We start from the raw sequence: 72,089 nt of genomic DNA on the forward strand, positions 1-72,089 counted from the left end.
TTACATATACACATGTACAAACATACACCTATATATACAATGCAAATAAATCACTGCTAAAATCTCATTATCCTCATCACAGCCCTACAATAATATGTATTCATTCAGAAGGAGAATAATGCACTGACAAAAACAAAGCAAGAAGAATCTCTAGTATTCAATCTGAAGGGATCAGTTGCTTATTATAAAGAAAGGCAAGATTAAAAAAAATATTACCATTGTGATAACCTCTTTATATCTGCAAATGCCAGCACTGGGCTTGGTCTCCAAAGGGTATTTCAGGATCTTACAGGTTTTGCATAAAACTGATGCGGAAGAGGGGGTGTGCAACGGCATTTAACAGAAAAAGCATCCTAAATATGCAGCTGCCTACAGAATCAGGGTGGGACTTGACTGTCAGTATATATGAGAAAAATGTCATACATGGGCAAAGCCATTATGGGTTTTGGCCATAGAATGCAAATGAGTGGGATTTTATACTGTGGCGAGGAAAAATCTGATATCTTCTCTCAGCCCTGTGGAGTTGCGCACTCCATCACAGTCATATGAGAGTTTTGGAAGCAGACCAAATACAACTTATCTGGCAAGGGTGTAAAGATCTAGAGAGTTTGTTTTCATCGTAGATCAAATTTATGTCATTACAAAGCCATGATTCTGGAACAGCTGATAGGACACCACAATCCATAATGAATTTGTTGTTTTCATATCCTATATAGAAGCACAGTCTGACCTACCTGCCACAGAAATGACTCCAAAAAACCACAGGTTTGAACCCAGACCGGCTCCGAGGCCTTGGCCACCTCCGAGGGGCCATGGCGTTTGCCCCTGCACGTCCTGGCTCCGGGCACAGCCTGTGCTGCCCCCAGCAGCAGCGGGGTGTCCGTCCCCCCTCCCCATACCCAGGGCAAGGAGCCATGCCTGCACTAACCTCCCAACAGTGGAGCAAAGCCCATTTCCAGACCAAACCAACACAGCCGGTAATGGGAAGGTACATACACCAGTATGAGTGCCGAAAAGCATCTGTTGGATTTTGGGACGTGCTGAAGAGGCTTTCCTCTGATTTATGTGGCGTGCATCTTTAGCTGCCCTTCCCCTGACAGATGAGCACTTTTAAAACTAAACAAACACACAGTGTGTCCAAGTATGTCATCAAATGACCTCCTGCTACCATTATTGATGAGTTACACCTGTTTGCCAACAAATACGCTCCTTATCACTGTCATGTGAGTAATCAGGTAAATGCTTGAGTAAACAAGTCTGCCCAGCGTGAGGCCCTGGCAGCTCTCTCAGCCGGATGCAGATGAAGACCCTCTACAGCTAACACAGAGGTAAGGCTCCCCAGAGACTTGCAGTGGCAGAGAAGTTCATCCCTGGTGGTTTTACCACATTTCCAAAGGGCTACCGTAAGAACTAAACTAAATGTAGAAACTAGACTCAACAGATCACAGTTATCTGTAATTCAGATGCCGGCATGGCACAGAAGAAGAGACATTGCCTCCCTCCCCTGCAATGATATTCATGGACACCCCAGCAATGTAGTGCCTACCTAGCTGGGTCAGGCTGTGAGCAGCCCAAAGAGCAAGCTGGCTTCAGAGCAAGCTGGGGTGCCCCCCAGCCTGCTCTGTGAGTACTCCGTGCCAGCATAGGCGGTGTTAGGGCAATGATAAATTAGCCCTTCTGCCTCCACGGGAAAAAAGCTCTCATCTGATAGTCACCCACCTGTGAGGGTACCTGAGACACAGGGGCTCTACGGCTGCCAGGTCATTCCCTGGAAACACACAGCGACCGGAGACTGCAGTATTTGCTAAAGGACTGGCTTAGGTAGTGCCAGAACTAGGGGGCTAAACACTGCTTGTATTCAGATGGTGTATGTTTGTCATGGATGCACAGAATAAAGAAAGGACTTGAGAGCCCAACTGAGCAGAGAGGAGTCGGGGTTTGGCAGCTTCAAGGAAACACACTGAGAAAGAGGGTGGGCAAGAAAAAGGGAGCAGTGGGACTCCTTCCCCACCCATCCCAAAGCATGACAAGAACACACAAAGGAGCAATCTCTGTCATCACAGGCACTCTGTGCGGTCTTTTTCCAAATGTTCCCAGAGGAAGTATGGCTCTGCCCTGCCCCTGCTTTAGCCCCTGTCTAAATAGCACCATTTAGCATAGTATAAGCAGAGTCAAGGCTGCTCTTTTTTTTTTTCTTTCTTTCTCTCTCTCTGCAAATTATTGCTGAGTTCACTACTGAAAATGATAGAGTGAAGTGTTTGTTTTGCTTACCTGCTCAAAGAACAGGTAAAATATTATCTGAAGTTCATGCCACAAATATATTTTGTTCTTATCTTTAGTAAACATTTAGTAACAGTGAAGCTCTCATTATCAACAAGAGCTGTATACCTAAATCCCTTCCCTCCCACTCCTGATGTCTTTTACTCCAGAGCTGATAAAATGCTTTCAGTTACAGAGCAATACTCACAAAAAAAGACATAGACACATGAAAAACGTGTGTGTCGATTGTGTGGCAGAGACACTGTACATGACATTGCATTAGAGGGCTCATAATAAAAATTGGTATGAATGATTGGAATACCAAAATGAGAAGAGCTTAGAGGCTACTGTTCATTATTGCAGCATCTGCTAGTGCTGCTATAAATAAAGCTTTCTAAACAATTCCATATTATGAACGCCTAATTTCAGGAATTTATAACCTGGATGTAAAAAAAATCCCTCTCAGCTAACATTTAGAAAAATACTACATGTGGATATAAATGCCTTTACTGAGTACATACTTAGATATATGTACAAAATCTTCATTTGTAAATCCATAGTTTTCTATCTATCTATCAAAAATATAGGTCATACTGGCTTCAGAAAGTCTTTCTAAAATCAGAAAGAAGACATTTGAATTGTTAACTGATATTTTTAATAGGAAAATTCAGTATTGGAGATTTGTTTTGTTTACATATTAAGTCATGGTGTCATATTTTAAAAACCAAAACTTTTTCTCATGCCTGAAAACCTGGAACTCCTTGGTACTTGCCTTGTAGGTTACAGGTGAAAATGAGCCTGTCCACTCTGTTTCTATGTTAATGTTGGAAAAGAGCTGCACAGCATGGAACTGGGTCTTCTCCTTGCAAGAGAGGCTCAGGAGTGCAGTCGTTCTCTACACTTAGAGATTTGGTGCTACAGAAAAGGTACGAAAATTCAAACCAAACCACTTTTTTTAAAGGGAAGGGCCATACTTAAATCTCCGGACTTGTGTATCTTTATCCGTTCTAAATTAGTCGGTGTATCCCCCGTAAGGGACACGGTCGCGTTCTCTCTCCACTGACTGCACAGAAAGCCGAGGTCTGGCAGCCCGGGGAGCAGCCGGGACGAGCCCTTCACCATGGCCTCTGGCACAGGAGTGACACCCCCTACGGCAGGTGGTGGAGGAATAGGGCATTCAACATCTGCTCAGATTTCAGACCAAGAAGCCCTTAGTCATTGTGTGGATTGCAGGAAGATCTCCTGAGAGCAGCACACATCCGCGGAGATCTCTGGAGATGGTAGCTACCACGCTCGTGTTGTCTCCTGTTCCTGCTCGAGCTCCTGTTTGTGTAACTGAATCTTCGCCGCTGATTTCACAGGGACTAGCATTTCGTCCCCTCTTACTATTGCCTTCTCAGCCTACTATCTGCACCCTGCTCACTAAATTAAATTTAAATAAAATGGGAAAAAAGGACACATTAAGAGGTCATTTAATGGCATTTTCATTTGTTAGGTGCGACAAAGGATGCAATGGATTATATCATAAAATGGTGCAAAAGGCAAAGGGGTCTCAATCTTCACTTCCCAAATGTAATGAGATTTTTCTCAGTTTATGACTTGTCTTGACACTGGAATCCAAAAACTGCAGGGAACAAGTGTTTGTAGTCTGAATAACCTGACCCTCAGGAAGAGAATATCAGCAAATGTAGCCAGGTATGAGAGCCATTTCTAAAATCAACAGAGGAATTCAGACAAGTTACATCAAAATTGCATTGTTTCAGACAAATTATATGACATTTCTTTGCTAGGAATTCTGTGAGTATTTTGGGTGACATGTTTTTAACATATCAATTATTCAGAACTATTATTTAGTGTAAAATATATTTGGCTTCATGCAACCTTTTAAATAACAGTAAGCAAAACAGGAAAACATTTGCAGTAAAACCTAAGAAAATAGGATAGGCTTAATAATTCTTTTTAGACTGTCAAATGGCAACAAATCAATGGGGGAAGAAAAAAAAAAGTAGACTAATTTAAAAAAAAAAAAAAAAAAAAAAAGCTATATCAATACAACTTCGTTGTTGAAATCCACCAGGAAAAAATGTTGTTCAGCTACTAGAATTAGAAGTACCCTTCAGATCCTATGTGGAAGGAAATACCTATGACCCATCAGGATGTGGAGGGTCAGGCACTCTGATTGCAGGTAAGGCTGAGCGAGCCAGCGCAGGGTGCATAAGGTCAAAAGAAAGAGGCGTACTTAGCTCTGCACGCTGGTTTGAAGAGCTGCTTGGAGAAGTGTTGATATAAATAGTCCCTTGCTTTTCACACACTGTCTTCCATATCCTGCACTGATGCTGGGAGTAGCAGAATGAATGATTTCGTGGGAGGGGAAAAAATGGGAATTGAAGTACTTTCTATTAAAGTCTATTAAACAATGCAAAGCTGCTTCACAAGGAAAAAAAAAATTCTGTGTATTTTACCCACAGATGTCCAACTGCAGCTTTAGTCACACAGTCAAGCAGTATAAAAAATGATCAGCTGACCATCCCAGAGAGTCTGAACAGTATGCAATTCAGTCAGGAACGCCATATAAGCAAAAAGAGTTAGCAAATACTAAAAAATTGCAGATAAGTGGAATGTTTCCTGGCCAAATCACAAATTCCTCAAATGCTAACGTTTATGCAATTTTTGGTTCAGAAAATAATATTGCTTGACCAAGTCTACTTTTGATGCTTAGCTTTCAGAGTTTTAAAACACTTTTCAAAAGACAGTTACTTTCCTATACCTCTAGCAGGGCCTATTCCTATTTTGAGCATATGCTTTCCTAGATAACACAGAAAAAAAACCCTCAAAACACTCAAAGTGTTGTGTTTTCCTGAAAAATGGTTAAAATTAGGAATTGTTCCACAGAAATTAATACAGCTACACAGATAGAGCCACAGTTCACATCTTTGCATTCAGACTACATTACTTACTACGTTAATCAGTTCTGCCTTCTTCCTCTTCCTACTAGGGGAAGGCTCAAACTGGACATTTATCTACAAATTTTATGCAATAAAGATGGAAAATTTAGGGGAGCAGATACTAAACTGCAGTGTTTTTTCAGTGGGGGTTATGATAGCTTCTCAATTTCATAAGCAAAGAGGTACAGAGCCTATCAAGTATTAATTCCTGCTCCTTGTAAGTGCTGTTCATCTTCTAAGAAAACAATTTGTAGGAGAAGAGTGTGTTTGGTTCAATGATCATGAATTTTGTATCAAAGTTATCAGTTCATAGCTTTAATGCTCAAACAGTTGTTCTTAGTGTTCTCAGCTAATTGGAGAAATATTTTCCATTTAATTTAGAAAACTTGTGATTTCTATGACAGTCTCAGAAATATTCTTTTGAGAAACAGGGCTCTTTTCCCAGCATCAGAGGTAAGGGAAACCCTATGGCCCAGCAGCTACAGAAACAATTTTGGGCTGGATAGCATTCCCACTAGTTGGCAACTTTCTGTGTGCTTTGCAACAGGGAATTCCTAAAAAAAAACCCCAAAAGTAGTGTATGTTCATATGTACTCAACATGCAAATAGGAAATAAATTGGTGAAAAGAAAAAAAAAAAGATAGGGGAATTCAGAGAAAGGATTGAAACTCCCTCTCCATCAAGTAAAGTTACTACAACCCCAGGTGAGCATTATTGCAAAAGAGGTAGTGAAAGTGTCCCTGTCTCGGACACCTCTCTTTACCGCAGCGTCCCTGTAGCTGTGCTGGATGGGCCTCTGTGACTGCTCCACACATACATGCTCCAGCCTACACAAAAACGTCCGAGCACCCAACGGTACCATCCTGTACCATCTTCGTGACTCAAGCTGAACGGACGTGAATTACTAAGGCACTTGGCTTGAGGCTGTGGTGATGGGAAGCTCAGTCTGAACCAGTCGCACCATCGTCCCGCTTTGCTGGGGTCACTGGTTGCTCGCTCTGGGTATGCTGGGGGACCCCGGGCCTGAGCGGGAGCTGGAGCTCAGCAAGCAATTTGGCAGTCTGCGCATACCCTGCGAGAGTTTGAATTTGGTGTCTGGTCGTTTGGCTAGCAGAGTTAATGTCACTGCAAAATAGTGCAGCATGAAAAAAGGGCTGTGAAAATATATGACTATTGATTTGGTAAAGGAAAGTGAGCGGATTCGTTAAATACATACTCTGGTATGCATACTTTTGTGATAACAATCATTACTTATCCCTTAGACATTTATGGCTTCTTTAGAAATTTTATTGTTGTATAAATTCATACTTGGGCACCTTATAAAAGTAGAGTTTTGACAGCGTAATAGTCCATAAAGAAAACACGGTTTCAAGAACTGGACTACAGATTTTGTGGTTTGCCATCATAATGCAGTGCCACTCAAAAAAACCCCCAAACCAGGTTTTGAGATCTTGAATGGCCTTTCATGATATGAAACCAGGCCTTCTTCCTTCCTAAAACTACTCTTTGAAAGTGGATCATTAATTTGATATCGGGTTAATCCAGCTGCTTCCTCTCCATATATACATTCGGTGAATTTGAAAGCCTTTCTAAAACATTACCAACAGAAAATGCACTGTGAAATTCAGCAGGTTTCCAGTAGACAGAATTTCAGCTCTGCAATTTTTCCCCTCAAAGTGCCACAAGAGATAATGTATTAATCATTTGCCAAATTCCTATTTTCAAATCCAAGCTGTTTATTTTTTCTTTAGTTATTTAGTTGCAGGAGGACAGAAAATGTCTTTTATCACTTTCTAATATATTTCATACATGTTCAAGATAAAAAGCAGATCAGGCCAAATGTTCAGCAAATTAGAAGAAAAACATTCACTTTCATGTTGTTTACAAGGTGAAGTTCAAACCTGCAAAAATACTTTAAGGTAAAAATACTGTCATTCACTTATATCTAAATAGTCCGGGCAGACTACTGTAACAAGATGGTTGCATATCATTTTGAATAACGTATTAATAAAGCCAGTTGTAAATTGTGACGGTGGCTGTGCAGGACAACTATACATCTTAGGCACTAATACAGTAATTAGTATTAAAAGGAGCTGTGGCTCAGAAGGTTTACTACTGTACTTCTAATTTGCAGGTAGAGTCTATAACAAAATAATAATAACTTGAACTGAAAATCCACAACAGTCTTCATACTTAATGAAATAATGCTGCACTAATCATATTTGTCACAAAAAGTTAATGCCTTGGAAAAGCTGTTTAATGTTTATGAAAAAGCCTTAGGAAGACAACTTCTTAACCTTATAGCATTTTAGTCACCACTAATTGTTGAGTTTTGCGTGAAACAAATATTGGATATTTATGGGAATTTCTTATGCCTTTTCCACAGTGCTCCAAAGTGAAATTGTTGCTGGTAAGATCCTATTAAGCTTATCTGAAATACAGCGGCACCAGCAAAAAAAAAAATGTGTTTGTGAGTTTTTAGGTACGTGTAGTTGTTGTGTTAGGATCTTTCAAAGAATTTTTTTTTCTTTTTTTTGCTTATGCTCCATTTACAAAGGGGCAAATGATTGAATTTGCTTCACTGAATTGAACTTATACAGCTTCCTGCTGGGTTCTGGGGAGCATTTATGGAACACCACCTGGAGGGCAGCTGCTCTTTTCTCCTAGCCCTGAATATCATTAAATTTCAGCAGCAACATGACACACTGTAGAAAATTTTGTTTTAAGGCTGCACTCTTCTGTGCTGTTGTTGTCAAGAGTAAAGAGAAGCTGGGGGGGGGGGGGGGGGGGGGTGGGGGTGCATTTCTGGAAAGAGAGAGTGATAGATTTCATTCCTTGTCAGCAAGTGCCCACAACCAGGAAAAGCAGGACTGAAAGTATAAAAAGGACTCTTTTTTTTCTTTCTTTTTTGGGGGGGGGGTGGGGGGTGGGGAAGCCACTAGAAAGTCATGTATTTCAAAACAGTACATTGTCTTTGTGTAAATATAAGTACTTATGCCCTGTGCTGAAGCTTTCACAATTTAACTTCGTATTTGAGCTGTAGAATGCCTTCACTTAAAAAAGGATAGCAATTGCTAACCTTATCTTGCACATGGAGGTGACATTGGAGCTGCCCTAAGAACTCATTTTCTTGTAACTATTTGCTTAAGCATTTCACTACCAGATTAAGCCTGAAGACAACATTGCAGTGAAATGCTGTGAGACACTGCTTTATGCCTGTGCCTTCCAAAGGGGCAAGTAACTGTGGCTCAGACCCTTTGTGGAATTTACACATTTTGAACAAGGGGGTTTTTTCGTTACAGTTAAGAAACCTTTTGTATTAAGAGCAGAGGTAAGATGGGACCAGCTTATGGCAGTTCACTGTGCTTCAGGGGTTTTTCCCTCCTCTAGTTTCCAGCCTTTAAGTGCCAAACCCAATATGAAGAGCGGCCTGCATTCCCCTGGGAATTGCAGCATATGGCCCAGCTATCTGTGCGCTTCTCATATTCCCTGAAGTCTACATCAGTCATCTTGCTGATGCTAACAGGAAGCTTGGCACAATGATCAGAAACAACAAACTATATACAGTAAATGTTATCAATGTGATTTATATCTGCTCAGTGCCGTGTTATAAAAAATCAGTGTTTCTCAGTGGAATATGACAATTAACTCCTATTTCTGCACATTTCAACCTCTGCATTTCCCTCCCTCTTTCCATGTTGCACCTTTTCTCCTCACCCTCTTCGCCATGTGCATCAGCTCCTGATTCCTCTCTCTTTCCTCCTCAGCTTACCACTAAAATGCCTAAAAGCAGCACTAGTGTGGTCTCCAAAATGAGCTGGAGTATTGTACAACTGGGTACCAAGTAATATTGTTGGGTAATACAAATGATTGACATTTTCTTCTCAAAGCAAAATCCAGAAATATGCAACTTTGTCAAAATCATAACGTTACGGGAAAAACATCACTTTCAACAGCAGCGAGAAATTAGTGTTACAAATGAGAAACTCTCAATAAAGAGAATATGAATAAACTTAAAATTCACATTTCTTGTTGATTTAATTTAAAGGTCTGTTTCATACAGAACAGTTGACAGAAAGTTCTATCACTTACTTTCAAATTGAAATATCTCTCCTCTCTTTCCTACAGCAAGAAAATTTTATTTTTGAAATAACTTTAACTCTTGAGTATTAGTTGAAGGACCTGATGAGGATCAATGCTGGCAAAGCAGCTCTCATCACTGAGATTACACCAAGTAGGAGCTGGAGGACCAGCACTTCCAGTTGATTTAGAATCCTAGATTTAAACACAGAATTATTTTGTTTTCTCAGGGGAGCCAATATTAGCCGATCTGAAAGCCAGGAGGGGCCTAGGTGGGAGAGAGGCAGATTCCGAGTGGGAAGTGAGGATGCTAAACTGCTCCCCGAAAGCAAACAATATTTTCCAGAATCAGGCCCACATTTTCCAAGCTCAGTGCTCGGGGAAACCAGAAAGGCTTTTTTCTATATTACAAGAAAACTCATACTTAGTGAAGCCATTGAGTTTGTCTATATTTCTTCTGCCACAGCAATCTTGCTGGAAATGAAAACCTGTATGCGATGAACACCAAATAATGGATTTTCAAACTAGCACTGAAATGAAAAAGATCTTTCTGGGTAAGACTGTTGTCTAGATAAAATGTAAATTCAATGTCTCTGCGAAGCAATTCTGAATAATCAGAAATGCATACAGTCACTAAAATACATTACCAGAATAACGCAGAAATGGAACAACATGACAATCTTTTTTTTTTTTTCTTCTGATTGAGAATAGAAGTAGATGGTTCTCCCAAATAATTACCTGTTTCAAGAGAAAACTGTTCACATGCAAAAAAAGGCATGTTTCCATTTCATATATCTTGCTCCTTGAGTTGGCTCCAATTCTGATCTTTACCCTGGCCCCAAACGGGAGCAACTGTATTGTAGAAGCTGTCTTTTCAGACGTGATTTCTCAGCGTGCTTACTCATTTAGTCTCAAGACTGTGTGGTGAAGAGTCCACAGGACTGTAATGGGGAGGATTTCAGGGTATTCCTGTTCTGCCAGGCTCACTGTGTAGCCATAGATAAATTATCTTAGCCCTGGCTCAGATCTTCCTTTCCTGCTTTGGTTTGTTTATGCCCAGATTGCCAAAGGAAGAGCTTGGAGAGCGCTCTGAACGTGTGTGCAGCTGGTCAGCTGCCCGCTTTCTGCTCTTGCAGTTTGGGAAGCGAAGAAGAAAGGAGATGCAAAGGTATGCAGAAGGGGTTGAGCAAACCTCTGTTAATCTTATTCATGAGAGATATGACTCTTTATAGTGAATTTACCCTGCAAGGTGAGGAATATACTGGACTAAGTTTGTACCTGAATGATGGATTTGGGCATGCACTCAGGATTTGAGGCATGTCTGTGCTTAAAAAATGGTTCCCTCCATACACTGCTTAACTGGCAGCGCATATATTCCTCTGGGTTGCACAGCCAGCCAGATAAATTAGGTCCTTCCACGTAAAGCAGAAAACAGAAATCGGGAAGAGGTTTCTAGCTCCCTGTACCATCCTTTTCTGACCAGTACTGATGGTGCAGGGAGAACCCCAAAACTGCAGCTCCCTTCTATAAATGGCTGATAAAAATTCCTTACCTCAGACTTCACCTTGTTGTGAGATATTAACTGCTTTGCAAATTGCAAGTACAATTAATTATTAATTTCTGGTTTCTTATTGATTGACCATTTTGTCAAACAAACTATATGATAAGCTGTAATAAACTCTTTCTATTTGCTGCTCTGACATACAATTCCTAGTGCAGCAAAACTGAAAAAATAGGATCAAGTCTCAGCTGACTTACAAAGATCATTAGTAACCATGTCTTGTATGCAAGAACTGGATTCGGGCCATGCTGACACAAGACAATCAGTTTTCTATACTTGCAGGACGCTGTAATGAAATGCCTGATTTGATGAAGTTAGTGGCGTTATGATATTTTCATCATTGTGTAATAAAGCATCAGGAAACCTTCAAGCCTCTAATGTTATTGAATATCTTGGTGGTGGTAATACTAACAGCGTACAGTTTGCAACGTAAGGGAAGGCTAAGGGAAAGAGGAGGGAGAAAGACGGACAGTTTGGGCTTTTGGTTTAAGGTGAAGAATCATTTCCAAATGAATGTATTCTCCACCATCATTAAATGACTGGTAGAGTCAGGGTTTTGTATGCACCTGGAACCTCCTAGCATAATCATAATTAAGAAATAGTTGATGGAATAGGTAAATGTTTCCCATTTTTACTACAAAGCAAGGGTTGTTAGAGGGAAAGGTATGCTGGTTTTTTGCAGTTACCTATTTTTGGTGAATATTTAGTAATATTGCTGGATATTCTTTTAGAAACTGAAAGAACACAAGGTGATTTTCATAGGAATTAGTAATGTACTTTTATATGCATATACATTTGTAGCTCCGTAGTGGCTTTTATTTTAAAGTTATTATCCAAATTTACAACGAATTAATAAAAATGGAAAATTAAAACCAGTATTAACTGAAGTGTTGCTTTCCCAGAGTCCCAGTGACACTCAGCATATTTAATTCATTCCTGTGAATTCAGCGGGGCTTTGTGTAGAAATAAAACAAACAGCATTTCTATGTGCCTGCATTGTTTAGCTACTGTACAATTTCTTGTGACTGCTGATATTATTTATAACTAGGAGGTTTGTTTGTTTGTTTTCCATTTGGAAAAAAAATAGGCAATGAAACATTTGTTAAATTTATTTCTTTTTGAAACAATGGTACTAGAAAGATTTACATGGACATAACAAAACAAGGACATAAAGAGCTTTGTAAAGATCTCCATATAACCTTTTTTCTCTAAGTATATACAACCAATAGCAATATTATGTGGTTTGCTGCTTTGTTCAGTAATGAAGCTCTAATTTCCGTTTCCACTGTACAGCTGTTGCACTTCTCTCACTCGGATTTTGCCAGCGCAAGCCCAAGCTCAGGACAGCCAGCGAGAGAAGCCTGCCTGGAGGGAGAAGCCAGGGCAGCCCAGGAAGCCCGCATCCCCAGCTTTTCCAAGCTGAGCTCCACCAAAAGCGGGCAGAGGTAGCTCGGATGGGAACACAGCCAGGGCACCTGGCAGATGTGCTGACTCGATGCTCCAAGTAGTTCCTGCCCACGCCATAAACATCCACAGCTACCCAAGAAGGAGATTACCTTGCACAAAGGCAGCACGCACACCGCCGAGCTCATCGGCCTGGGCTTCGCACATCACACGCAACGCTTTCACAGCTCGCAGGCGAGAAAGCCTGGCTAACCCGCACCTCTGAGTTGTTCCCTGGTGGGCGACTCCTGGCTGATCTCATTATGGCCATGCCCTTGGGTGTCTTCAACTTTGGGATTAGGAAAAGACATGGGACTAGGTGGCATCGAGGGCAAGGCCCTTCTTAGCAAAACTTCTGCAGAATTTTGCAGAATCCTGCTCACTACGTGAGTCCTGCAAGTTAAAAATCTTTCAGATATATGCTGCGGGGCATATCAGAGCAGCTCTCTAACGGTATATACAAAGGGCAGCTGATCAGCAGATCCCAATCAGGCGAGCAGGTGGGACACGAGACTTGGCAAGTGTCTTTCCTGCAGGTCGTGTTGCTGCCTCCTTCAAGGCAGCAGAGCCAACGAACACACCCCGTGTCCATTTTATAGGTTCAAATGTTACTTGGTTGTAAGTGAGGGTGAGGCCAGCTGCAGCCCTCCACTGTTCTTTAGGAGGAAGGAAAAGGTAAATGATAAATCTGTGTGTCTGCATCTATTCAACTGTGAACATGCTTTGTATCTCTAATGGGCATATTGGTATGATGTCTAATGCATACATTCTGTTATGCATTTTTGTCATGTCCTTGCTAAATTTTCACATGCTGTAAGAAGCCTGCTGGACTAAATAGACTTCCCCCCTCCAAAAAAAAAAAAAAAAAAAAAAAAAAAAAAAGCAAATCCAATGCAATAACTATGATTATCATTCTAGACTTGGTAAAGAAAAGCTTTAAGCATATTGCATAAATTAAGTACATAATGTAACAAATCCTAAATGAGTCGTAAATAGTCTCCACCTAAACAGGTTAACTGGCACACATGTGAGTGTGAAATATTATACAGTGAAACCTGTGTGCCCTAAGAGACTACCCTAGGGTACTGACAAATACTTTACAACATCAAATTACCCATATTAAGCGAACTGGCTCTGCAATTTAACCAGAGATGGTCTATAATTGGTTCAAGATACAACACTTTTTCCTGAGACCTGCTAAAACACCATGGATTTCAGTGTCTATAGGCCAACAATATAAGTGTATAGTATTATGAATAAACTGTCACTTTGAATTGTTTTGAATTTTGTGGAAGATTTCATATTAATCAACATAAAACCTTTTAAAAAGAATTGTTTTCTTTTTAATTTCATGTAGCTGGCTACTGAATATTTAATTAAAATTAAGCTAAAATTAAATTATTGTGTTAAATTCACACATTGAATTTACACATTTCAAGTTTTCAGTACAAACAAGTAAACATTCCCTTTAAACAAGCTTAGAAACAGCCATTTCTGATATCAAATATATGCAATATAATCTCTTATGGGATTCCCTTCACTTTTTTTCAACTATAATTTTAGGACACTTTTAATAAGAGACACATCTCTTCTAAATTGTTCTCCTGCCCTAAAAAGTGATTTGGTAAAAATGGCACTGGGGGCTCTAGATTCATTATCACACTGATTTTCCTACCCAATGAGCTCAGTTTGCAAGTAAATTTCTAACTGCCAGCTGCACAAACTCAGCCTGAGTCCTGGATCCCTTCCATCTCATGCATCACCACCAGTAATAAATATCCTGTATGCCAGAATATGCCCTCCATGGCATCTGTGCAATCCCAGTGCCATCCGTGAATTTGCACAGGTGTTGCTGGGGGCAGACGTTCAAATCAATAGGGTTACACACAAGTGGCAGAGGAAATTATCTGCCAAACAGGACTACTAGTACTACAATGATCTGTGGGATGGAAGGGACCCCGCCTGACTTGCAGAGACGGGTTTTAGCCTCACAACCAGGAAGAAAAAAAGCGTTTTGTCTTGCAAACAAAAATTCTTGGAGGTTTGCAATGTACGTGGAACATCCCAACACTACTTTTTATGCTGCTTCTTAGAGCATAAAATGGTTTTGCAGTGTACGTGATGCCCAAAGAACACATTTGGAATTTTTTTTTGTAAGTTGTACTTTCCAATCAGGATGATATTATGAAAAATGGTCAGTGATACATCTTGGTGTCTTAAAACATCTCCTTGCACAAGATCAGTGCGTTGGGGCTGAGAGGAAATGGCCCATCCATATCGGGCCAGTGAGACAGCGCTGCCGTCCAACGATACCTTAGGGGAGGATGCTGGAGCAATAACACACTCCAGGATGCCAGACTTGGACACAGAACATAGCTGCAAGAATAAGGTTACTTTCTGCTCAATTTTTAACTCCTGGATTGTTTCAATCAACGTACACAATCTCTTTGTCTCAAGATCTCTTTGTTGATCATGTTTTTACAAACAGTGGTCAAACATCATTTCTGGAGCTACCTACGAGCAGTTCAAAGGCAGCTCTTTTGTCAGGTTTCTCTTAACGTGACCGGGAGTTGTACCTCGGCTGACGAATAAGTTGAATACTCAGCTCTGGCAGGAGGTGGGCTAGGAGGAGCTGCTCCTGCTCCCACTGACAGCTTCTCTGAGCTCCAGCTGGACCCCTCCAGCAGCAGCGTGCCGCACCGCCCGGAAAAGCGCTACACTCCGCGCTGGCCAGCCAGCAAACCACTCCCCGCGCTGCCCTCGCCACCGCTGTATCTGACGCACGTACTTTTGGCGAAAAAAAGATTTCCGCACACAAAATCAAGGTTAAGTATGTCTGGATACCTTTGTCTACATTTTGATTCAAATCAGACGTAAATTGAGTGTTTCTGGATTTTTACTAAACTAGTTTATCCTCTCAAATGATTACTCTACATCGGTTAAATGACTGCACTTCACCTCTCAATCCAAAATTCAGTTGTTACATGTGTCGGCTGCGGGCTCTTACGTACGTTCATTTTCAAAACAAAGGCTTTGTGGAAGCCAGTCTTACGCACTCTCAACTCCAAGGGCGTGCGGTAGCTGAAAAGACAGGAGAGGATGCTATTTTCCTAGCAATAAGGAAGTTGAATTTTTCATGTGAATTAGCAGCTTAAGATAAAAGCTCTAGGGAAGGATAGATTCACCGAATCTTAAAAAGCACAGCCAGTGTGCCTTTTCACTATTGTACCCTACACGAGGTAAGACCACAGCTTATTTTTGCCTTGTGAATGTGAGACTCAAGGAATTTATGTTTATTGCAGAAAAGACCCCTAGCAAATGTGTTTGTGATCTAACCTCAGGTGTGACCCCCTCCGTTCAGAATTCATCACATGTTTCCCATTAAGACAAAACTCTCTTGACACTGTAATTCTTTCTTCCTCCATTTTGAATCTACAGCTTGAGATTGAAACTACTTCCCACACCTTGCAGAAGGTGCGTAACTCCAGTTTTCCCACACGTTCCCCATGCAAAGTCATTTTGGGCTCTCCAGACAAAAATCTGCAGCACAATTCAGAACAGGCATGAAATAAATAACTGAAAGAACACTGCACTCATAGTACTATTTGTCTTCAGAGTTAGCACAGTAAAAATCTTGGCTTTCAGTTTACTTAAATCTAACACAGAGAGCAGGCACTGTAAGGAGCGGGAATATCCTCCGCTTTTTCTAAAACAGTTTCTTCAACAACTTTTTTTGCCCATATTTAACTCTTGTTTGGTAGTCAAAATCTTGCAAGAACAGCATGAGGTCAGTCTCTTAAAAAGATGGATCACTTCACCTTTTCAAGCACTGATGGGGACAGATGTAAGCACATAGGACCCCTTTCAGAGGGCCCGTGTTCCTGCATGAAGCTTTTTCTGCTGGCTAGCTCGAGGCCTTTGGAGGCATCTCGCCAGCTTCTTGATTCAGAGACTTCAGTGCTTTCGCTGGCATTATATGTTCACGCTACACGGTGCTCAGAATAACACATCCCATGCCCCTCCACCCCCCGCCAAACTAGAGCACTAGGAAGGAAGCCCAGTGTAGATGCAGACCCGCAAAAGCAGCCTCCATCCAAGGGGGTAAACTTTAAGCTTTCTAGTGAATCGCATTTCACCTGTTTTCTCCTACTTTCTGGGGTAGGCCAGCCTTCTATTGACCTAGATAATGGAAAGATGATTATTCATTTGAATTCCAAAAGAACGAGTAGTGGGCTGTTAGCTCTAACTGCTGCGCTGTAATAGGAATATACACGCACGCACACATACAATTACTGAACTGCTTTTAGAACGGTAAATTATTTCATTTTAACAGTAATATCTACTCATTCATGCACATGTCTTAATCAGATTTCCAAAATCCTCAGGATAATTTTTTCTTGAGCGTGGCTATTATTTATCAGTCTGTTCTCAGCTTCATTATCTTCCTAGCACTACCCTTCAAAATAAAACAAAAAACAATCAGAACATAACATTAACAAGCATGAGAAAACAGTAATGCTGTTTATATTTAAAATATCACTTTGAGGAAAAATTGAAATGCTGCCAAGACACTTCAGAAAATGAGATATACCAGAAAAAACATAGAAAAAATGGGATTTACAGAAGTTATTTGATGCCCGTAGTATTAATACGCTTCTTCGCAGAGACACACATGAAGGAGAAGAAACATCCCAGACAAAGTCTGTTGTAACGACGGCAGCTTCAATCTACACCAAAACTTTATTAAAAATTATCTCTCCTGATCCTAATGTGTTAAATGTCAGATTCTGTCACCCTGGTGGATGGAGTCCTAGTGACCATAATGTCTTATCAATATTGATTATATGGTTTCCATTGCAATTGACTGAAACTTTTCCAAAATAGTTCATAGCTGTTGGAAAATGATGATTCAACAAAATAACAGTATTTTATGAAAACTCATTGTTTTCTTTCATTTCACAGGAAATTGAGGAAACATTCAATTTTCATTTCATCACATTGAATTTTATGCAATTATATGACATAATGAAATCTCCCATAAAAGCTGAAACACCAACGGCAAATTAAAACATTTTGACGTGTTTAATTTTGCAACACCGCACCATTACTTCTATCTGGATTCAAAACGCATGTAAAAACCTCAGAATTTCTCACAGGAATTTTTTTTTTTTTTTTTTTGTAATCTGAATACTAGTATTTACAGAAAAATACTAACAAACAGGATTAACCGAGACACTTGGTATCCTGGTATCATTTTAGTAAGAGTCCCAGCAGCAGTAAAGCTGCCTTCCCTGGAGGCAGCCAGCCAGCTACATATCTCCGGAGACTCCTGCCCACGCCATCACTGTGAGAAATACACTCTCACCCTTCCTGAAACCCTTGCGACACAGGTGGCCCTACAGCGTGCCCGATCTGAGCGAGTCCTCATCCAGACGGAGCAGAAAGTGCCAAACTCACAGCCCTCTCGGAAGGAATGCCCTGCCCTGCCAACAGCCGTCCTCAGAGACACCACAGCCGGCCACAGCTGCGGCACGAACTTGGGCACTCCCAAAGGTACTGCACCCTTTCCTCGTGTGGTTTCTCTAAATTGTAACATCTCACGACAGGTTGAGAGCCCTGTCAGGCAAATTTTCCATTTTACCTCCTATTTTTCAAAGGATAAACATTATTATGGGGCTAAATTGTACCACCAGGTGCAATCACAAGGAGAGAGAGAGGCGGCAGCAAGCCTCAGAGGAAAAATCCCTCCTGGGGGCACTCATGGGGAGGCAGAGCAGTATTTCTGAAAATCCATCTTTACAATGAAGTAACTGAACCTTCTTAAGCTATGCCTTTTCCTTTCCCTCCACTCCGTACATCCAGCTGGGGTCAGGCAGGGGAAGCCACACGGTACTACGTATCTGCCTCTCGTCTACTTCAAACTTCTGACTCCTGACAAGCGCAGCTGAGACCTGGTATCCCTGATGCATCCATAAAGCTAGAAGAGGTGAGTGACTTTTTTGTTCCTGTAATAGTGCTAGTCACTCTGCAGCCCTATGATATCATAGTCACATCATCCAAACACAGCAATTTTGCTGTGGTCCGAGGAAAATGAGCCACTGTGCTAATCAGAGGATGATGTACCGCGGGACCTGCTGCCCCATTAGCACCAGTTCATAGGATGTGCTCTGACAGAGGAGAGGCTGTGCCAGGGCTCATCCCTCTCACTGTCATCACGTCTGCATCCAGCCAGCAACCATCACAAAACTTATTAAACTTTTGTCTTGCTAATAACTGTAAACGGTAGCTAGAAAAACACAAAGGGACCCACAGAACAGTATGCGAATTCATTTCCAGCACACGTTTTGCAAAGCAAAATGACCACAGATGAGCAGACCGTCGGCTGTGGATTTCATAAATTCTGCAATGAAAACAAACACGGGATTATCCGGAATAGCTGGATCCGCTACCGGCGTTCTCCAGTAATCACAACGCTGTTGAATAACCGGATGCTTTCTGGAAAACAAACAAAAAATCAGCACTGTTAGACGCTCTCTGTAAGTTTTCACCCCTTACTTAGGAGAAACCGCCTTTATCCTCTGCCTGCACCACGCGGGAAACGCCTCCAGGTGGGTGCGATGACCTCCCTTTTTTCGGCTCACCTCCCGCGGGCAGCCCGCGCCTTCCCGGGGAGCGAGGGGTGGTGGCAGGGGGACCTGCCCCCCGCGCCGGGCAGGCCGCCCGCCCTGGCCCGGCCCCGAGGAGCAGCGGGCAGCGCCGCTCGGCAGGCGGGGGCCGCCGCCGCACCGTCCGCAGCCGCGGGCAACCGGATCCCCCCCCCCCGCCCCCGCCCCGCCCCAGGAGCGTGCCAGGCCCTGCCCTGCGGCCCCGCAGCCCCGTCCGCTACCGACGAGCCACCGAGACGAGCCCGGGGGAGCGGGGGGGGCGGGGTGTGGGGGCAGGGAAGCGAGGCGCCTAGCGCCTTCCTCCGGGGGTTCACGGCCCCGGCGGGGCAGAGGGCCGCGGGCGGCCCCGCGCCGCCGACCACCGCGGCCGCGCGGCGGGAGGCGCTCTCCCCCGGCGAGGGCCGCGCCGCGCACCCGCGGCGGAGGCGCAGGGGCGGGCGGCGGAGCCCGGCGCGGCGGGAAGGCGGCGAGGACGGCACCGGCCGCCCGGCCCCGCGCCCGCCGGCGCGGCCGCCGCGGAGCGCCAGCGCCCCCTGCCGCCCCGAGCCGCGCGGGGCTCCGCCGCCGCCTGAGGGGAGCGGGCCACGGCGGGGCGGGGGGCGTGCGCCGCCGACCCTCTCCCCCTCGCCGCCTCGTACGGCTTCGCGCCCGGCGGCAGCCAGCGGGCGAGGCCAGCGGGCGAAGCCTCCCGTGGCGCCGCTACCGGGCGGACGGGCGGGCGGAGGGACGAGCCGGCGAGAGGCAGCGGCCGCGGCCGCCCCCTCCTCCCCTCCGCCGGCCGCCCCCCGCGCAGGGGGTGTGTGAGCGCGGGGCGGGGGAGAAGGGGGCGGGGGGGGGGGGGGGGGGGGGGGCAAGCTGATAAAAGCGGTGGGCGTGTCGGTGGGCGCGGCCCCGCGCCGCCATTGGCCGGCGGCGGGAGTGATGTCACCCATATGAACCGCTGATAACTAGTTGGGCGAGGAGCCGGGAGTTTTGCAGAAGGGGGAGCGCGCGCGGCGCGGCGGGGCAGGGCGGGCGGCGGCGGCGCGAGGCCGGGGCACGGGCAGAGCGCGGCGCCGAGCGCACCAGCCCAGCCGCGCCCCAGCCCGGCCCGGCCGCAGCGGGGCCGCCGGGGCTGCGGGCGGCAGCGAGCGCCCGCCCGCCGGTCGGTCGGTCGCCCCGCGGGGGGCTGTGCCTCGCAGCGCGGCGGAGAGAGCTCGGCTCGGCTCGCAGCAGGGGCAAGGTGCGGCGGCGGCGGCGGTGGGAGGGGGCGGCGGCGGCGGCGGAGCGGCTTTGTTGGCTCGGAGGGGAGCGGCGCGGCGGGAAGAGCGGCGCCTCGGCGAGAGCCCACCATGGTGCAGCAAGCGGAAAGTACGGAGGCGGAGAGCAACCTGCCCCGGGAAGCGATGGACACCGAAGAGGGCGAGTTCATGGCTTGCAGCCCGGTCGCGTTGGACGAGAGCGATCCGGACTGGTGCAAAACGGCGTCGGGGCACATAAAGAGGCCGATGAACGCGTTCATGGTGTGGTCTAAGATCGAGAGGAGAAAAATCATGGAGCAGTCGCCGGACATGCACAACGCGGAGATCTCCAAGCGCCTGGGCAAGCGGTGGAAAATGCTGAAGGACAGCGAGAAGATCCCTTTCATCCGGGAGGCGGAGAGGCTGCGGCTCAAGCACATGGCCGACTACCCCGACTACAAATACCGGCCCAGGAAAAAGCCCAAAATGGACCCGTCGGCCAAGCCCAGCGCCAGCCAAAGTCCCGAGAAAAACGCACCCGCCGGCAGCGGCGGCAGCAAGAGCGCCAAGAGCTCCAGCAAGAAGTGCAGCAAGCTGAAAGCCTCCTCCGCCTCCTCGCCCCCCAAGCCGGGAGCCAAAGCCGCCCACCACGGGGACTACGCGGGGGACGAGTACGTCTTCGGCACCCTGAAAGTGAGCAGCAAGACGGTCAAGTGCGTCTTCATGGACGACGAGGAGGAGGAGGACGACGACGAGGACGAGCTGCAGCTGCGGATCAAGCAGGAGGCGGAGGAGGAGGAGGAGGACGAGGAGCCGGGGCCGCAGCAGCTGCGGCGGTACAACGTGGCCAAAGTGCCGGCCAGCCCCACCTTGAGCTCCTCGGCGGAGTCCACCGAGGGGGCGAGCCTCTACGAGGAGGTGCGGGGCGGCTCCGCGGCGGCGGGCGGCGGCAGCAGACTCTACTACAGCTTCAAGAACATCACCAAGCAGGGCCCGCCGCCGCCGCAGCAGCAGCCGCCCGGCCTCTCGCCGGCCTCCTCCCGCTCCATCTCCACCTCGTCGGCCGGCAGCGAGGAGGCGGACGACCTGCTCTTCGACCTCAGCCTCAACTTCTCCCAGCACGGCCACGCCGCCGCCGAGCTGGGGGCGGGCGCCGCCGCCGGCAACCTCTCCCTCTCGCTGGTGGACAAGGACCTGGACTCCTTCAGCGAGGGCAGCCTCGGCTCCCACTTCGAGTTCCCCGACTACTGCACCCCGGAGCTGAGCGAGATGATCGCGGGCGACTGGCTGGAGGCGAACTTCTCCGACCTGGTCTTCACGTACTGAGCGGGGCCGGCGGCGGCGGCGAGGGCGGGCGGCGAGGCAGCGGCGGAGCTGGAGCTGGAGCTGGAGCGGCGCGACGCCGGTGATGCTGATGATGATGATGATGCTGATGATGATGCTGATGATGATTAAAAAAAAAGTCTTGTTTTCTTTTAAAAAAAAAAAATCTCGCAGTTAGTTCCGAGCCCGGGAGTTGTGATTTTATTTTATTTTTTTTAAATTTTTGTGTTTTTTTTTTAATTTTTATTGCATTTGGTGATCACAACAACAACAGCAAAGGCAAATGGGACTGGGGGAAAAAAATGATACAGAAGGCGCTGTTTGAAGCTTGTCGGTCTCCGATTGAAGTCTGGAAGATGGTCTGCAAAGAAGTCTTTTGGCAGCACAACTGTTACTCAAGGGGGTTTGTGGATTTTTTTTTTTCTTTTCCCGTGAGAGATCTTAAAGAACTGTTCTGATTATTTTTTTTTTTTTTTTTTTTTTCCGAAAGGGACCATTGCAACTTTTTTTGGAGGGAGAAAACTGATGTCTTCTATGCATCCGATTCTTAACAAAGCTGCAGGGAGCTTGAAAAAATGCAGACTGTACAAACGCTTACAAATAACTGAACTGACTTAAGATCAGAGTTTACTTTTCAGATCAAATTGTTTATGGTTTTACAAATGTGATTTCTACTTGCCAACTTTTTTTTTTGTAACTTGTTCCCTTATACCTCCTTGATTGAATACCAGACAGCCTAGACCTCAGTACAAAAAGGTATTGAAACATTTTTGATACATAACAGACCTCAGTCTTTTTTAAAAATTAATATATTTTCAGGCGTATTTTTGTACAGTGAAAAGGGAACATTCTTGCTGTGTTTTTTCAGTAAGACTTTTCAGGCACTTCTTCCCTTTTATTTTCTTTTTTTTCTCTGTTTTTAGCATGCAAGTTTGTTGGTACGTTACGTCCTGGTTTTAAAAGGATTAAAATTTTAAAAAAATAATCCTTGCATCTAAAGGCCTTGTGGTTTTAAAAAAAAAAAAGAAACAAACACTTTTTTTGTACAGCTATAGTTCAGATTTGTTCAATATTTGTAGGTAAAGATTTATTGAAAATGGTGATATAGACCTCAGAGCTGTTATCTTAGTTTAAAAGATTGTATATGTACTGTACTATAGTAGGACTTTATGTATCTCATACGCTGTGATATGTGGATGGGGCCCCAGATGGAAGGTATGAAACTGGATTCTCGATTTTAGCAAAAAAAAAAAAAAAAAAAAAAGAAAAAAGGCACATAGTTAAAAAAGTTTCTCATGTTGTGCAATATAATCTAAAGTACAGACCATCTGCATATTTTGTAGCAAATGATGGCAAAAGCAGACTTGTGCACTGTCAACATCATAGCCTGTTTTTTTTTTTTTTTTTAAATGCTGAAAGTCTGTATCTTGACAATTTTAATAAATCAGCTGGAACTGATAGAAACTCGTATCGCTATTAGTGTCTGTAGAAGTAACGCTGGAGATGCCATGTTGTCACCCCTCGCCTGCGGAGGAGCGGTAGCTGTAGGCTGTTGTGCGTGCCCGTAGCTAGAGGGGAAGGAGAGTGAGGGCTGCTGCTTTTCTTTTCCTGGCTTTTTTTCCCACCTCCCGTCGCCCTTTCTCCCCACCGATTTCGCTCCGCGGGGCGGCGGCGGGGGTCGCCGTCAGGCGGGGCCGGGAGGCAGCAGGTCGGCTCGCCCCGGCGATTTTCGGCTCTCCCGCCTTTCCCCCTCCCCGCCCCGCTCCAGCCGGCGGCGACCGAGCCCAGGTCCCCGGGGGCGGCCCCGCCGGCCCCCCGCATCCCACTGCGCGGAAGGCGGGCTGCGGGCGGGGGCGCGGCGGGGCCGGGTGCCCGCTCCCACCGCCGCCGCCGCGGGGGCCGGGGCTCGCCCCCGCCTCCGCTTCCCCCCCGCTCCTCTCCCCGCTGCTCTTTTTTCTCTCTTTTTCTTTTTTTTCTTTTTTTTTTTTTTTTCCCCTCCCCCTCTCCCTGTTTTTGATGGCTAGCCTGGGCGAGACTCGAGGCGGAGATGCTGGGAGCAGCGGTGCTGCATCTCCTCTGCCCCAGGGCAGCGCCCGGCCCGGCCCGGCCCGGCCCGGCGGGAGAGCCGCCCCGGGCGGGGGCGTGGGAAGGAAGGGGGGGTACGAGCTTCTGCTGGAGGTGAGCAGACTTTGTCAGTGTGCTTTTTTTTTTTTTTTTTTTTTTTTTACCGTAGGAGCCATCAGATTTCAGTTGCGCGCTCTGAAAGAACTGCTGATGGCAATAAACAGACTCACAAGGTAGAAGTTTGCTTCTCGAAAAGTTTACTTTTTATCTGATAGGCATTGGTAATTTTTTTTTTTTTTTTTTTTCTCCACTAAGTAATGATCCAGCTGTTTACAGGGACAATTCACTGTGCTGGTATTTTGGTGGCAACCACTGCTACAGGCTTTCAGACTTGCTGAAATGAAAATCCTGCATACACATTTGTAAGGCATAATAAAACATAACATTAAAACCTGCATGCATGTTATGTTTAATCAAAGACAACTCTTAGGCATTTAAGTGGTGAGATATCTTACTTTAGGTTAGTTAAACTGGTAGTAAAATGATTAATATAATCTGATCTCTTTCTAATAATAATAATAATAATAAAACACTCATGATTCTAAATAAAAGTTGTTTGGCCTAAATCTTTGCTATCAGAAAAGAGATATAGCATATCTGGGAACTCAAATTTATGTCTTGCATTGTGATAATTCTTTATGAGAAACTGTGTTTTAAAACAAACTTAATTACGAAATACAAGATATCCTTGGCAATGGATAGTCCTCAATAAAACAGAGTTTCTTGAATTTTCAGTTTTTGGTCTCAAATGATTAGTGTGTTCTCCATGTAATAACTTAGAAATCAGATTGCAAACAAATGACATTTATCTCTTCTAAGGCAAAAGAGTGAAAGAAAGTAGATACACTGAAGTGCTCTAGCCTAGCTATTCACTATCCTGCTATCGAAAATCCGTTCTTGGCTAGGGTGATGGAGTAAGTTGATCAGGTTCTAAGTCTTAAAACTGAGCCAAAATTCTCTTAGTAATTCTTCAAGCTATCATGAGAGTATGGGGACTTGTACTTCCAGTCCCTTCCTTCTGATAAGCATCCTTGTTTATTAAAGTGATAATAGGCAGTGTCATTAAACATTTGTGCTTTACAGATGTTCAATGAGTTATGAACGATTATGGTCAAATATAGGCTGCATTTAGTTTGCATTGTAATAAGGTCTGTGTCTCAGCCTACAAAAGTCTCGGCTTGCGTATATTTTTGGAAGCTGTTTTTAAAATTACCATTTAAAATATTAGTCGAGGATAACTGATTGAAAGGATCCGAGTATAGAGCAGGCAGGCATATTTTAAAAGAGCAACAGGTCTGCTTTAGTCAAAGAATATAATACCCACTCAGAAGTATACCTTTTCTTTCTTCTAGATGGGAATTATACAATACTATATCAGAGGAATATTTTGAGTGAGGGTATATGGTGCAGGGAAACAACTTTTTGTCCAGACAGTTGAATTTCTTTTATTTCAGAGTTTATTGTTGCATATTGCTCAAGGGAAAATTAGGTAGTGTTCTATTTAAGCCGCTACATTGTTAGGGCTGAAGTTTGATGCTGTTGAATGCCTAAACTCCTGCTGATCTCAGAGTAAAAAAACGATCTTCTAATCATGAAAAATAGCATCTGCTAAGCTACTCTCGTATTTTTTTGCTTTGGTCATATCTACTAATATTCATACCTTCCGTTTCTCTTTCCTTTTGTTTTTTTTTAGTGTACATAGGAATCCTTGTTGACCTGCTAGAGCAGTCCTGTTGCAGGCTTAGTATCTCCCGTGGCCTTTTTTTCCACACTCTTTGCATTTATCTCCATACAATACTACTCTAAGTGTAATGGGACTCAGTGACAGAAGGGAGAAAAATGAGCTTTTTTTATGTGGAAAGACAATTTACTTGCTAACACTGAGAATGTCAACTCAATGTAAAACCTCATCAAACATGCTGATTCTTTTCAATTTTAAAGTGAACGTTTTTGTAAACTTACCATTTTTACCCTTTTGTTGTTTTTATTATGTTTTCCCTCTCTTCCTTTTAAAAGAACCACAACTGAAATATTTTCTTCCTTTAAGTGCAGTCTTTCACAAATGTGGTAGAAAGGCTCATTCCAAGCATCCTTTAAGTGCTACATGCTCTTTAGCATTCACTGTCATTCAGATGAAACTTCTTCAAGTCTACTGAATGTGATTTGCATGTGTGCAGTCTGATCCTTCTTCGCTCATGCCTGTTTGAGGAAAGTGCAACTCTGTTGTTACACCAAGGTAAAACTGGTGTGGGGTCAAAGTCAGGGCCATATAATTTTTAGGTGTTTGAGATTCAACACAGTTCATTAAGTTCCAGTTCCTTTTTACATCTTCACAATTGTTACCTAGAAAGGCCTTAAACCTGCACTGGGTAAAAACCCCCAAAATTCTCATTGAGCTTAATGGGAGTTTTCGCCTCAAGGGCTGCTGGCAGGATAGGTGTCTTAGTTCCTCCTAACCTTCATTTGTAAGCACGGCCAGGAAAAAAACAACCAACAAAAACTTAATACAATGAGTTGCCTTACATTTCCCCTACTATATAGTTGTATTTCTTTGATTTATTTCCTTTCCCCTCACCCACATCGAAGGCTGTGATTGTTTTTGTTTTGTCTTAATTTTTTTGCACACTACCTATACCAATTAACTGCCTAATTAGTTTTATCTTCTCTACATGGATGCAGTGAATTTGTAAGAGAATTTCACAAGCAAGTAGTTTTTTAGTGAGTTTAAAGTAAATAGAGTTTTAAAGACCTATTTTTATATTCAATATAAAGCACAAATGTGCAGAAAGTGTAGAATGACTTACAAAAAGGGAAACAAAAGTTCGTAATATTTCATGTATAAAAGTAATACCTTCTTTGGGTTGAGATTCTCTTAGAAAACCCAATACTTATGCCAGTGCAAAGATAGAAATATTTTAAAAACTCTTAGAAAATTGTGATTGACAGCAATTTCAAAGGAATGACTTCTGTAGATACAAGGAAACCCCTAAAGCAATATGGATTAGAAGGGGTGAATGGTTTTCAATGATGAACAACAACCTGGAAGTGTGAGAATGGAGGTTTCAATCCTTATTAATTAATCAAATTTCTTCTTTTGTGGTTAGCTACAACATCTGGATTTTCTGTGAAGTGCAATCTTGCAGGATGAAAAAGCGCAAGCACGCCAAAATTCTAAGACTTACGAATGCTCAGAAGCAGGTTTGATTTAGAATTATATGTTATTAATTAGGGCTTTAGGTTTTGGTAATTCCCACCTCCCAGAAAATCAAGACATCAATTCACCCTTTGAAGAAATTTGATCAAATAATAATGATTAATCCAGGAACTCCCATTGTCACAATTTGTTTTTGTTTCCATCGTCCTGCTTATCTCCAAAACCGACTTGCCTCAACTCCTGGTGAAGCCAGGGAGAAGAGTTATATGCCATTGTTAGTTCATTTACAATTTGTATCTGGTTTTGCTCTTGTACATATGTTGGCGTTTTGGAGTCTTTACATAAATGCTGTGATACTTTTTTTTCTTCTTTCCTTTTTTTTTTTTAATTTCTTTTTTTTTTTTTTTTTTTTTTTTGGTGGGCTGTTTTAAAATGGAGGCCTGTTTTCCAGTGTGGGACTTTTGATGGTTACAACATTTCAATGATGTTGCATGATGGCCACAGGTGGGGGAAATTGAATGTTTTAGAGCAGTTTTTCAAGCATGACACTTTTAAAATATGTAATTTCAAAGACTTTTCAAGGCCACATGAAATTAGTTTTCATAGCCACTCCAGGTCTTGGGGGGAAAAGCTGAAAAGTACTTTTGTTTAGAAGTCTGAGTGATGGTGGGGGGGAAACCTTTTCTTGAGGTTTTTGCATGCCAGTGCACGGCCTATTGCTGTGAGAGAAGGAAGATGGTAAGGCTGCTTGAGGCAATGCACTGGAGGACAAAGTGTTTTCTAGCACTAGGAAAAGAAAATGCATGGCAAAGTTTTGTCTTCTAGTAGACTATATAGCATGCAGAGTTTAGTATGTGTCAAAACAGTGTATGACATTGCTGTATCAAAGTTGTAAAATTAAGCATTATTTATTGAAAACTATGTATTTTTTTTGTAAAAACCTGATCACCTAGAGGATTAATATCAGTGACTTGTGCTAGTGCTACAAACTTAACCAGCTTCTTTACTACAGTACTTGATATGCAGTGTTAATGCTCAGGGTTGAAACCAGTCCACTCCAATGTCTTTTTTCGCAAGAGTTTTTAAGTAAAGGAACAACATAATGCAATTGTTCAAAAGACTCTAATAAAATTGTGTGATCAATCTTCCTATGTGTTTTTATGTGGATTTTTTTTTTTTTTCCCAGTGTTGCATTTGGTACATGCAGTTCAGCTATTATAGTGAATCCACACTTCATTCTGTGGGCACCCAAAGCTTAAAGTCAATGGGAATGTTAATGTCTTTCAAAAAAACCCTCACAGGTAGTTATGGTCAAGGTAGGATGTACAGAGGGTAAGTGCTGTTCTGGGCACGCCTGAGAGACTCTGAAACAGAGAATAAGCCAATTAACTTCCTTTTTTTTTTTTTTTTTCTGGTTAATACTCTGGATAAAACAATAAAGTATTTTATGATAAACATTTTAGATATTGCTTTAAAGTTGACCATGAAAGAATGAAATAAGATGGATTACATGCCAGCAAACCCCATTTCTCTCTGTATCTTTTTCTACAGACAATTTACCATCTAAATGTATTTTGGCATAGAAAAAAATCATTCTGTATTAAGATTCTAGTTATGAAAATGTTTTTATGAGAACCCTGTAATCAATTCTTGGAACTATAAAAAGGTGTTTTTAATGTGTTTATGTGGTGAAAGTTTGTTGTATATTAAATATTGTTTTATAGAAATGATGGAGTTATATTGTTACAAATTCGAAATTTGTAATTAACACAAGCCATCTATTGCTGAAATTAACCTTCTAGACCTCCTGCCAGTAGGCATATTCCCATATTCCAAAAAGTGTACAAGGCACATCTCTCTCTTGCTTGTATTTAATGTCTCTACTTTTGCAAGTTCACATAGGGATGAAAATATCAACTGATAACACCCTCCTTCCCACCGGGGATTCCTAATATCCAGGAAATAATAGAAAAATTCTAATCAACTTCTGCTGTAGCCGACACAAGCCTTTAGACATGGGCAAGAGTCAATTCACCAAATAAAAGGTTCCAGGTAATTTTGTATGACTCTTCAGCACAGGTCTTCCCATTGTTCCTGTTCTTTCCTTTTCCCAACAGAGTTAGCTGAATAGCTCCTTTCTCCAAAAAAACACTTCTTGGATGATAAATAATGATTTCTGTTTAACTTATCAAACCTACTGAGGACACTGAAAGCAATCTCTATAATTTCAAAAGTCTGTTGTAGTAGTATTTTTTGTGTGAATGGAGATGTGTAACTGATGTGAAGTAAGGGTTTGAATGTGACATGTCATAGTAAAAATAGGAAGTTTAAGCTGGTCATTGTAAATCAGTGAAATAAAATCTTTATATACAGCCACCATACCACTATCCTTTCTGTACATATCAAAAAAGTTTCAGAAAACATTTTTAAGGTACTTTAGAACGTTTTGAAACAATGCGCTGAGAATATTCCATGGTGATTTGTTGTTTTGTTGTTTGTTGTTTTGGATTTTTTTTAATTCCCATAGACTTTGTTTATTCAAGTCCCATTGTATATAACCAAAGACGAACTAGAAATCTTGTAGAACAGACTAAGGTCATCTCCATACTATCTCAAATGACTCTAGCTGAAGTCTTCTGTTTAGTTCTTCCTGAGTGAGAATTGTCATTACCACGTTGGAAAGTTGAGTTTCAGTTCTGCTACTTCAGAACTTACTATCTGCTACATCAGATCTTACTATTGCCAGAGGGAAATTCTGCATGACACATTGGGAATATTTCCTATCCAGTATTTGGAAGTGGTTTTGGATTGGTAAACAACAAGTTATCACATCTTAAAACTACCATTGTGAAGGTGTTGTGTGGCCTGGGTGTTGGCTCATTTTCATATGAAAGAAAGGGTAGAAGCACGGCGTTTGAGGAACGAAGAAAAACATTAGCATTTCAGTTTTCATTAGTATGTTCCCAACTTTGAATGTTAGGTCTAACCCTAGAAGAAATGCATGAAAACATGGAGCATAGGTAACATAGATCCACACAGATATCCAAACACAATTGCATCATTACGGAGTTAACACAAGCACATATGTATACAGTTGTGTTTCCATTAAAACGCTTGCTGGACAGACCACTCTAAATGGCTGGAATGTAGTGTCCATTAAAATCTATAGTTTAAGGTCCTGAGAACTTTGGAAGATTTTCATCCGTTGGACTTATAGTTTTAAGATGATCTTTTCAGAGCCTATTAAAATTTTGGTAGAATAGTAAAAAAAAACCAAAAAAACCCCAAACCAACCCCAAAAAGCCACACAAATATCCCCAGCTCTAGAAATGACAATTGACACCATAGTCAGAGCAAAAGGATCTTGGCCCTTTCCCTTGAAATCTGACGTTTACATTTATTGGCATTACCCTGACACCTACATAAGCTAAAGTGTCTACGATAGATCACTTTTTCTACAACTCTGTAAATTCAGTTAAAAGATTATGATTATCTTCAACCAAAATTGACTCATTTATATACTTGAAAATACAAGTCTTGCTTTCTCAAATTGTAATGTTAACAAATACTGAATGGTACATAGGGAATGAGGCAGGATTCATCTGCACGCAAGCACAAGGCAGTCCAAGAAATGCAGAGCAAAAAAGAAAATCTAGATCTCAGTTATAATTGTTCCATTAAGTTTCATATTAACGTGGCATTTTGGCATTTCATATGCATAACTAGGGTTTTTTTTTTTCTCTAAGACACCAAATATGCATCAAGTTAAAACTCTGCAATAAATTTATGTGTGTTCTTTTCAAGTCAGTACTATTAACTAAGATCTTCCATTTTATGTCTGATTGTTTGTAAAGTAGCTTACACTTGCACCTAGCCTTTACTTGATGAGACTTCATTTGTCTGCATAATCTTATTGTAATAATATTCCCTAAATTTCTGCAAAGCCTGCCTTTCATTCACCTAATTTCATTCACCTTGTTCATTGAGTTTCAGCGCTCATACTCTTTAGAGAACAGAACCAAACTGCTCCCCTGACAGTAGCACTGCTGTGCATTCACTTTCATTCTCTTTTCAAGGGTAGAAAAAGGGTAGAATACTACTGAGAACTGCCCACCTTCCACCCATTTATGTCCTTGGAAACATCTACTACTATCTCTTTTCTAGGCTATGGCTGTCCATAGCCCAAGACTGGCTTTGCTTTCCTCAGTTACGTGTGGTCATTCATCAGCAGTGGGATATCAAAGTCAATAGTTCTGCAGGCAGAAAGATTCATCTGAAGTCAGCTATATTTATGAAAACCACCTACTTAAACTGTTAAAAAACTATCCATCCTGATGTTGCCTGAAGTTGATGTGAATTGCTCCACAAACAGAACAATGGGGTATTAGTGTCTATAAAAGGGGAAATAACAGCAAAAATACCCTCCCCCCACAGATAACTGCCTGTTTGAAATGTGAATCCTGATGTAGCCATGATGACCTGAGACATCTTCAGCCCCCCAAAGGAGCTTTTGTGACTACACATTTTTGCATATTTTCACTATATTAGTCATTCAAATGTAAAATATTGGATTTTTCCACAAACGTATTTTGCATTTGGAAGACAAGCAAAGATATATATGAAGTAACATACAAATGGAAAGTATTTACAATAATACTAAGGACATTTGAGAAGACTATGGCAATAGATTTTCAAAAATACCTATCTCTGCTTTCCCTATGTCAATTTCTTGCACACGTTCTCCCTCCAGCCTTTTCCTGAGCATGTATTTTAGATGTAAATGGACAGATATAAATACTGATGTATATCACAGTCTTTCATGCACAAATACAATTAAACAAACATTAAGGAACAAACATAAAGAACAATGTAGGAAAACCTACATTTGCAACTTTATTCAAATCCTTTTCAATAAATATACTGACATGAGAACATGTGTACCAAGTGACACAGTATCTAGAAGTTAGGTACCTGGTATCAGCTGGCCATCCACGATAGATTTCTGAACTCAGCATTCATGCTGGGTGAGGAGCTGCTTACAGCTTGACTGTAAAAATGGGATGAGTTTGGCGTCTCCGACACCTGGCTCAGAATTTCACATTAGACATCTCTGTCCACGAAAGACCTCAAGTGAGTTCATAGTTTTATTCTGATGACAGATAACAAACTCTTTACACTGATATGGTATCCTGTAGGTAGAGCACGTGCACAGGAAACAGAAAGCACAGGGAAGAGATAGAAAGCACATCTAGGCTAAGAAATTAAAAGAGAGTCAGCACATAGTCCAGGCACTGGAACTCAGCTGTCTGTGTTGTTAAATTGTCAGAAAAAAACCCTGACACAGTTTTGGCTGGTGAATGCTAGCACTCTTCCAAAAAATCACTGGAACAATTTGGAAATTAGCATGGGCCAAAGATCATTCCCAATAGGCAGTTTGGATTCAGCCACTCTGTTTTGGAAAGTAAGAGAGTTTAATAGCATAGATGTGGCCAGATCATGCCAGCTGGCCTCAGGTCCAGGGAACAGACCCTGGTTTAATTTACTAGCATAGATGTAGCTACAGGTTATAAACCCTACTTCTGCAGGACTTTGACCATAAAGCCCCCATAATTTTGGAGGATACCTTAGCCTTAATCTGTGGAATAGTCTCAGAGAGAAGCTGTCACCCCTGTCTATGACTGGAATGCAAAAGTCATGAGGCCAAAGGCAAAGCAAAAAGCAATCTGTCCTAAAACCTTTTCTGCTGTATTACTGATCCATACTGCCTCTCGTTGCATACAGTGTCAGTTCTACAACTGTTGCACTCCTGTTAGCCTGGGGGCTCTTCTTTATCAGGGGCACCACAGAAGGAGACTGTGGATACAATTTGTTTAAAAACGGGGAATTTCTTACAGAATTTGGGTTGAAGGGAGTGCTCCAGCTCATAAAGATGATAACAATTTACACTGCAGTGCCTTCACTCCCAAGAATCCAAAAGCACTTTACAAATACTGTTGGCCAATTTTGTTCTCCCCTTGTAGTCAAAACACCTACTGAAATCAATTGTAGAATCACTTCTGTTGAATCTCCTCCAACTGCAGAGCTGAGTGAGAATTTTATATGTTGAACAGCTGTAGAACTGGAGCCTTGAAATTGCTATTTAAATTATACATAAGAATCATAGAGTGTATGTTCTTCTAGCACTCTCACAGTTAGTTTAGACAATATTTTCATAAACTGCACTCTTAGGAAAAGAAATCAATCCATCTGGACTAGATAAGAGGGAATCATTAAGTATTTTTCCTGCTTAAATATTAACATAATTTAGTAAAATTGATTCAGTGTCCTGAGAAGGGAATGCTCCCTTGATCAGCACATCAGTGTTATGGTCTAACCTCAGTGATTACTGAATCATAGAAAGTCGCTTCTTCAAACATGAATGATTTTTTTCTTTTTTTTTCCTTTTTAATGCTAAGGATAAGAGGTGAAGCTAAAGCTTGAAAAGCATAAAGGAAGGACACAAGTTGCATACTCATTTGGGTTATACTAGTGTTGAAGCAAAATGGTACATCTGCAGTGCAACAGTTCTCGTGCTTTTTCTGATGTTCAATGGTTTCTCACTCCATGCATGTTCCACTGGTGTTAATGGTGTTATTCACAGAGTAAATGCCATCTAAGTTTGAACTTAGACACAGGCACTCCTGTGGATAGCAGGAAAAACAGAGTAGAGTAGGCTTGACTTGGGAAAAAGGGAAGAAAACCAACGAAGTTAAAAGAGAAAGGCAAGACAGAAAGCTTGCCTGAAAAGAGTTGCCACTGGGCTCTATACTTGCTGGGTTTTAGCACATATATGAAAAGGCCGCCTCAACAGGATAATATCCAAAGTGCCCTGAACACTGGGGAGCTGCCTCTGCTGCTGGGTGCATCAGGATCAGTCCTAGTTAAATGATGTTTCTGAGAACTGAACGTGCCCAGGGCACCAGCCAGCAAGATGTGCTGTGGCTGCCCGGTGTCATCGCCGGCTTCATATGGGGCAACTCCAGTCTCCACCAGTCTCTCATGGTGAGAGACTTGACCCCAAAGGGAGGACATGAAGTGGAAATTAAAACCTGGATTTACAAAGGATGAGGGTGGGGTTATGCAATCCTACATCCATGCTGGCATTCGCAGACAACTCCTCTCCTAAACTACTGGAGGTGCTTGGAGGGCTGTGTGTCCACACTGCACTCACAGAGAATAAGATCTTGAGCTGAGGGATATTCCTCCCGCCTGAGACCAGCCTTTTCCTTATTCGCCATTTCAAGAGAAAACTTAGTTATGAAAACTGATTAAAAATAAGTATGACGTGGTTTTTTGGATGCATCTCGATACAGCTCTGTTTGATTCCCTGTGATCAGTTAACCAGCAAAAAGTTAGAGCAGCAGCAGATTTCTCCCATTGTATCCTAGAGTAAAGAATTCAATTAATGTGAAAATACCTTTCTCCAGTCATGCCCAGAAAGTCACTTTGTGTGATATTGGAGACAGTATTTCTTCAATAATGACCTGATATTGAATGAAGATTCCCACTAGCATAGGATTAGTAGGCTTAACCATTAGCAAGTTTCACAAAATGCTAATAAAATATTTATTTGGCTATTACTTTTCTTGACCTATTAGTTGAGTTCACTAATGGATTCAGGCTTCCCAGACAGAAACGTATACATTTATCTGAAGCTTAGCTAGCTATTTTCCTCTGTGATGATACACGCATTTTTCTGTCACATATATTATTACTTTATAAAATTGGAAGTGTATATGTTAATATATAAATAATGTTATGAATTTTTAAGAAGTAAAACACTAATCAATTTTAACTCAAATATTTTCAGGTACAGGTGATTTAAAAGAGATATTCACCAGTTGGTCCAACAATGATTTGTTTAGGATATTGTATTAAAATCAGAAACTACTTACCGTATACTTTATATTAGGATACTGTCTAGTCAAATCCGCATCACTGAATAATTCTGTGATTTTTGTTCTCTGCTTTAAATTCTCCTCTAAGAACCTTTTAATGCATCTTGAGTCTGAGAGTCTCCTCTCTGTGAAAATCACTCTTATACATATTAATGTCATTTTTGCATGTAAGAGAACTGGCATGTTGGAGGTGATATATATCAAAAAGTATTTTTGAGACAAGATTCCCAGAATTCAAAATCCTTGTCCTTTGTGGGAAACATAAAGCAGCTACTTGAGGTGCCACATATAAATATATTATTATAAAAGTTATTTTCAATTTAATTTATATGAACTGTGGTTTAAAGCAGGCACTTACTTGCAGCTATACGTAATGCCTTGTATTTTACAGCTGCAGGAAAAAAAAAAATTAAAAGCTTGAGTCCATTGTAAGTTTTGACAAGCCTTGAAACAGAGGGAGTATCTGGTAGGGACTGGCAGGTTGGCAATGAAATAAGAAATATTTTCTCCAAGAGAAGCCATACTTTATCTGCTAAGGGCCAGGCACCAATTCCCAGCTCACAAAAGTTAGCAAGGACTGGAAATTCTCCTTGCCTCCTGAAAGGTGCTTGTAATCTGCTCAGCTGGGAGGTTAATGCGTGGGATGGATTTCCCAGTGCACCATGGAGAAATAGATTGCCCCCAAAATACAGAAAGGTATTTTGATTGTTTTTTGTCTTCCTCCTTTCTCGTAACTTTGCAATGTGATTCAAAGATTTTCATGTTTCACATATGTAATAAATAATCAAAAGTAAACAAAGTGACCTTAAAGATGTAACCATTGTCCTCTTACTGAGAAAAACAGACAGATATTTAACAACCCTCCTTTCTCCTTCTTTGTTTTTTCCTTTGGGAAAGTGGCAGCAGGAGAAGCTATCTTTTTGTGTGTGTGTGTGTGATTGTCTTCTCCAGTCTTTTTGCTACTAGCTTTATTTCATGCTGTCACCATTTAGCCTTGGATTGATTAACCTCTCCGAAGCTAAGTGTTAGCCATCAGACATGTAAAGTTCTATGGGAATATGTTGCAAACAAGGCTTAAGTGAATGACACAAACAGAACAGTTTGTCTGCTATCTGAAATGTCAATAATAGAGAAAACAAACTTGAACAGGCATCTAATATTCTTCTCTTTTTCTGTAAATGTATATTTTTTTAATAGATGCTTCAGTGACAGCTGAAACAAATATGTATATAAACTATATGCATTATCTAGGAGGAATGAGAAATAGTAGAAGGTGAGACATCTTGCTGCCTTTTTCCCCAGGGTGCAGCATGTGTAATACATGAGAAAGATGACATCATCCACAGAAGGGACTGGATTCACAGGCATGCTATAAATAAATCATTCAACAAAATGAAGAACCAGCAAAAGGGACAGCCGGAGTCATATTCTTAAACATGCATTATTTACCCAATAATCTGAATCATGTCCTATAGTCTTTCCAGCTTCACAGGTAAATGTAATAAACATTGTCATCTGAAAAACAAACAAAAAAACCTCCCTTATTTGTATTTCTTCCTTTAGATTTACAGCTAATGCGTACAGAATGAACGTAAATAAATCCAACTCTAGAAAGTCGCTTTCATATATCTTTTTTATAGAACCGTACATGACTATGGTTTGGGGTTTTTTTTCAAATACGAGATGGAAATACTCCCCTGGTCCCAGCAGGCATGGAATAACTTGTGGGCTGTAAGAACTCTGTGCACAGAGGCTGAGTGTGGCCAGGCTTCAGCACTCCGAGAGGGTGGTTTCTGTATGAGACCACCACCTGCAACCCCCCAGGCCACAGAGCGAGCCTTGGGAAACCAGCCTTCCCGCCCCACGAACACTATCCTGAGGCTGGTCTTAAAAATAATTTTGGGATTTAGATGCCTGCATGTCTTGGACTTTCCAGCTTTAGAGTGGGATTCAGACTATCTACACTCACCTAGGTCGCTGCTGAGGAGGTTAAGTGCTTTTGGTGTCAGGCAACTCAGCCCTGCCTAATCTCTGCAGGTGATTAAAATCCTGTGCTGGGGCAGGAGGTTCCCCCAACACCCATGCAGGGGCCATACAACGTGCTCAGCTTTGGTCAAGGGACTGCTGTGGAAAGCAGGTGTCTGGGTTTTCTGGTTAATTCAGAAAGGTTAAAAGGAGGGGCTCAGTCGGCTTACATCAACTGGGTCACTATGTTTAGCACAAAGTTACATCACATATATAGTTCTCTCCCGGTAAGATCGCTTTTCTATGAGAGATCTTTCTCAGGCTGCAGCTCTCAAGTGGAGCCTCTGGAGATGCTCTGTGCCGGCGGCTGCAGCAGATCCGTCTCCCTCCTGCCGGAGCTGGACCATCAGCACTGGGCACAAGGTTCATGGGGGTAGACGAAGCAAAAAATAGGTGCAGCAATGTTTACTATCCTACAGTTATTTGTATAAATCGTGGCAGCATCAAAGAAATGTGTCTCCCTCTTGGGGCAGAAGGGGATGAGATTCCTGTTTAAATTTAGTGCCCAGGGAAGTGCGTTCACAGCCGAGGCCTCTGAGAATGCTCTGTCTCCTTCACAAACGAGCTTCACTGCTATTTACAGCCCCCGACCAAGTGCCAGCGACTGCAAGCTGGTAAATGTAAAGATAAATTTGGATATGCACTTTGCTGAATTGGGACCTTGTAGACTGCTTTCGAGTTGGTTCATAGATCCTGGTCATAGTGGTGACTGAAGTTAGAGAAAATACGTGAACAATGAAAGTGGAAATTTTGTTGTTGTTGTGGGGTTTTCCCCCCCACTTTATAGCGCACAGAGTGATGCAGTTTTCTTTAAAGAGCTTCAGATCTGACTTTTCATCCTTCCTTTGCCCTATCTTTTTGCCCCTCAGCTTTCCCTTTCTACAAGACATGCACTAAAAATGGTGACCTCTGTTCTCCCTGTTCCTTATTTTTTCGTTTTGCTTTTTTTCACCTCTGTAAATTTTAAAACCTCTTTAGCTCTGGAAAAGTGTAAAGCAGCAGCAAACTGAAATTCTATAACTCTGTCTCTCTGTTACATTTTAGAAACGTTTTTCACCTTTTTGAAAAGTTATAGAGTGACAAAGTTATTGAGTTTAATTTTACTTATTTTCTCTTTACTTTTTCCAAAGTTGAGGAAGTTTTGAAAAGTTACAGAGTGTCAGAAGGAAAAGGGAAAAAGTGAGAAAAAACCCCAACCCCCTTTCATTCATTCATTCACCCATGAGAAAAATGAAGCAAATAAAGAAAAATTAAATAAAAGAGGGAAAATAGAAAAAAAAATATTTAAAGTATCTTGACAAATAAGGGCATAATAACAGTACAAGAGTTTTATTTTAAGAACAAGTAGTTTTTTTCACTGTAAAATATTTAAATGAAAATATTTGTCAAGCTTTAACTGGTCTCTGTGGTGCTAGGCAATGCTCATAAGGAAATACAGATATGACCTCTCCTGCAAAGAAATACTATCCTTTGGATTTTAAAGATATTAATATCTTTATCATGATTTGGATGAGTGGATTGAGGGCACCCTTAGTAAGTTTGCAGATGACACCAAGTTGGTCAGGAGTGTTGACCTGCTGGAGGGTAGGAAGGCTCTACAGAGGGATCTGGACAGGCTGGATCAATGGGCCAAGGCCAGTTGTATGAGGTTCAACCAGGCTTAGTACCAGGTCCTGCACTTGGGTCACAACAACCCCATGCAGCGCTACAGGCTTGGGGAAGAGTGGCTGGAAAGCTGCCTGGAGGAAAACAACCTGGGTGTATTGGTCAACAACTGACTGAATATGAGGCAGCAGTGTGCCCAGGTGGCCAAGAAGGCCAACGGCATCCTGGCCTGTATCAGAAATAGCGTGGCCAGCAGGAGCAGGGAGGTGATTGTTCCCCTGTACTCGGCACTGGTGAGGCCGCACCTCGAGTCCTGTGTTCAGTTTTGGGCCCCTCGCTACAGGAAAGACATCTAGTTGCCGGAGCGTGTCCAGAGAAGGGCAACCAAGCTGGTGAGGGGCCTGGAGCACAAGTCCTGTGAGGAGCAGCTGAGGGAGCTGGGGTTGTTTAGCCTGGAGAAAAGGAGGCTGAGGGGAGAACTTACAGCTCTCTACAACTACCTGAAGGGGGTTGTAGCGAGATGGATGTCAGTCTCTTCTCCCAGGTAACAAGCGATAGGACAAGAGGAAATGGCCTCAAGTTGCACCAGGGGAGGTTTAGATTGGATAGTAGGAAAAATTTCTTTACTGAGAGGGTTGTCAGACATTGGAACAGGCTGCCCAGGGAAGTGGTTGAGTCACCATCCCTGGAGGTATTTAAAAGGTGTGTAGATGTGGTGCTCAGAGGCATGGTGTAGTGGCAGACTTGGCACTGTTAGGTTTACGGTTGGACTCAGTGATCTTAAAGGTCTTTTCCAACCTAAACAATTCTATGATTCTATGACACTATGATTTGATTCCTCTCATCCAGCCCTTTCTAAGTGCCCCTAATTCCACTTATAATGTACTAGTATTTTTTATTAATTTTTTTTTTTAAGCATGGCTAGAAAAACTAAGCAGAAGGATATGCATGAGGCAGACTTGCATGTAAACTTAAAATTAATGAGAAGAAACATGAACCTGACATACAAAATGACTGGGAGGTAAAGAATTAAATTAAAAAAAAAAAAAAGTGAAAAAAATTAGGAGAATAACAAAAGTTTTTTAAAGACAAGATGAAATACATGTATAACAACAAAAGCAAGACTGCGAGATTCAGCATGAGAAGAACAAAGCCACGGGCAAGGACTGTAGGAAGAGAGAAGAATAGGGTCTCAGAGCTGATGCACACTCAGGAATCAGGACATTTGGAGAGAGTCTGGCAGCAGGAGAAGGATGAAGGTAAGGAGTTTGTGTGCTTGCCCTATATGTGATCTCCCTGAAGAAATCCTGGTTATAGGAATTCGTGTATAGCTATGATAGCTCTATGAAGGGACAGGAGCTCAACTGTAAGGCAAAGAATCCTTCCTTTAGAAGATCCCAGCTAATTTTCAGAGAAAATTAAAACAAATCAGGTTTTGATAGATTTCAAGGCTCACATGAATCATAAGCACAGAAAAATGAAAGGGAATGCATGTTACCATTCACTTAGGCAGGACTCAAAGAACCATTACACAGGCAAAAATTTAACATATTTAATACAGCCCATTCCCTAAGGGATATCCCCTGCAGATTTTTTTCTGTGTACCAAGAAACAGCTAGGATGAGGCACTCTAAGACTTGATGCCCTTCCTGTATGTCACACATACTTTTATCCTGTTGTCCCTTCTCTGAATTGAACACAGAAAAGACCAAAGTAGGTGGTTCCTACGCTGTCAGTATTGTGGCCTACAGTGGAAAGGAAATGTCTAAGGAAAAGGCTTAGAAAGGAATGGATGCAGGCACATGAGATGTAGAAGACTGATGTGACTCTCATGCTCTTTCCATGCTCAGGAGGATGTTTCAAGTAATGCAGCCACGAGGAAGGGGCTGGACCAGACTTGTGAGCTGCCCTGACTCAGGATGGGCTTTGGTGGGGAACAGAGAACCATGGGAAGCACTCCCTGTTCATGTCAGTGCTCCTTTGAGTTTTGGAAGGCATGGTAGTATCTATCTGTCAGATCAATGATTCCTACGTGCTTTTTTTTTTTTTTTTTTTTTTTTTTTTGGCACCCACCACCCTCCCCACTGCCTATCACATTTCTGTGGGGCTCATGAACCTACTAATCCTAATTGCTCACAGCTGTGACCTATAGTTTGGGAGTCACTGACTTGGACACACATAAACATTTTTCTTGTATCATACTCAGGAAAATGACCTTATCTACATATTCTGGGATAAATTATTAAACTAGGATAAAAATTAATTCTTTTCCATGATCGTTTTGTTATACAAGTCTCCCTCATATATGTTACATACAAAAAAATCTCATTCTATTTGACATATGAACAATTTGTGGATCTTTTTTTCTAGGTATGCCATTAATAAAAACTGTGTAAACCCTTGGGCAAACTTAATACTGGAATGATACTGATAAATTGTAAATAATTCAGAAAAATGTAATGTAGAGGAAAAAGAAACTGGAAAAATTGCTTTACAAGGAAAGAGGTGAAGAAATTAAGATATATTTAGATTGACCAAATGAGACTTAAGATGGGTATGGTAACAGATCACAATTATTTGCAAAACGGAAATACCATGACTGAAAGGAATGGTTTATTTTGGCACAAAGATTATAAGTAAGCATGACAGGATGAAACTTAACACCAGACCTGTCAACGTACTAGATGAAGGGAGCTCCACAACCACTTCTATTAAAAGCTGGGGTTTGACAGAGAACTATTCCAGGAGAACATTCTCTGCTGGCATGAACCTTGTCCAAATACATCACTCTTTGCTTTAATTTCAACAGTTCAAATTGAAAAAAATGTTAGCATATTTATGCAATACTATGTGTGTTAACATAGTACTGTATGGTAGCATGAATGAGACTGAATGGTCTGCTTAAGAATTTTATATGGCTACTTTTATTCTGAGTTTTAGCAAACTGAAGAGGGGTAATGAACCTGTCAAAGTTATCAGAAAGACAGAGAAATATTTGCTACCATTTTTTTTTAGAGCAGGGGAAGAGGTGCTGGGGGTCAGCAGGATTGCTATGGGATTCCCTGTGGTTTCCAGTGATCTCACAGTAATGTGTAAGCAGTATTTAAATCCTAAATGGAGTGCTGGTGGATGTGAGTGGGAATGGGAGGTTCTTGCTGCACTCAGGCTTCCTTAGTTCTTCACAATGTGAGCTGATGAAACCACACTATTGCTGTCAAAGGCCAGGTTAACATTTAATAGCCCTGTAAAACTTTAAACTTACTTTCAGAAAGTCTTAAAACATTGTTATAGCCTGGATTAAAATTCAGTGGAACTATTAGGTTTAACCACCACCTTTCATTTAAGATAACTTTAAAAAGGCATTAACCTCTGTTATAGAAGAAGGAAGCTGAAGTAATAGAGATCTCCAAGAGTGAAACATTCAATACAAAACTCTATCCAAGCTGGAGGCAAATTCAAAGTGGCTCAGGAATCTGCTTTATCTGAAGAGATGTGGTTGGATTTTGAAAAGCAAGGAGAAGTCTCCAGGCAGAGGCAAGGAAGAGAGCTTGGCACAGCTTGAATGGTCACTGCTCTGTGGCCCTAGGGGCCATGCTTGCATTGATAGGATGTAGGATAAGGGGGTTTAGTAGGAAGCTGGCTAAAAAACATAATGACTGTGAATGGTGAAATTTGTGTTCTGATTTGTCATGCTTGAGGAAACAGGATTAAGTACATTTTTTTGTAACTAATACTGTCTTCATTGCTAATTTCTTTTTCTACTTAAAACAAACTGTAAGATACCAAATTTCATCTAGTGAATAAGCCCACTAATAGCAATGACAATAAGATAATCCTTCCTTCCCTTTTAATCTCTCTGTCCTTCTGTTTTAGCTGAGAATTAATCTATTCCAAATTAGACATACTGTACCCAGATAAAATTCATTAAAATAATTTTAACAAATACCCATAAACCACATGTAATGCAGTAATTATAGGTATGCTTTAGACCTCAGGTTAACTGAATAGGTGGCAACACTTGTTCGTTCTTTCTTTCTTTCTTTCTTTCTTTCTTCCCTGGGACACAAAACTGCTGGTACAAAACTCCTGACACAATTGGTTGAGAGAGACAAATTTTAAATACTGACTTTCAGATTTTCACTAATATGAATCTGATGTATGAATTTCCTCATAAGTTGGAATGATTTCCCTAGCCATAAGAGCTAAATAGCTTTTTATATGTGTTGAGTGTTCCACGGTGCTCTATGCAGAGCCACCACAACAGGGTCCTGCTGACACGACCTTTAATTCTTCTGTTTAAGGCTACTCAGGAAAATGGGTCCTGAATGCGCAGTATTTCCAGGACTTGCTGCTATGACAGCTGGAAATCTCCTCTTTGAATTCAAGGCAAGGACAAAGTGTCTTTATGGATCTGCTCGCAACTGTTAAAAAATTGACCTGGCTGCTGGTTAAAGTCCCTCACCAAAAGGTTGCCACTTCAACTGCAACAATATTGCCATAGATCATTTTAGTATTCCTTGCCTTATCCAGAAAAAAAAAAAAAAAAAAAAAAAAAAAATCACTTGAATTCATTCAATTTGTCACCAAAAGAGATTTCCTTCCAGCAGAGGGAATAGGCAGCTACACCACAGTGGTTGGTATTTTATAGAGTCTCTCAGCTTGCAGTATTGACCAACATGAAAATAATTTTATTACTTGTGAAGCATAGAAAACTGCTTTGGGAGCTATCAAAAGAAAACAAAAAAGTAATCCCAATATGCAGAGCATATTTATTTATGTATCTCATCCTAAAACATTATGAGTTCATGAGGCATCATTTGCATTATTTTCACTCTCCCCAATTAAATTTCAAATCAAGTCCAGCATGAAGCTTTATGTCATCTACTAACACCCACTACAAGAGCTTATGCTTTTCTCTTATTTTGTCCCAGCAATGCAGTGCTCAGTATACTTTCTGTGTAGTTTTAATATCGTGACTGTATCTTCATTTGCAGATGGAGGGTACATGAAAGCTATTAGGCTCAGGGAGGTCTCAGTTCTTGCAACTGCTAATTCCACCATGCTGCCCAACTTCTACATTCATGACAAACTACTGTTGCCAAAAACTGATCAAAAATTTGATTCCAGGATAATGTAATGGATTCAGCAGTCACATTCCTCTTCACGTCTGATGCTGTTTTCAGGAAAAATGGGGACTATGTGATGGCCTTCTATAAGTGGTCATTCGGTTGAGGAACTAACACACAGAACTGCATTGATGTCATACAGAGGCTCAGGGTGACCTACTGTCTCCAGTGAGGATGATAGTAAAACTCCCAATGGTTTGGAAGGTACCAGCATTTATTTCATCCTTATTCTTTAAACCACTCTAATGAGTTCTTTTTGTGGAGGTCACCTCACCTTCGCCTTCAAAGGATGAAGGGGTTGTCCCTATGGGTAGCATTCATCTCACTTTAGCCATTTAAAAGTTAGGGGTCTATCAAAGTGCATCATTCAGGTTGCTTCATGTGAGAAAATGGTACCTAAAGCAGATAGCCTAAATTGTCCTCCAGAGAGTGATAATGAACTCTGAGGTGACACGAGTGGATGTCTAGATATTAGATCATTAAAGAAGGTGAGATGAATACTGCCTTACATATATCATGATTAGCTCATAATTAACATTAAACCCAAGAAAAATATAGTGAGCAATGAGATCTGTATTGTGAAATATCAAACTGAAGGCTGATAAATAACTAACAATGTATTAATCAAAGGAAGGGAGCTTACCTTCTCAATTCAAACTCACTGATTAATCTAATCAGAATTTTAATATGACTATACCCTTTATTCTGTGGAAATCTTATCATTACTCCATAAAATGACTTCTGTTGAAGACTGTCTGCCTCTGACACACTCCTTGCCATTGCATGATAAGGCAGCTGTCAATTATGCTTAAGTGTCTTATTGCTGGTGGCATGTGTCTAAATAATATGCACAATGTGTTTCTAAAACAATCTAATGGCTCAGCTGAATTAAAGCAAGCTTGCAAAGTAACACATGGAAATCTGACTGGCTGTCTTAATTTGTTGGACACAATATATTGCAGTAAGGATATTTTACATTTACATATTTTCAAAACACAATGCCACATGGTGGATGAAAATCTGAAAATATCCGTGTGTGGTAGGTACAACTTATGAGTATTATGGTCATCAGTAAACTTTTGGTAGCTACTACTTGAACTGGAAATGTGCTTTTGGCATTTCTACCTTTCAGTTATCTGTGAATGATTTGCATGATCTCTTCAAGTTTGGTTCTGCAGAGCTTGGTTTATCTCTTCACCTCTAAATAATATTTGTGGTTGTCACTAAAAAGCTTTTCAGAGCTTCTCAGCTAGATAACATCACCTTAGAATCCACTACATGCCCAAGTCTTTTTATAACCCAAGTATAATTTCACATATATACCTTCTTTGACTTTTATGTTGGGGGTTTTTTGATGTCTCTGGATTTGCCTTCCAAAGACAGCATGAGTTTGGGATGTTATGGCAGCTCTGGTCTATGGGAACTTTTCAATCAAAAAGCTACGGAAAATGGCATAGAGGGATGAGAGAGAGAGGGCGGGCGGGAGGGAGAGATACATGCATATAGATAGATATAAATCAATGGGTTATCCATACAAATTATGCTGTTTCCTGAACTTTCATTAAGTTATAGGCTGATTTTGCCACCTCTTTTAAGGTAATTAATTTCCTTTATTGCCCTATGACATCTATTTGGCCTCATGAACCATACAGTTTTAGAAGTATGAAGTCTCATAATACATAGACTTTTTTCTTCCTGTTTCAGCTGGGGAAAATATACAGGGTAACTAATGGTATTGGAAAACTCATCTCACAATAGGGATGTAGAGGTAAACAACTACATTTGCAGTATATAATCTCCTCTGCAAGATTTCTAATTATTGTTATGCTCGTGTAGTCAGGAAATCATGGTCTATAAAGCAAGCCTAATTTCCTGTGGCTTGCACCTGAACACGATAAAAGCTCTTGATCTCCTTTCCTTCTCCAGAGGCAAATCACAAAACTGTGACATTGCTGTTTAATCCTACAGTGAGTACATACTTCCACCCATGTAATCCTGAAAGTGTTACCTTGATGAATGCTAGACCAGGGTCTCTCTGGACTTTCTGTTACTGCCTTAGTATTTCTTTGTAATAAAATGAAGATATGCTACATTGATTTTTTTGTAATCTCAGTAATTGCATGAGTTTGGCAAAGGACACTGATTAGTTTAGGCAAAAGTGTTTTTCCTCCTCTTCTTCAGACTTTTATGCCAGCTTGAGAGTGTGCTTGTGTTGGACAGAAAGTTAATTACTACTTCTTCCCACAACAAAGAGAAGACTATATTGATTAGATGTAGCTGTGAAAACATGTAAGAAAAAACAAAGATCCAGGTTCGTCCTATGTAATGTGAGCTTTAGTGCTTGTGACAGGTGCCAGATTTACAGCACTAGAGTCTAAAATCCTCTCTACCCAAGGCAGGTACGGCTTTTCCCTGCCTGTCACTCAGCCATGCTCCAGTGGGAGAAGCACCAGATGTGCAAAAGCACTTCATTGCTGTTTAATCCTTTGGTGCTGACTTAGTGGGATTGAATCAGGGACATCAACTTATTTCACACGGGCCAACAAATAACATTGACTTTGCAGCCTCAGTCCAACAAAGCTGTTAAGCACATACATAACTTTATGATCAGCCATAGCCCCAACTCCATCAATTCCAGTGCTTTAGCTTCTTATTCACTTCTGCCCTGGAGAGGATTTGAACTAGTGACTTGCAGCTAAAATGTTTCATATCCTTTCACTAATCCCCCCCCAGTCACCTCCTAACAAACTGCCTTTGGAGGCATATAAACCATACCTTACACTGAATGCCTTGGCAGTACATTGATGTTTCACAGCGTCTGGCATCGAACATTATCCTGTATCAGAGGAATCACTTTTATTTTGCTGATGGTTGTCAAACTTCACATCATGAATTCAGGTCTAAACCCCTGACCTGCTCTGAACAGTACTTCCTTAAACATTTAATCCCATGAAAACTCATGAGTATGCTCAAGTGAATTAGGTCTGCATACTCATACCCAACCTAGAATGAATGCTTACTGATTATTTTGCTTATTTTTTTTTTATTTTGCAAAAACCTAAATATCTTCAGCAACATGTCCAAACTTATGTGGTGAAAGGAAGAAAAAAAAAAAAAATTAAAATAACAGTAAATATGAAGAAGGGACGGAAACACTGAAAGCAGCACTAAAGTGTTGCTCTGAAAATATTTTGACCAGAGACCAGAATCACATTAATATGCAATCATAATTGTTTCGATGCTATAAATTACTTGAAAACTAAGTATATGTGTAAAGTAGCCACCAGAGAGGTCTGATTCACACCTTTGCAAGCACTTCGCAGAAGTGAACACTTCTTTTCAACTGCAGGGGGGATTGTTCCCATCTGCATCCCACGTGCAGAGGATTCCTCCTGCATTAGGACCTTTCCCTCCCTTTCGCAGCAGGAGTCTGCGCCTCCATGGCACTGAGCCTTCTGGCTGCAGCCACCACAGACGACTTGTGGGTTTGTCCTGGGAGGGTGCTGGGCACCGGGCCATGGAGGTCTGCCTCACGTTACACCAACGTGTCCTGAGACAGTGTGCCCTGTCTCAGGAGCACAGGAAGGGAAGGCAGCTACTGCAGGTCTCACGAGGACTGCAGAAAAAGAAATCCTTCCAAGCTGAAGGCTGGAAAAGGCTTGCTGGGCTATCAGGTCCTGGTTCCTCATATTACAAATGACCTTATATGTCCATATCACATAAGTCTTTCCATTATTTGGTCAAATTCCATCTCAGCAGATCCTGCTACTGACAGAAATTGTTTGAGCACTTCACTGCTCTAGTGATTTTAAGTACATTTGAATTTTAACCTAAAGTTATGTCTGCTACTGCTTTTTTATGTCGGCACTGTCTTTGAGCTGGATCCAGTTCCCTACTGCATGAACCTGCTCACTGCTCCCTGTTGCACATAGCCACAGGCTCTCTTCCCTACCACAGCCTCTTTGTGCCCACACTTTGGTCACAGTTTATCACTTAGAGTTGATCAGACCTGTTTGCAGTATTCCCAGCTCAGAACTGACCATATTTCCATTTGTTCAATGGCACTCATTTTTCCTTATCCGTTCTAGAAATACTGCTCCTGTTAACACTGCCCTTTTTTGCAGCTACATTACTTTGATAGTTAATAGTTATCCTGTGACTTGCTAATATACCCAGGTTTTTCTCTTCCTCAGTAATTTCTAACAAATGAGCTCTTAGCCTGTAGCAGAGGCTTTTGTTATTAGTCCGTAAGTGCATGACCTTGCATTTTGTAGTATTGAATTTCAATTACTCCAGCCTACAACGTCATGCAGTTCTTCCTGTGTGCTTCTTCCCAGCCATCCTTTAGAGTCATATTCCCTCCCAGCACTGTATCACCAGGAAATATCAGCACCACACCAACTCTATTTTACCAAGGGCATTAAAAAATGCACACAAAATCAGTGACAAGAATCTATGCCTGGGAAGAGCAGTAGGAACCTCCACGCAGTAAAGTACTTTCCACCCTATGCTTAGGTCTTATGGCAGCACTACGACTTGGCTACACCCTTGTCCTGTTAGTGTTCACTGTTTTCTTCAGGTTAACCAAAAATTTCTCATGTAACATAGTATCACAGTTAATTACAGTATCACATGGTTAACTGAGATCAAGACAAAGTAACTATACCACATACATTTTTCTAAGGAGAAAGCTGCCTTTTCAAGGACAGGCTACATACATGAAATTAACAGATATATAGATCTAAATGTATGCATCTCTCTATCTAGCAGTCATTTATCATCTCTCTCTACATGGTTATATATAGAATTTATTTTTTTCCCCTCTTTTCCTCAACGCTTGTTTTCTTAAACCCTGCATATCAGTTAGATGACTAACAAGTCCTGTAGCCACATCAGTTTTTCCTCTTCCTTAATACAGTACCGCTCATATGGCACCACTTCTGCTTTATCTAGATAATTTACTGAAAAGACTGGAACATTTCTGTGCTTGTGCTCTCAGTGCATGCAGTAGTCTTCCAGAATTACCGATTTCCTTCAATGGAGCAGTCCTGTTTTGTGCAGGGGCAGGGACTGTGTTCTTACAAACCACTCACTTCACTTACTGGCTTCTTACTTGCTTATCACTGCACTGTTAGTCCCAGCTACAAAGAATCCTTAAGATAAATTCACCTAAACCTCCAGCAGACCAGGGGATACTTCCTCCTCATACACAACCTGGAACAGCCTTGGTAGAGCAGAGTGAGAGTTTTGCTTCCAGAGTACGCCGTCGGCTGGTGTCTGTACTTCAGTTATGTAATTGTAGGCAGGATTATAGGAGAGTTTCTAAGGGTCTGCACTTTTAATGGCAGATAAAGTGACAACTAGATGTCTAAGTCTCTTTGGGAATCTCAAATTCCTTTATTTCTAAAGCTGAATTGGCACCTAAAATGTATTTGTTGCAGCTATGGATGCTGTATCTCTTTTTGTGTGTGTGTATCTAGTCCTTGCTGAAAAAGTGTCCAGATGGTACACAACAAGGGAAGAAAATCCAGTTCATCTTTCCCTACCCGGCCTTGCCTCCATGGGCTGTGTTACAGCACCCTATCCAGTTTGGTTTATGCCACAAATGAAGTAACTCTTATTTTTCTTACTTGTTTAGCGTAGACCTGTGTCACAAGACTGCTGCCTGGAGCCCTTTTTCATGCACAAGCATACATTGCACACGGCTTCAGACACACACCCGGGAAAGTAGGCTGAAAAGTGTAACCTGAAAAGCTAAGCTTTGAGCAGGTGCACAGAGGTTATCTATGCTGCCAGACTGGATGTACTTAAGAGGAATAAACAGATGAAGGAGTCTCCACATTTCAAGGATTGTTTGGGAAACAGTTCAATAGAAATGTCATCTTTTCTCTTTTTTTTGAAAGCAGATATTGAACAGTAAGAAAGCATCATTTATGGTTTTGTTTTGGTTTTTGTTTTGGGGGTTTTTTTTCGTTGGTTGGCTGGTTTTTTGGGGGGGGGTGTTGGGGTTTTTGTTTTGGTTTTTTTTTTGTTTGGTTTGGTTTGGTTTGGTTTTTTTGTTTGTTTGGTTTTTTTGTTTGTTTGTTTGTTTGTTTTACATTTTATTCACAGCAAAATGACATTTTAAGATGTGTAAGCATGTTTTCTTACTCTTTGTGCAAACCAGTCCTTGCTAAGGCTTTAATGGTTCAGATCAAGCCCTTATAAAGACAGAAGAGATGACACACAGGCTATGGCATATATTGTTATAGATCTGTGGTCCCAGCTTTGTGTTTTCATTGCCTCTACCTAATTAGATCAACTGGCAGTTTTATGACAAGGAAAAGGTTATAATTGACTTATTTGAGCAAGAAATGCTTATTTTGCCTACTTTCACTGACACTCGCCAACACACTTGCCAACTTGGTTGTGATCTCCTGGCAGCAATCATCTTCTAAATATCACTGTGTCTGAACAGTGTTTAGATGAAATCTCTAACCCAAGTCTAACTTTAAATGATTCTCTAGACAATTCCTCCTCTCAGCCGTGCGTGCACAGGCACCTGCGCATGGATCACTTTGCTCTTTTCATTGTTGCCTTTCCAAAATGTGGCTGCATTCTCATGGTGGCTGGGATCACCCCTGAAGGAAATGAGTGGATGGAAGGTGTGCTTTGGGACTTAACCAGGACCAATGCTGTGTGAGCAGCAGGCATGAGTCTTTTCTGAGGCATCCCTCCTGCATGCGAACTTTACTGTGGTGAAGAGCACATGCAATGGTCCAGGCAGGAGGACGGCAGCTGGGTGCAGTGTACAAGGCAGAAGTCATGTAAAGAACCAAGCAGGCAGTGTTTAACTAAGGAAATAAGAGAGCTCATATTCAGCAAAGCTCTAAAAAAAACTTGGGAGAAAAAAAAAAAAAAATCTGTCAGGCTTAATATAGCTACTGCTTATATTTGCACTTTATGTCCCTTCCTTGTTGGTTTAATGGCACTCCAAAGCATTTTTTGGCTTTTAGGTTTTCTTATTTTTTTCCTTATTTTTCACTGAAATTAAAAGTGGCAAACTAGGAGAAGAGATTTAAGAGACAACTAAAATCTTTTACAGCAAGACTTTAAAAAGACTGTAAAAAGCAGAAAGAGGCTTGTTTATATTAAAGTGACTTCATTTATATTAACAAATTTTACTAAGGGACTCCCACAGAAATAAAGTATTTGTATCCAAGCATATCCTAAGATATGAGTTGGACAGCCATAGCATGCTTATTCAATTCAAACAACACACGATAAATAACATGGCAAAATAGCATGTGTGAAAATTACACAGTTTCCTTTAGACTTAGTTCTGTTGCAAAGGAATCATAAAATTCCTGTAAATATTTTTTTTAATGTTCCAAATCTAAATCCAAGACACTAAAATCAAATAATTAAACGTATCTATCTTCAATCACAAAAATGTGCATGCATATTCAGACCTATAGAGTGAAAAATATAATTCAGTGATGTCAGAAGAGGTGTAAGAGACAAAACCTCTGACTTCCATCCCTGATGGGGAACTGTTTTGTTTCTCTAAATCCAGTCAAGTTACTTTGCTTTGGTCAGGCTTGCAACTACAAAAATGTGGATAAGATAACTCATCTTCTTTATAAGAAATTTATAGAAATGTAGTTAATATTTTAAAACTGCTTGAAGTATGACAATTGCTAAGTATTGTGATGCCCTATGGCAGGAGGTGATCACAATGAGTATTAGCATGTACTCCAGCTCTGAGACTGAAGCAGTGACCAAATTATTAATCTGGAGAGGGAATACTATTGATGGATTCTCAAAGAAGCTTTGCACCTTTTTTTTCTTGTTCAAAGAAAGATGATGGTTAAAGTTATGATTTTGCGAGAAATTTAGTAAGAGAAAGGATGGGTTCTTTGCTTCTTGAGGACTCCTTGGCATAAAATACAACAGAGCAGACAAGGCCAAGCACTTAATAAGTATCCTTATAACGTAGCCCAAACATGTACGTATCTCTGCATCACACTAGACTTCTAACTTTCAAGGCCTTATGTTTTTTGAGTTGATCTGGATTTTTATGTTTACTCTATCTACTTTGATTTCCTCAGCCTCTTTTATTTCTTTCTTCACAGAGGTAAGATTATCCGTACCCTCTGCTCCTGCAAACTGGCACGCTTCCTTTGAAGTCTGTGAAACTGTGCCAATTTACACCACTGCAGACTTGTTCAATATTGTGTTATAACTACAGATGGGTCCCAGCTGCAAATGTTGGTTTGGATCCAAGCTCACCCCAAACCAGGGAGTGTTTGGATTCATGGCTGTGGTTCAGACCCCTCTGTATGGGTGTGTTAGAAAGAGAAAAATAACTTTCTGAACAGGGTAGAGGGCCAGCACCTGTCAGGGAGGCTCCTTCATTATAGTTAATCTGCATGAACCTGGAGAGCAATTTTTCTGGAAGCCTCCTGTATAACAGTGCTGTCAAAGAATAAATACAAGAGCCAGACAGAAAGAGAATATACCATAAGCTAAAATTTGTGTCTGATCTAATGCAACCTCAAAATAAATCTCAATAGTCTTGAATCATTGGCTTATGAGGTTATATGCTGCAGATCACTGTCCAGTACAAGACGCAAAGAAAGAAAATCCCTATTAAAGTCCAGCAGAGCAATGAAAAATACATAAAAGCTCAGAGAAATTAGCATATAGTTCATTCTATCAAAGGAACACTCTTAAATCCCACATTGTCTTAGCTTTTCCCCTTCTGTTAAGACAGAAACGGGCATGGTTTTTTCTATTTAATTTAGCACATCTACAGCTAATTTAAATAAATTCATAATATTTAATTCATGCTTGTTGAAGCTTTGTTGTACTTCAGTTTTGACCTTGGAAGCTGATTAAAAGTATGTGGGATGTCATTACCAGTAAAGTGGTGAATTCCTGGAAAGCAACTTTGATTCAAGGGATGAACAGGGCAAAAGGGACTTCCTTAAAATGCTGAAACAATTTAGAGGTGTTTCAAATATAAGTTTTCTTTTGACAGTTAACTCCCCCTCCTCCCATGTTGATTAGTATCGTGTATGACCATTATTGTCAAAGATCAGATGAAATATCATCAAATAAAAATTTCAGATCAGATCTTCAGAAGGGTTGCCCAGTTGACATGGCTGATAAGTCAAGGTCCTCTACAGGTCAGAGAGAGAAGCATGGCAGACTCTACCATGTCTTCTTCCCAATGTGTTTGTGTTCTGTTGAAAGATGACCAGTAAGAGTGTTTGAGCAGTTCATGTCCACTCAACTCGCTGCTTCTCTGCCAAATGTGTTACCTCCAGTTGTGAAGGAATGCCAGTTTCCTAGTACGGAGGACATGGAGTCAGAGCTCAGACTCCTAAATAAGTTACTGTTATCTAACACATGCCAGTACTGTACCTTAAACCTTTTTTCTTTAAATAGCAAGTCTTCACTCCCAAACTTCACAGTCTGTTAACCGCTAGTTTCAGCAGACAGCAGAGATACAGATTCAGGGAAGAAGGAGGATTAGGTGAGCTTTGAAGTGGCACATTTACTGTATGGCATGTGGCAGAGCATCGGCCAAGCAGTCATGCCTTCCTTGCAGTCACATCAGAGCTGCATTTTCCCCTGTGGGAAGGAAGTGTCGCGACTGCATATGTGGATGGACTCTGAAGCAATAACTTTTATACACTAGACTCTGTAAACACATACATGCCATTACAGTACATATGCATCTTTTCTACATCTACAACAGCACATTGAAGTTAGTGAATAATTTGCAATCCTGAAAATGAAATATTCTATATTCTGGTCCTCTTTTTGATCTTATACATACACACACACACACACACACATATATATATGCCATTTTTCACATCACTGTCATTAAAATTAAGATTTTATTAATAAATAAAAAATGAGATTATCATGAGGTGTTGTTTTTATGTGCTCCAAAGCCTTCCAGTCCTCTCTGCTTTCATGATACTATTCTACTATAAAGAATAAGCATTTTGATTTGTGCCAGATAAACTAGCACTGTTAACTCTTCAAGTGGAATTATCAGGGAATCATATAAGTCCAAAGCACACTGAAGAATTTTGGCTTGAAACAGCCTACATATTTGTAGGCAAAATAACTTAATATACACTTTATGTTTTATAAGAAGATTACAGTCAATATTTGCATAAATTTATGTTCCTAAACTCTAAGAAATATCACTGCCTTAGTTATATTGACCTTTTTTAAAAAATAAGTGCTGTTTCCATAAGGTATTGCAATGGCATTCCTGTCTCTTAATTAATGCATTATAAGTAAACCATCACTCCCTCAAATGAAAGAAAGTAGTTTAAGTATTTTGCAGAATATTCCAGTTTAACTAAAAGTTGAGCATACTAGGAGGGGGATATTTGGCAAGATGTTAATATTCTTTTTCTACTGTAATAATTCAAAGCCCAAAGCCATTTCTTCTGCATTTTTCATGTCACATGGGCCTTCCCTCCAAGACAGCATGATATTCATGCCTCAGGTGGAGGCTAAGTTGGACTCTTCTTCCACCAACAGAATGGATGGCTTGTACTACCCACTGCCTAGGATTTAGTACCAAAGGCAATCCCCCAAGCTTTCTCCATATAAAACAGCCTTAAGTTTGCAGATTGCACTAAACAAATATATACATGAAAGAATATTCTGCCAGAAGCTCGAAGACCCTGTTCCACAGGGGCTAGATCTGAAACCCGAGATTTAATTGTCCCTTCCATTATTTATGCAGATTTACACAGTGTTACCCATAGATGCAATTCCCAAAACATATAGAGCTGGTGGCTGGGGATACCCAACATGACTAAATGTTTGGGCATGCACTAAATCAATCCACTGTGTCCTGAATACCTCTTAGGAGCATGTGTAGATCAACTCTGTGGTATATCATACTTGCTGGCAACTGTATACCATATGCATAAAGAGTCCAGGGCAGTCCCACTGCACATAGGGTGTGGAAGTGATCTGGGCTTGTTTGCCCAGGAGCTCAGACAAGGCTGCCAGACCTTCAAAAATAGTTAGAAAACACGAGACAAAACCTGTAAGGTTGTAGATAATTGATAAATTTGTAATTTACTGCCAAAACAGATACAGTAAGATAGTTTGGGTATAGAGATAAGATTGAACCTGATGCTAGCCTAATAAATTTGGTTTAAACAGACAATTTTTAAATTATTTATCAAAGTACTTTTTGCACAATTTTTCTTCATTTTAGTATCTCCACGTCTAGCTTCTTCCCCTAAGTGCTCAAATATATTTTCCTTTGTGTCTGTGGGATATTTAGCGCTAACAAAGACAGTTGTATTCACTTGGGGATAGATTCTCCAGTCTTACTGACCTTTGAATCCTGAAATATCTGTATGTCCTGCCTCAACATTGTGCATAGGAAGAGTCAAAGTTGCTCAGTACAGGAGATCCCCTACTCACCAGTGCCCTGAGTTACATAGCTGTCAATGTGCTGAAAGATGCAAGTCTGGTCCTGAGAATATGGCTCACATGAGAAAAATATATTCACAAGGGGTCTGACGTGGCAAGGACCCAAGCAACTCTGGCATGTGCCCAAAAAAGCACTTACGCACATGCTTAGAGCTACAATTCAGCTCTAAGTATGTGAGCAGTAGTATTGCTTTTGACTGACACTGAATCAACAAGATGTGAGAGGTGATTAACAAATTTGTCAAGTGAGGACAATATTTGGCCCTGGACTGGACTTCTGCTGTTCAGTTCCTGAATAAGGAAAAAGAAACTGTTTGTAGGGGCTCTACAGAATTTCCCTGATGCAGAGATTTTTCAAGCAGACACGGTGACAACAGATACAAAAGTATCAAGAGTTTTCCTGTTTGAATGAAACAGAAATGTACTGAATGGATATGTTAACACTAATAAATAAATCTAGGAGCACTGTTCGCTGACTTATATAGAAGTCTTAATGAAGAAAACTGAGTACGTTCTGTTTACTTGTGCAATACCATTCCCCTACATGGATAAATTTGGCAGAACCTGTTTTTTTCTTAAGCAACACCCATTTTTTAATGTGCACTTTTTTTATAACTGACAGATCAAAAGACCAAGACAGAAGACTTTTTCCAAGATTTAAATAAAACACAACCTCCCAAGTCTTTATTCAAATTTATAAGTGAGAAATGCCTCTACTAATTTAGCATTCAAAGGTGCTGAACTTGTTGGAAAATGGACCCATTTATTTAGAAGTTACATTTTCTGCTTTGGAGTACATGGCTGATGCATAATTTTCCTCACAGTTCTGGAAGCAGGAAAGTGTGTGAGGGTGGTAAAAATCAGGAAGGAAGGTGTCAGAGGGGGAATTTATTTTGGAGAGGAGACATGGAGCAGAGTTGTTTGGGACACATTAGCCCACAAGGCAGGTTTTCAACAGCAAAAAGAGAAGTTAGTGTAGTCTAAGGACTTGTACCTACCTCTTCCCATTTTCTGCGTTTCTGAGCCATCCTGTCCAATGGCACAGATTTCTATGTCTTCTTGCCAGCAATTTGGAGTTCAACTGTCATGAAAAGCCGGTATAATATAATTTTCAGTTGTGTTTTTGAAAATCTTTTCTTAAATTAGGATTTAGAAATTTTATTTTATTATCTTAATTTGGGGGGTGGGGGGTGGGGGTGGGGCGCGGAGAGAGGGCAATTGTCAAGATGTAAACATATTTAAAAGCACAGATAGAAATGTATGACACCCAAACTCCCAGATTCCATGTACTATCAAAAGTTTATACTATCATCAGCCTTTTTTTTTTTTTTTTTTTTTTTTTACCCAGTTTGGTGATTTTAGCTTTTTAACTGATTATATTGAGCATGCATTTGAGGTTTCAAAGGAAATTTTTAGTCTATTGGGTAATCAGTTCCTTAGGTTTACATCCAAGCCACAAAATATGTATTTGTGTCAAATTTTGCCTTGCTGTGAGAAGCTGTTGAAAAATCTGCTCGAAATGCAGTTGGCCAGGTTTGCAGCTAAATTACATACATTAAACCTCATCTTTTCATGAATAGTTTCGGTTCAGCATTTTCATTGTCTTGAGCATCAACTTGAACTTTATAGACAGCTATTTGTAGGAGAAAGTACATTTAATTCCACAGCAGTTGACATAGATAGAGAGCATATTGTAGATACAGGTGTCAATAATAACCTTGTGTTTTATATTGTTTCTGCCCTAGTTTAACAGCACAGTTTATTGTTAACCAGTTTCCTCTTTATCCCTTCTAGCTGCAGATTTATTAGCAGAAACACGTTGTGCAAATGATGATTTATGATGGAATCATGTTGCCTGAGAAAATGTATTGATTTAGAATGAAGTTGCAGTCCTTACTACAAAGGCAGAATGAATGAGATGAGAGGGATCTGCCTTGAGTTAAGTTAAATTTCTCTGACTGCCCTAACATATATTTTCTTTCTTTTGTAAGATTTTACATAAAAGAAAAGGTTACATTAGGTATTTTTTTTGTATTCAGTTCTTGTCATCTGCATTCCTCAACATGCCACAATTACTATGATTTGTCTTTGTTCAATTCTTTCATCAGTTCAAAGCAGTATGGCATTTACCTTAGTAGCATTTAAAATGAACTGATCAATAGCTAGATGTTTGCTATTAAGAATGATGAAGAAAGGTTGAGTGGGAGGCAAACAAGGTTATCTACTTTTAATATATTACCTAATTCTTTTCTGTGTTGGAAAGAAGGCATGCCTTCGTTTAATTGATTCTAATACACATACATGCAATTTAATGTGAATGACCAAGGGTGGACATTACAAATGCAGTTCATTTTTTACTGCTTTCATTTCTTTTTTAAGTGCCTTGTCTTCTCTGAAGAAAATACATTGCTTTATTGTTGAAACTGAAGATATAAAACAGATTTTAAAGATAGCCAAGCAGCTTTAGCATATAAAAAGGGGTGGGGGGGGGGGGGGGAAGTGTATGTTTATTGCTTAAGCCAAGGCTTAGGGAAGTTATCCTATTGTTGAAAGAGCTAGCTTGCTTTTGATACAGCATTTTTCAGACATCTGTGAGTCTTCTATCTTTTAAGTTCTATTGCAGTTTCTGTGTAGGATTCATTTTACATTTTACTTGGTGCTTCTATTGCACTACAAGTTTCAAACAGTGACTTTGTTAAGCTTTCTGAGATCCCAGAAAGCCTGCATTTTTTCAGAAATATTTTGGGCCAACTTATTCTATTCATTATTTCATGAAAGGATCCTTCTGCTACTACTTCTCCCCTTTTTAAGCAATTCCTTTGGTATAAAACCAACACCACTATGCCTAAATCTGCAACAGCATCAAAACTAGAGCACTATCAATAGCCATGGCTCTGGGTTTTGTCAGAGAATTTTATGAAGGACCATCTCCTGAGCTCCATCCAGCTTCTTTTCCATCCACAAAACCACATCCTTTGACTGCCTCCAGCTTGCCCAGAAACCACGCTCCCTGCCCTCAGACTCTCTTCTGTTTGTGAACCTCCACAGCTTCCAGAGGCTCCTCCAGCTCCTTAGATGCCAAAATGAAGTCTGAGCATCTCTGAAATGACAGGCTGCATGCAACAGCAATAACATCCTGAAACAGCATCTGGGGAGCAAATTAACAGACGGGTACCCTCAAATTACAAAGCGACAAGGAAACATTCAGTATATACATGATGGGAGCTGCAAATGAAGGGGGAAATTTGGTGCTAATAACACTCTGCTATCCACCCTAGCCTGATCCAGTTTTTATTGGTTTGCATTATCTCTAATAGAAGCTGAATCAAAATCAAAGAGGAAGAAAATAACACAGTATACAATGCGGGAGAGCGACCCAACAACAACATTTGAAACAATAAAGGGAGTTCATTTTCCTCTTGCTGTTGATACTACCCTAATGTGTTTTTTTTTTACATGAAACCAAGCCCAATGTGTACCTTGAATACTACTCAGTGCCCCTTTCTTCCCCCACAACACTTGTGATCATGACAAGAAACATATTCTACTTTTCTTTCTGAAGTCGAGGCTTGTTCTAGCTTCAATTGCAGTTGTAAAGCTTTTCTTAAAGAGCATTCCCTTTGCTTCTGTCCCCTGTAAATAATATTTTGGCCAGCATTATACAATTATTAGCATTGCATTTTCATCAGCAGCCATATCAGAGCTGCCATATCAAACCTGGCATAAATGTTACCCATCTGATTCAGAAGTAGTTAAAAAAACACTTTAGACACAGAGAGAAATATTTTTCTGTCCCTCATATATTGCCAAGAGATAGCACACTGATATTCTGGTCAGTCACTTGGCAGATTTTCATTGTTCAATATCAAGGTCACACATGATAGAAAGAACGGATTTATTTTTAATATTCCTGCCAAGATGCAATGATGCTGTAGTAACTTTGTTCAATGTTCATATCACAACAGGAGCTGCTGGGAGTGTTTTGATAAGATTGGAGCTCTAATTCAATCTACAGCAATTAGAGTAACAAGGGTGGTAAAGAAGAGCATATTTCAAATGTCCACTTCTCTTTGAATTAAATTCCTGAAAAGCAAATCTGACAAAATAATATGAATGAAATTTCAGCTCATTTATCTAGCAGAGTGACATCAACTTCAACTGAGACTTTGGCTGTAATGTGTAAAGATAATGTTCCAAGATTTGGTATGTGACTCAAGATTGACTGAAGTATTTCATGGCCTCAAGTATTTATAAGTGGATGTGTCCATTCCTTGCTGCTACATTCCTTAGTGATAACTGCACTTCAAATTTCTGCTGCCAGCTTGAACAGTAAAATGCTAGTTCTAATTAATATCCATAATTGTAATATTCTTTATCATCTACAGATCATCTTACTTTAGTATGGAACAACTATATTTTATCAGTAATAGACAATAAATGAAAGAAAGGAATAGCTCATTTTAGCCTCAGAGGTATATATTTCTAATCAGATTTGCTTCTGCTCAATACAACAGAGGATTAATCAAATGTGTTATTGATTTAATTACAAATACTATGTAATGTACACTTTTTAGAGAGAGAGATATATATATGTATGTATATATAATCTTAGCTTTCCTTAAAGGATGGGGAAACAGAGGTGTCACACCTTATCCAGGGTAACTTTGGGCAGAATCCAGAACACAAATCTGACACTTTTGTTCTAGAGCTCTTTTCCGTACTCTTGATGAAGCTAAGCTCCTGGAGTCAACTTAGCCACTAAGCGTTGTAGGCTTTATCACCAAGAATCAGTAGGGTTCTTGAATGCGTCTGCTCCTAAGCACGTGAATGCCTAGAACTAATGAGCTTAAAGTTAGGTAAGGACTTAAGCACTCTCCTAAATCTGTCACTAAACTTCCTAATTCCTATGGGATTGGGTCCTAATGCCGATATGTAATGGATAAAGACAGGAGGCTTACCATGGAAGCAAAAGCAAATCAGCACTAGTAGAGAACAGCAAATCAGAAAGCACCAGGTAGTCTGAATGAGGAACTAGCTGTTAACCATTGGCCAGGGAAAGGGTAACTGTTTCCCAGTTAAATAATATGAAGGCAAGAGTAAAAAGCACAAATACATAAACACCTAAGTAATACTGGCTGTTGCAGATTACAGGATGGAAAATCAATGCAGAGTATTCAAAGGAGAAATTTTGCTGTAGCCTGTCCCATATTGTAAAATGCCAGTTTCAGAATTTTGTTGTCAGGATGACTCTGTTGGCCAGTTTTGAAGTTTGCATTGTTTAATATATTTAATAGTTCCTTGCTGTGGTGCACACACACATTGTTTACATTGACAGATGAATGACAGATGATGTCCTTTTCCTATGTGTCTCCCTTTTTGAGCTGAAGCGAGTCATGGAAGGGATAATTACAAACATGAGGGCCTTTGGAGTTGGTTGTGTAGCTTAGGCATTTGCTGGGATTAGTGAGTGCATTTGAGGAGTTACAAGGTGCTTGTTAAACTGTTTTGGAAATAAAAATATGTAAGAAAAGAAAGAACTATCACGATAAAAGTATTGATTTTATGCACTAGCCTCAAAAATGGCAAATGTGTTCCCCAGGCTTTTTCCTAGATGCTTTTGAAGAATCACTAAAGGCTGAGAAGAAACACTGGTTTGTTATTAGCAGTAATCATTATCCCACAAAGCAATATCCAAGCAGCACAAAAATATCATCCTGAAGCCAGTATCGTCTTTTGGGACTTTATTTTCCTTTGGAAAACTGGCTGTAATGGCATCTGAAACTGTAAGCACTATCCTATCTCCCTGACTTGTTTACTCAAGAGACAAAATGCTTTCTGCAGCAAAACTCAAAGACATGCAAGGACATAGGTTAGTAAGTTTGTATATGGACATGTAGGGACTAACATTTCCCATATAGATCATAAAATTATATAATTCTTGTGGTTTACAGTGCATATAACACTAACTCTTTGGAAAATACTAGCTGAAATACTGGTGAAATATTGAAATTCAGGAAAATGAGTGTAGTATTGCTGATATATTCAGCAATAAGGCAGTTGCGTTATATATTAGCACTTCAGAAGACTAAAAGACGTCTATCAACTGGGTGGAAAAGAGACTGTGAAACTGCAATGAACTATTAATTTGTTGTCAGACTCTTCTCTCAGTCTGACAATTGTCCTCACTGTTAGAACCCAAGTGGTGGCATCCCATAAAACTATGTGAAGGATTAAATGTGTTTACTAACCCTCTGCCCTGGTCTTGATAGTCCCTTAATTAAATCTTATAAGACCGCTGGAGATAGTTGCCCACTGACTGAAGTGCCTAGAAACATATTCAGTATATGAAAACTATTACTAGGAATAAAACCTTTTTTATGTGGTCTTTTGATTTTTGTTTTGGAAAATGTTTCATAACAGGGCATCTTAAAGACAGGCTTTCAGTTGGAGCTAGATAAAGAATCGACATTTTCACCTTTGAAAATCTTCCTGTGGATTCACAAAGAGAATTTCACTTCTGTGTTGCCATGGACAATAGCGCTGCCTCCTGGAGTCCCCAGCCCAAGTTTGAAACTCTGGTTCCCAACATGAGAAGAGTGTGTCCCCAGTGAGGAACCAACAACCCAGATTTAATCCACCTGGGAGAACTGGCTGTGTCAGAAAGATAAGAGGGAGCTCACATGTGGAACAAGTATTACTGGGAGTGAATACCTTGACTTTAAGCTATGTTATTATGCACCAGGCAGCATTGCAGCACCATCACACCCAACACAGGAAGAAGATGCTTGAACTCAGCATGCACCAAATCCGGGCAACTGCTTTAACAACTTGGCAGCAGATACAAACTGTCTCCATTTGTCTTTCTTAGCCCTCACTCTCACATTTCAGGCTGCATAATGGATGGATAACAGAATCAGCCATAGTATGGCTTGGATTGGAAGGGACCTTTGAAGTTGGACCACCTCATTCAACCCCCTGCCATGGGGAGGAACATCCAGGATGTCATCGGATTCATAGGATGGAAGTTATCCCTGCCCCACTCTGAAATGAAGGTACATAATTACAGTAGTCCTGGAAAGTGAGCTTGAAGACTGTTCATCTAGATCAGGCACAGAATACACCTGCACGTTGGGGGCATGCTCTCCAGTCAGATTATCAGTGGTAAGTAGTGCTCCCTCCTCTGATACATAAATACATATATATGTGTATATTTAAGTGTATGTATACATATAAGTATATGTACATATTTATATCTGTATCTATAAGCTACTTGATGTGAAATACCTGATGTTGCTACAAGCCATCAGAAGTAAGTCATCCACTTGCCTAGCTGGGACAGTCTGCAATATTCCAGAAGTAGGACAGACAGCTTTGGTCATCTCTGAGGATTTTGATTATTTTAACCTTCTTGCCATTAAAACAAATCTCAGATATACTTGAATAACTCTGAACAACAGGGAAACATTCTGGTGTCTGGTTTCAGAGCTTTTGCCAATAGGCAGCTGAACCCCATTATTTATGCTCAGCACTGCAAGAAGGAGGAGATAGGATTGGTTCCCCCAGCTACAATGTTTAAAACACCCACCTGGAGAGTCGCATTCAAGTCTTCTGTAGAGCAATGATTTTAAGCCATATTTTTAGTTTTCTAAAAGACTGCTGTAACTACTAGACTATGAGAGAAAGTTTGTTCAGATCTATTTTGTGGCAAACAATAGTAAATTCAGGGTATGTGTGAATAACTGTAAACTTGTCTAGTGCTTGCCTTTGTTAGGGTGCCTTGGATTATAATCCTTGTTGGTTACAACAGCAACACAATAACAACCACAACAAGAATTGCAACCACCCTGCTGAAGAGCAGATCTGTATAGATGGTCTACTTGGATGATCTAACATCAGATACACTAGTCATCAGGAAAGAAAATAAACACCGATCATTTGATCTTGAAAGTTTTTTTTCTTCTTTTTTTTTCATAAGGGTCCATATTTTGAACAATACCCTCCATGGTTAAAAAACTAGAATAACCCTCAAGGACATGTTACATTGGTTGCAATTCCTAGAGATCTTTTCTTCCGAATGTAATAATGCTCCACCACTCAGAGCATCTGTAGGCAAAGATAAAACAACCAAATAATGGGAACATTTTCTAGAGAGCAGCCAGGCAGCCCAGCATATATATGAACATTACAAACATTTTGTGCAGCTAGATATGCTAGCCAAATTTTTCACCCTAAAAGCAGATTTCAAATTCTGCCCCTAAATTTGGCCACTAGAAAAGGAGTAGCTCCTGGAAATAATGAAATGAGATCACAGTGGTTTTATTAAAGGGTGAAACTTTTCTGATAATGATGAAAGCAAAATGTAATGAAATCCACTTGTCCACCTTGATGCAGTTAAAGTCACTGATCTGCTGCTTAGATATCAAGAAGGTATTTGACCAGGTCAAATAGACCTTCCTTTCCTATACATTGTGAAAGACTGGATTTGACCTTTTTTTTTTTTTTTTTCTTCTTTTTTTTTTCCCCTCCCCACTAAGGGTATGTGTTTTGGTCAATGGTGGGTTATCATAACAATTTTTTTCCTTCAGAGGTTCTCTGGACAAGAAAATCAATATGTTATCTTGCTCTTTAATTTCATGCGTTTTTCAGGTGGTTCAACTAACAGGAAAATGCTCATATTTGATGAATCATTGGTGCTAACAGAAAACAAATCAGTCCTCTACATGGGCACTTTTAACTTATTTTTAACCTCTGGTTTGTACTTCCTCATTTTACTTTTATGCCCAGGGAATTTCAATACAATCTCCATATACTATTAATAAAACTATGTACAAATTCCAGTGCTATTAAAACTAATTAAAACCATTCTTTCTCATTAGATGGATTCCTCTGAAGTTAGGAATGATTCAACAACAAAAAGATCGTATAATTTTAAGTTATTAAATTTTAAATGTAGAACTGCAAACTACAATTTTCTAATAATGTCCTACCAGACAGTTTTTAAAAACACAATGCAGCCTCCTATGATTAAGAAGGTAGACTACAAAATAAAGTTTTGTAGAATAAAATAAAATTCTGAAAGATAATTTTGTTTTTATTTACTTGTTTTTTTATTTATTTTTATTTATTTTTGTGATGTGTGTTTTATTAGTAAGAAGATAGATTTTCTCTAGATTCAGGAGATAATCTTGGAATTTGATGGAAGCATCACACCTCTGTACAACAGGGCTGTGAATATGAACCAATGGTTCTTCTGCGCCTTTATTTTTCCTTCAGTTGCTAGAAAGGGAGCCACCAAGGTACAGAAAGGTACAGAAGATGTTTGTACGCTTTGCACTCTACATCTCTTAGAGACTGCTAAAAATCTTACCACAAGGGACCTGGATGTAATCCTAGTACTGTGGGCGGAGAGGAAGCTACCACCCTCCTCAAGGTCTCTGCCCCAAGAAGAGCTTAGTTAGACCTTTCAGGAGGTATTTCACCCTCCTAGGACTGGAGAAAGAAATGATCTCTAGAAGAGGCTGTGAAACAGTGCAGCAACACCTAATGTGATTTAGTGCCATGGCTCATCCCATCCCTATCCTTCTCTCTCCCCTTGGCCTGCATCTTGTCTGCTCTGGGCAAGATACATATAGGCACAATTGGGGTGCATGTGCCAAATCTTCATTTTCTTACAATAAAAACTGAGTGAATAATTATACTTTAGCCTTGGAAAATTTCTCCTTTTGGCTTTTGCTCCATCCATTTCTCCCATCAAACAAATAGCTGCTGATTGAGGCAGGTGCTGTTTTTAACTAGCAGCTGAAATGTCCCTTTATCAGCTTTTAATTTTCAATGCTCTTTCTTCCCCATCTTACTTAATGGGTGTTTGCAATTTTAGAATTCATTAGATGAATCCAGAGACATAGGTTAGGTGGATTTCTGTGGAAATGCCTACAGCAGGTCACGAGAATCAGTTTACTTTTCTTGTGTTCGATCTTCCCAGACTGACTTAATTTAGGAAGAAACAAACCACTGCATTTAATAGACTCTGGCATGCATGACCCAACACTTAACACAATTTGGTTAGATATGGAATTAAACATGAGCTACTTTGCACAATTTAATGCATGTCAGGTGGCATGTAAAGAACAGGAAGACTTGTTCAAATGAATTTTTGGCCCTGTTTGTCTGTGAATACCTGTGGGGACTGAAAGAAAGAAAAGAAGGCAATTATAAAAACATTTAAATATGCTTGTCTGCTACAGTCCATTACAAAAACTATAAGAAAAGAAAGGACAACTGTTTACTTTACTTTTTAGACATTTCCTGACACCTATCAGGAACTTCATCTAACCAAAAGGAACAAGATTTCAATTTCATTTTTCGTGTCCAGTAACTGTTCAGAGGCGAGGAGCCTGATGAAGATCAGCTTCCTGCAGTGGCGACTTTCCAGGCAGCCAGCCCTGGAGAACACGAGCTTCTGCGGAGCACAGCTGGTCCAGCTGCCTCACGCCAGAGCCCTTCAAACTTAGAGCCTTTCACATCATCTTCTTTCAAGTAGAGAAAGGAAAAAATGAACGTTAGAACTGTGTGGCCTCTCTGATATTTACAATTTAAAGTGCAGTGATGGTCATTTGTTGAGAGTTCTTGTGCACTATCAGCCATCGAAAAGTCAGACCTTTTAGCCTAAGCCTGTTGTTATAAGCCTGTCTGCAGTCACAGGCAGACTTCCACAGTAGAGGAAGATCACCATCTTCAGACTTATCTTCATCCAGAAATACCTGTTCTTTATCTCTCTACTCCCCTGTGCTGCTGCGTGCTCCCCAGTATTTCTCTTGGTCTTCTATGGAGCAGCAGGTAAATCTGTTCTTTCTGGGGTTCATCTGTTGCAGACAGATGCTCTTACACCCCTCCTCTCTGGGCTTTAAAGAAAGAATTACTCTTCTGGTTTCCGTGATAACTTCTGAAGAAGCTAGATTGAGTATGTAAAGTAAGGTAGTAATTTTTAGCCCATGGGGCTGCACTGGATTGTAACCACACTGGCAGTTTCATCCTTGGCCTCCTTCACCAGTATTAACTGAGACATATTAAAAATACCAAGGGAATGATTCCGTGTGGAATGATCACTCTTGAATATCCTAGTGTCTAAAATGGCACAAAGCACCTATGTGTAACCATCTGAATTGTTTCCAAAATTTTGTAGCAGCAGCTGTTGTCAGGAACAGCATTACCTTCTGGTACTTTTCTTTTGCATGTGCATCCAGATTGCACAATCAGAGTATAGACCTGTTTAAGTCTTTCAATCTCCACATTCCTAGAGGTCTCAACCATTCAAGGCATCCTCCCAGTGTTCTTTTATTGCTGACTTAGCATGTTGTTCCACAATCACTGAGAGCCAAGAAGTCTGATAGATGCTTTACTCAGCACCTGAATTTTAGGCGGTGTGCACGGAGCAACACCAGCTTTGACCTAACGTAAAAACTCAGAGCCTCTTAAAGATGTGGCTTCTCTTTGCCACACGCTGAAGGAGGCTGCCTTCATTAGACCTTTGCCAATAAACGCCTGTGCGCTCTGTGTGTGTGGGAGTCGAGCATCGATAGTCTGTCAAGGACTGCCCTCCCGGTGCTACGCACTGGCGGGGTGCACGCAGGGGTCCGCTGGAGCAGAGGTGGTCACTCCAACCCTCGCCCCCCTCCCCTGAGCAGCACCAGACAGGCAACAAATAAGCCCTGCTCTTCAGTTTATACAATTATTTATCTTTACTTTATCGTAGGGTGGGGAGGGCAGCGTGCCAGAGAGAAACACTGAAGGGGAATCACCGCAGTGAGAGGCTGGAGGAGGGAAGTTGGGGGTGGGGGGGTGAGGGGGGTGGCATTTTTGTCAAGTCCTTATCTGGGCCAGGGAGGCACCCAGGCCTCGCCTGCGTAAAAGCAGGTTGACCCACTACAGCCAGCTCCTCCAGTCTCTTTATGCACCCCGTAAAAAGGAGAGCTCATAGCTGACTTCTGTGCTGCCGGGCAAAGGAAGGTGGCTCGTCTACGGGGCTTGGCAGACCCACCTGGTGCAAGGAAGCTGCCCCCCTCTCCAACTCTTTCTCGTCCTCTGCCAAACCTCCGGGGCCTATCATTTCAACATCCTCTGTTTCAAACACGCTCTGAAGCCTGAAGGTTTCCTCATCCTGCAGCTCTCTTAACTTCCACTGATGTTATTACGCTGCTCATCCCCTAGCACGGCGATGAGATGCCTGATGCCTGCTAAACTCCACCTTCAGCCCGGGGCAGTTGCAACGACCGCTCACAGGCTGGCCACGGCATTTGGGAAGAGAGAGTGCGGTTATACAATAAATAAGAGGGTTAAATACAAACTACCATCAAAGTAGCTTGTTGCACCGGTTTAATTGTATTAATTGTATCTTTAATTGATATTTATGTGTCTCTGATTACCACAGCAGGATTAGGAGGGATGAAGAGAAGGCAGACGCAAGCACAGAGCCAGTAATGTACTGCTTTTTTGTACTAATGGTTCTCTGTTTATGATCATGCGAGGCCTAAAGTAACTTCCATTAAAATAAAGATTTTCTTTTTGCTTTGATATGTCAGAAACCAAGTGTAAGATCTACATTTAATAAAAAAAAACCTCACTGAGCTTGAGGAGCTGAGTTGAATGCTGTTGGTATTTACCGCCCAGCTCCTTCCCCTCTTTCTCCCCTCACCCCCTGGGTTCTGTGGCTCCGTTAAAGCTTCTCCTGATTTGCAACAGGATGAGAGAAGAGTTTACATCCTACATATTTTTTCAAGCCATGCACAGGAACTGTAATGTAGCAGTGCAGAGGCACTCCAACTAATATACTAATTGGATGCAGATGTGTTCTGCCTCTTGGAAAAATAAGACCAACTGGATGATCAACAACAGCCAAATGGGTAATTTCTTTTTAAACAAATTGGTTTTATTAACTTAAAACTGCCCATAATCCAACTAGTCTGGCAGAGTTCGGATACTATGAAACCACAAGCAGTGGGTGATACCTGTTATTATCTCATACTACTTTTGGCTGTGATCTTGCCATTCTGAATAAAGGACTAATATGTAATGCTGAAGTCTCTCTTAAATAAAGGGTAGCATGTGTGAGCACTGCCCCAGGAGCTGGCCAGGAAATGAACTGTGATTCAGGCTAAATTCTTTTCCTGCTCCCTACTTTTTTCAGCGGGAATGCATTTGTACACTCTGCCCAAAGAAAGCCCAGCTCTCACCCACCCTTGGTGAGCAAAGAAGGGCATGGTCAGGGGGAAGGAAACCATGCTAGTCTTGCTCTTAGTGGAGAGGAAGGGTTTTAGCGATAGCTTTCAATGCTACTCGCAATCCTATCAACCACCAAGAGACACGTGGGCTACCAAGACTGACATTTTAAAGTTTAACATGGGGCCCTTTCATCTATCAGATGCTACTGTCAGACAGCAAATACTTACATAGCTCACAGCTTTGATAGTGATGGGAAGAGTGGGATGTCAATGCAAGTCGAGAAGCTACAAAGTCAGAAGGATCCCACTGAACATGAATCCCTTGGTGCTGCTTAACAAGCTTGACTTTCCTGAGTGACAGATGACCAAATGAAGGGCCAAGAGCTGCACGCTTTGTTGAACTTTTCTTCCTTTGAAAACAGCATATTTTTATTCCCCTTCTGCCAGTTTTATTTCTGTGGAAAAATAATCCATCCTGTAAATGATTATTATGACTTCACTAAAGACAGGAGCAAAAACAATGGGTATTGTCAATACACTTTGGAAACCAAATGGTTGGAAGAGCCAACAGTGTCAGTATCTCTACAGCTAGGGCTACCAGTGTCCACAGCACTGCATGTCTCTTCTTGAAACCTCTGGCATCGCTTGATTTCTGAGTCGTGCTCTTTGGGTGATGATTAGTGGTTTGGGAGGCCAGCCAGAGATTTTAATTTCAGAATGAGGGATTGCAGGCTACTGAATGACATCTAGGAATTACTGTGGGAGGCCTTTATTTTCGACATCAGTTAGAGCATGTCTTTTTTTTTTTTAAAGACATAAAACATAATTCAACAAATAAATACAGGATTAATGAAGCCTAGATATAGTATCAGTGAAACCTAGGTATGCATTTTAGTCTTGGAGAACAATGAAAAATAGTAACAATTGCAGTATTCTTATCCCTGAAAACAATAAAACTATAAGAAAAGAGATAAAGGAGCTAAGTCACCATAGAATAGAGAAACCATCCTAAAGCAACAGAAAAAAAAAATCAAAACTTTGGTGTTTCCTATTACTGGTTTGAGAGACTATAATACATCTAGAATTGCCTGTCTTACAAGGATAGCTTTGTACCTGAAGAGTGGGGTATGAACAGCAGATTTGAATAATTACATTTGTGATGATTGCCCATTCAGGTTATTTGAGGTTACAATAACTTCAGATGTAGCTTCTTCCGGTTTTAATTTTAGAAATGTGCTAACTGAGAACTACGAGAGGAGTAAATAACAATCTAGTGAGACTTGGGTGAAAGATGTTTATTTGAACCAACTGAAGAGCAGTAGTTAAACATCAAAAAAAAAAAAAAAAAAAAAAGAAGGAAGATTGCAAAGTTACATATGTTCAAACATAACAGACAAAACACTTTAGTTTTTAATGGAAGAACAAGTGGCAGACAGGTTGGGATGCTCAAGACACATGAAATTCAGGAGTGGACTCTGACCTCGTGTAAGAAGAGTTACGAGTCATAGGCTGCAGCCATGTCATGGATCTGCATGCTCTGTGCAAGGAGGTACTAACAGGGACCTAGAGGCTTCTGGGCTTCAATCCTTACCCTTCAGGTAAATCCACTTGTGTTAAAAAATGCACTTTTCAAGAATTTTCACTAGAAACTGACCAGGCCCTTAAACCCACTAATTTATCTAATGGTTGATTGTAGCATCCAAATACAAATATCATGAAGTCATGTTTGAAAACATAACCTGCAAACAAAGATAACTCCAATATAGATCTACAAGTTTGAGAATGACCACAAAGAAAAGCAAAAAGATTCTAGTTAATACATTTTGAGGAATTTATTCAAGTCAGACCTTTTTAAACTTCTCAATTAATGAAGAAAACAGTTGCATAAAGTGATCTAGTCAGTAATTCACGCATTGTGTCGGGTTCCCCAAGGAACACTTTTTAGCCTCCTGGAATGGTGTGCGGATGCTGATGCTTTTTTTCTGCAGGGCACTCGTTGGAGTCAGAGCAGGGTCCCTTGCTTGCCTCTCACATAGAGAATGGAAGTCACAGTGACCAGGCAAGAGCAGGAATGCTCTAGGTGCATACACATGGATAGGTAAGTTTTATGCTTTTATTTTTTAATGGTAGGCATACCTTGGAAACAGCTGCAAGATTCATATTCTAGGTTTCATTTTCCAAAGCTGTGCAGCAGTTACTTTGGCATCTAACACATCTGCCCTTTGATTGTATTCTCGCAGCTCCACTGTGTTCGGCAGACTATGTGGTGGAACTCTTGCAGTCACAGGATCATTTACAGGATCAAACCACAGAAAGATTTCATTTGGAAGGGGCCTCTGGAGGTCACCTAAACCAGCTTTCTTCTCTAAGCCAGCCTAACTCCAGGACTAAAAAGCTAGTTAGGGTTAAACCTTCAGCTTTTAGAAAAGGTGACTTTTTCAGTCTTGCAGTTTTACAGCCCAAATGGTGGTTCCCAAATTTTCTGTTCTCAGGCACTGTTGTCTGCCTGCATCATTATTGTACCAAATATAGTTGCCTGTGTAAATGACCTACTCTTTCAAATCACTGTGTGAAACAGCTACAGTTCACCTATCATGGCTTTGCAGACCATCAATGGTGTGGGGATGACAAATTGGCATTTTTTGTTTTAAAATATATAGAATTTACCATAATTGCATATATGGCTTTAGCCTAAATAAAGCTCTATTCTCAGCTGGCATAGTAATAATGATGTTATATAGATTGCTTTTAAGATCATTCAGACAGATTCAAATTAGACCTAGATACAGTTACAGAACCCATATCAAATGAGATACTGATCCACTAAGATCTTCAGGAAAAACATTTCAAAGTGGGTAACTTCTAAGGCAGGATTTGTTTTTATAGTTTTTTTCCACAGGACTATAATTAAAAGCCTGACATGATTAAAACCCAGTCTTGTTGGAGGGCTTTGTGTCTCAGCCGGCAATATCTTACATATCTGATTTCCAGTTCTGTGTTTAAAGGTTAGTTTTGCCACTCTTTTTATTCACTACTCTACGCAATTTTTGTTTATCTTTCAGAAGCGTGCTCTGGCAGTATTTCATAGACTGTTATACAATTCTGACACTCTGGGCTCCAGGTAGTCAAATGCTTCATTTCTGTTCTGGCTACATTTGTCTGTGGCTTGGAAGTATATTCACTAAGAAAGCTGTGGAATGATTTGCAATCACATAGATATTGTCCCAGATCTGGATGAACTTTTAGAAATCTGCTCTGTAAAGGTTCACAATGAGATACGTGAACAGCCTGTATCTTAATTTCATATAAAATATCAGGATAGCTTCCTATAATAGGAAGACTTGTACTGCAGAACAGAAAACTGGTGTGTATAAACCCATAAGCCACTGCTCTGATGGGCTCTGAGCAGCCAGATGGTTTTATTAGTCTTGCCACTCGCTGGAGAAGCCGCTGATTCTGCGAGTGTTTGGGTAATAGCTCTGCCCTGGGATCTGTCGGAGCTATTCCACATCCATCTGGCAAAAGGTTTAGTGATGCACGAGAGCTCCAACCTCATGAACAAATACAGAGCAGCATGCCCTGATGCCAAAGACAGATACTGGCAGAGCTGCCTTGCCTGCCATTTGATCTGTGCACACATTACAGCGCTGACATAATCCCCGACGCACCGCGGAACATGTAACACTCTGCATGTCCATTCATCGTCTCTGGAGGTGAATGGCTGCTCATCCTGAAAACTGCTAAGACAGCAGCCTTAAATGTACATAAAAAGAATAAGCCCCTGAATGTAGAAACAGCAGCTGCCAATTTATTTCATTTGGAAGAGCGTTCACCTAGCTTGTCTGAGTATGTGTAAAGTGTATTAAAGTAGCCACCTAGAAATACAGACAAATAAATTACAAAGCTAGCTTAAGAATTCTTGAGAAAGAAAAGTCACTCAGT

At 40.9% G+C, this 72,089-nt stretch overlaps 1 protein-coding gene across 1 annotated transcript; it reads left to right on the forward strand.

The window, feature by feature from the left end:
* The first annotated feature begins 20,236 nt into the window (after positions 1 to 20,236).
* SOX11 (SRY-box transcription factor 11) lies at positions 20,237 to 22,993 on the forward strand. The gene has a single exon (XM_049819261.1). It carries the CDS (start codon positions 20,285 to 20,287, stop codon positions 21,497 to 21,499), a length of 1,215 nt encoding a protein of 404 aa, XP_049675218.1. The 5' UTR covers positions 20,237 to 20,284; the 3' UTR covers positions 21,500 to 22,993.
* The last annotated feature ends 49,096 nt before the right edge of the window (positions 22,994 to 72,089 follow it).

Source organism: Accipiter gentilis, chromosome 16, assembly GCF_929443795.1.
Source record: "Accipiter gentilis chromosome 16, bAccGen1.1, whole genome shotgun sequence".
Taxonomy (NCBI): domain Eukaryota; kingdom Metazoa; phylum Chordata; class Aves; order Accipitriformes; family Accipitridae; genus Astur; species Astur gentilis.

Excerpts from the sequence above, each read along its gene's own strand:
- SOX11 (XM_049819261.1), top strand. The coding sequence starts at position 20,285 with ATGGTGCAGCAAGCGGAAAGTACGGAGGCGGAGAGCAACCTGCCCCGG.